This window comes from Solanum verrucosum, unplaced genomic scaffold (genome assembly GCF_900185275.1).
Source record: "Solanum verrucosum unplaced genomic scaffold, falcon-dt-bn FXZP01000199.1, whole genome shotgun sequence".
NCBI classification, from domain to species: Eukaryota; Viridiplantae; Streptophyta; class Magnoliopsida; order Solanales; family Solanaceae; genus Solanum; species Solanum verrucosum.
The window spans coordinates 1,796,682-1,868,770 of NW_026020049.1; the positions used below are offsets into that span (position 1 = coordinate 1,796,682).

The window sequence follows — 72,089 nt, forward strand, 5'->3', positions numbered from 1 at the left end:
GCTTAAGTTCTGAGTATGCAAGAAAAACATATTAACATCTTGAAAGTGCTCCATTTTTCTATATAAGGCGTGACATCACATATATGATTCTCCTACGGCGCTTTTCATATTCCTTTATTAATTTCCTGCAAGATTCCATACTATCAAAGGAACAAAGATTATTAGCATCTTCATGAGAGGGTTTTGAAGTAGGGTAGCAACACACGGTGCAACCGACCCATAACCCCCTACAAAATTCACAGGATAGAGATGGTGCACACAATTCTCCCTTGGAAATATAATTACATTGTTGCCAAAAGTGAGCTCCTTTGCAATAAGGACAAGGTCTTACCACTTGTGAATAATCCTCATTCCTGTTCATCTCAAGAAAAGTATTAATTAGTAGAAAAAAAATATGTATCAAAATAAATAAACAAATAAATAAATAAAAAAGTATAACCTAGAAGAATAGTTAATTTCTGAGTCCCCGGCAGCGGCGCCAAAAACTTGTTTCTCCCCAGTATACACACAAGTGTACGTGGTCATGCAAGTAATATAGTGGCTCTTAAAAGAACCAGATTATCGAACCCAAATGACTTTTCAATTAACTATTTTTACTAAATTATATTGGTCTAATTATTTATTTGAGAGTGTCAAAAGAAAAGAAAGCAGGAATAAAATAATGAGAGTACTTACAATAGTTAGAAAATCTTAGGGCTGCAGCATGTATTGAATCTCATGTATAATATTATAGGCTTAGAACTAATTTCAGTTGACAAGTTACTGGTTTATAGGGTTAATTGTATGAGTCGGGCTACATACCTCTAGTCGCCTACTCCAATTAGCTATCTAACTACATCGTTGAGCGGGGATAAATAGACTAACTGGCGAGCATTTATATTTTATCTTATTTCGTACCAAGCAAGTTGCCCGTCCGGGCATCACTCCTAAACACAAATCATTATACTTTTCCCCAAATCACACAACCCCCGGGCATGAACACTTTGCCTAATTGTAATCTGCATAGTAAAACTACCTGGATCTTTTAACTTTTTGGGCATTCAGTTTTGGATCCTTGAGCTGCACTACTCAGTAAGTGCTATAGTTTCATATTCTGTGAGCCTCCTCTTGCTAGCCACAATGTCCTTCACGTATTTAGCATACTTGGGGATACCTTGTAAAATGTCAACCAAAGGTAGATTAATGTGAACATGTTTAAGGAGAGAGAGAAACTTACTGAAGCATTCATCTTCATTCTGCTTTTTCAGCCTTTGTGGAAATGGAGGTGGTAATTTCTTTTGAGGAACGGGTACCTCAACATTGGAGCGTTTTACTACCTCTTCCACCTTCTTTTCTTTGTTACTTACCTTAGTATCTTTTTTTTTTTGGAGCTAGTTCCTCTAATTGTAACCCACTTCTAGTACTTACCGCATGCAATTGTTTTGGGTTGGGCTCAGTATCACCGGGCAGCCCACCTTGGAGACGTAAATTCAAAGAATTAGCCACTTGCGCAACTTGTTTCTCTAAACTCATTTGGGACATTTGAATGTTTCTGATGTTCTTATCTTGCTTATCTATTCTAGCATTTAATTTGGTCCTTATCTTAGTCATGAGCTTTTGGAGTAGCTCTTCATTGGTCATCCCCCCTTTTGGTGCACTAGGATTTGAGCCTTGGTTAGGATTGAAGTATTGTTGCCCAGCCCCTTGAGAACGATATTGGTTAACCCCTTGCGCCTGATTTTGGTTTTGGTTACCACACCATGAGAAGTCAGGATGGTTCTTCCAATTAGGGTTGTAAGTGTTACCATAATTTTGTTGCACTCTACCCCTTTGCGCATTACACACATAGTTTACGGAATCCGGGTTTGCTTAACATTTCTCGGTTTCATGAGTTCCACTACCACATACCTCACACCAATTTGCTGTCTGTTGTACCACGTTTATCGGTGCCTGATTTAGAGCCATTTGTTTAAAATGTAAGGTCATGTTATGTTGCATTACATCTAATTTGACATTTATGGCAGTAGCTTGGTCTACATCTAAGATCCCTGTAGCTTTTTGGTTGGGGTTCTAGACATTTCCCCCTCATACCCTTGGTTCCCTTCAGAAAGTTTATCGAGTAAGGCGAAGAACTCTTCACTTGTTATGGATAAGGCCTGTCCACCTGCTGCACTATTAAGAAGAGCACGAGCATTATAGTCTAAATCTTCAAAGAAAGTGTGAGCAAATATCTCATTGGTTTGCATGTGATGTGGGCAAGCATTCAACATTTGTTTGAAACGCGCCCATGCTTGGTACATGTCTTCCCCTTGCTTTTGAACAAAGTTTATTATCTCACCCCTCAGCTTAGCGGTTCTCTTGGATGGGAAAAATCGACTCAGAAACTTCTTTGCTATATCATCCCAAGTAGTGATGGAGTTTGGTGGCTCAGAGTCTAACCAACGCCTTGCAGCTTCTAACAATGAGTATGGGAACAAAGTCAACCTTAGATAGTCTGATGAGACTCCAATTGGAATGTATGTATTGATAATATCTATGAAGGTCCTAAGATGGATTTGAGGATTCTCATGGGGGAGACCAGTGAATTGCCCATTAGAATGGAGAATATGTACTATGCTCTATTTTAGTTCAAATCTACCCCCCGGTGGAGGTTTCCTAATACTGGATGTCAAATTAGTTGTAAGTGGGACTGCCACATCACGGACTGGTCTTGCGGGTACGACAGACAGTACTCTTTGGTTATTTGGGTTCCTTTGGTTATTCACGTTTTCCGGGTTATTCAAATTGTCTTGATTGTCATCATCAATATTTTCCGGAAGACCTATCCCCAATTCTCCATGTAGTCCTTGATTCGCTATTCTCCTGCACTGGCGTAAAACTCTCTCGAGTTCGTTGTAAGGTTCGACAAGTTCGCTTTTCCGAGCCAGACCTGAAAGTCAAGTGCTTGCAATAAACAAGCTAAGATCAAGTAATTAATACCTGAATATTTTAATTGTAGACTTAAGAAAATTGAATATAAATCAATTTCTAAGTCCCAGGCAACGGTGCCAAAAACTTGTTGCTCCCCAGTATACACGCAAGTGTACATGGTCGCACAAGTAATATAGTGGCTCTTAAAAGAATCAGATTATCGAACCCAAAGGACTTTTCAATTAACTATTTTTACTAAATTATATTGGTCTAATTATTTATTTGAGAGTGTCAAAAGAAAAGAATGCAGGAATAAAATAATGAGAGTACTTACAATAGTTAGAAAATTTCAGGGTTGCAGCATGTATTGAATCTCATGTATCATATTATAGGCTTAGAACTAATTTCAGTTGACAAGTTACTGATTTATAGGGTTAATTGTATGAGTCGGGCTACACACCTCTAGTCGCCTACTCCAATTAGCTATCTAACTACATCGTTGAGCCGGGATAAATAGACTAACTGGCGAGCATTTATATTTCATCCTAACGAAGCAAGTTGTTCGTCCGGGAGTCATTCCTAAACACAAATCACCTCAATCAAATGGGTCGATCAAGCTCTCTATATTCTCTAATCTATCTAATCCCTCCTCTCTCGATTTTAAGATTAGACAATATATTTATCTTACGGTGATCAAGCATAAAATACTAAAACAAGAATATAAAAGTAACTTATAATGACAACAAAAAATTAATTTCATAAAGCGTTAAATAATCAACATTCGATTCGTAGCTACAGTCTCAGAATAAGGGCTTTAGCTACTAATCTCTAAGAAAATAAGAAGAAGAAAAGAACCCTAAAATGTATTAACGACTCTCTCTTCAAAAGTGTCTCCTTCTTACTCGATATTGGTTGATCTCATTCAATAATTATTTCTATGGACTATTTATAGATGTAGAAAACCATAAATAAAATAATTGAGTCCAAAACAAATTAAAACCATAAAGGAGTTGAATTCCTTTTTATTTTCGGTGTGAACCAGTGCTCCACCGCCTTCAACTAGGGGTGTGCATTCGGTTTTTTGGTTCGGTTTTGTGTTATTCGGTTTGGATTTTTCAATTTTTTATTTTGAAAAAGTATAACCCAATCCAAATAAAAAAAATTAGTTCGGTTCGATTTTTCTCTTTTCGGTTTGGTTTTTTTCGATTTGGCTATTCGGTTATAACTTATTTCATAACTAATTAATAACATAATCAAAGTTGTATTTGCATGCTTAAAAAATAAAATTCCATATAAGGAAAAGTAATAATATTGAATCTCTTAAATATCATTTCCATTATAATCACGAGTAAAACATTAAAACACAATACTATCAATAATTTCAATGAAACTAACTCTAAACTCTAAAGTACTATGACTAAACACAAATCGCATCGAGGTTGAACCAGCAATTCAACTCATGTCTTCAATTAAGATCTCTTAAACCTGAAATGTGATGAAAAAACTTTTTAGAAAGAAATAGATACAAATTTCGAAAGCAAATAGCACACAAATAAAATAAAGCAAGAAAAAAGAGCAAACTGCAAAAGTAAAAAAGTTGACTAGCGCCGCTAATTCTAGTTCTGCTAAATTTTTTTTCATAAAAGTGCAAGTAATATGTGATATTTATAGTTATAATGTAAAACCTAATGCCTAAAATTTAGTGAAATAGGATGGCAGTAATTTGATATGGACCTAAATATTACGGTAATACTGAATTACTAGTACCCTACTGCCTACATAGTAAACCTATATATTATATGTGTAATTATTTATCTATATATATATAAAAAAAATTAGGTTTTTTCGGTTTTTTCGATTTTCATTTTTCTAAATCCGAAATCAAACAAAAAAAAACAAACAAAGTAACTTATAAATCCAAAACCAAATCAAAAATCCAAATTACAATTCAATTTGATTTTTCGATTTAATCCAAATAGTGCACGCCCCTACCTTCAACATGTTGTTGCAGCTCTTCAGTGACTGCCACGTGGAATTTTCCAATTCCAATTCTACTTCGACCAACATATATATTATTTTATAAAGTTTAATCCATTAAGCTGTCTGTTTGATTTTCTTCTTCAACCTTTCATATTTAATTCGTTTTAGCTTCAAACTTCTTCAACTTTACACCAATTTACTCCTATAAATAAAATACATTATTTAGCACAATCTCTAAAATTCATGCTAAAAAAAACAAATATAAATAATAAATATAAGACAAATAATGATTAAAAATATATATATTTGGCCTCAAATCAGGTAGTAAGAAATGAATGTCAATCTAATCTCATCCTAATTTGAAAGCGTGACATAGACATATTTGTCCCCTTCTAATTTTATGTTTTTGTTGTGTAGCTACTATAATGAAAGCAAAAGTATCCATTACATGAAGCTAAGTTGCATTATCAAGAAAAAGATAACTCTTCCAAATGCTCCCACCATTGACATTTTTATTCTTGAACTAATAAGCCCCACACTTCACTCATATACCCTTCCTATTTCTCAAGCCTTTTTTTTTAATTGTACTTGTTTTATCTTTATTTTTTTAGAAAAAAAAGCATAACCACGCTTTCACATAAATGGTTATGCTTATTCAAATATCATAAACATCAACACAAAATTTATCTCTCTTTTTTTATTATTTTCCGTTCGGTGCCCGATAATCTATTTTGAAACTCGACTAATTCGAATTTGTGTTAGATATGACCCCATTCAGAAATAGCGCTTCCTAGCCACGATTTCTCCATATCCAAGATTTGAATTCAAAAACTCTACTTAAGAAAAAAACAGTCCAGCCTCATCCACTTCACCAAAAAAAAAAATCATACCCAAGACTCAAATCCAAAATTCTAATCAAGAGTCCGTTTGAATTGGCTTAAAAAAGGAACTTTCAAAAATCAAACTTAGATTACTTTTAAGTAAAAAAATAAAAAGCAGTCATACTTTTACATTTAACTTATTTTAAAAACTTATTTTAAGCGGGTGAAAAAAACTTGTTTTAAGTTATTTTTAAATTTGTCAAACACTAAAACTAAAAATAACTTTAAAATAATTTAACCAACTCTTAAGTCACTTAAAAAAGGCTCTAAGAGACGAACAGTCTAGCCTCATCCACTTCACCACACCACAGCTAGAATCAAAATATATCCTAATTAAAAGATGAAAAAAAATCCACTAAATTTCCAAAAGAGAAAAGAAAAAAAACAAAATGATCTAATCCTCCCATTAATTGCGTGGGTCCATCTTTACAAATAAACAACAATGACCCAGTGACACGTATAAACCACCCAATAATTTTTATTTTTGAGTTTGGGCATAGAGGAGTTTTGGGTTTAACGAGAAAAATACCCACCACTTACCGCCTGAACAAAGCTTGATGCTCTTTCTTGTCATCTTCTTCCTCTCAGCCGATCCAGTAGCTCTAACTTAATCTCCATGAACTTGTAATCTGATTTTTCTCCGTCTCAGAAATGGTATGTGCAGGCCGAATACTGTATTTATCTTGTTCAACGACGCCGTTTTCTCCATCCACTTCGGCGTTTCCTACCTCAACATATATCCTCCATGGAAATCGTAGAAATAGAATTACATGCCGATCCATGGCCTCCGATGCTGATGCATCTTCATACGCTACTTCGTTAGATTCTGAATCCTCCGATAAAAACGCCGCCGGGTAATTTTGAGGAATTATTTGTTTGAATGTTTCGGTACTTGTGATTAATTATTGAAAGTTATAAGGAAGGGATAAAATTGACTGTTTAGAGGATTTGGGATTGATTGTACAGGTTTTGTATAATTGAAGGACCTGAGACAGTAGAGGACTTTGCTAAAATGGAGTTGCAGGAAATTCGAGATAATATTAGAAGTAGGAGAAACAAGATATTTTTGCATATGGAGGAGGTATATTTCTTCTTCTTCTTCTTTTTCAGAATTTGTATTTATTACTGTTATGTCTACTTAGCTTTGTGTTTAGTATACTAATCATTTAATTTGAAGTTCTCCAAGGTATATAACTGGAAAATAATAGTAATGAGCCTAATCATAACTCTACATAGCAAACATGTTTTTATCATGATTATTGATCACACATAATTCATATTAAGGACCGGAGAAATGTATATAAACGACACAATAAGAAAGAAAAAGTTTGCAAGACTAGGTGATTCTTCCCATTTGTCCTTGCCTTGGTGGATAGAGTTACCTGGTACTTGTTGCTGGTGAGAAGGGGTAGGTATCCCGTGGAATTAGTCGAGGTGTGCGAAAGATGGCCTGAACACCACGGTCATTAAAAAAAAAAGTCATCAAAAAGGCTGCTAGACGTTTCACTTATATGAAATTTACTGTGGTTTTTATTACAATTTCGCCAATATGAAATACAACCTGCTTTCAGTATTGCCACTCAATGTATCTGTGTTGCCTATCATGAATAGAGATGTTACCATTGTTATTTTGGTCAGACTCCTTTTTGAGATTTGAAGTATCTATACTTATATCCATGTTATCTGTGCTCTGAGTTTGCTGTGGGACTGGGGAACGAAGAGGTTTGATTGCTATAGTTGCATAAATCAGATATTTATGCTCTTCTAGTGTCAAATTTTTTATTCCTTCTATCTTCAAACTTGAGCAGGTACGCCGGCTAAGAATACAACAAAGGATAAAGAGTGCTGAGCTTGGGATACTAACGGACGCACAAGAAAATGAGCTTCCTAATTTCCCATCATTTATTCCCTTTTTGCCTCCTCTTGTAAGTACTCTTAGCTGTTGCAAAATGTTTATGTTAGTGGTCAGCAACTTATAATAACCTAACGTCCCAGTTAACATAAAGTAAGGAGATCCCTTTTTTTTTTTCGTGTTCTCCAATCTGTGTAAATTTTCATGGACTTTTCTACCTCTTTTTTCCCCCTTTTGGTTGGTCGCGCTGCAGGCTACAGAGTATTTAACTGAATTTTTTATGTTTTGCAGACATCAGCAAATCTAAAGCAATATTATGCTACTTGTTTATCCCTCATTGCTGGATTTATGCTTTTTGGTGGACTTCTAGCACCCAGTGTAAGTTTTTCTTTTAACATTTTTACTTTTCTTATTATTGTTATCATTTGGCCAATTGACTTAAAGGTGAAAATCTGATTAATTTCTGAGGAGTTCTTAGATGCTAACAGTCAGTTCAAACTCCTATTTATGCCTTATGGAGCCTACTACTTTACCTTCTAAAGCATGCTCATATTGCTGCAGTTGGAGTTAAAATTGGGACTAGGAGGCACATCATATGCCGATTTTATTGGAAGCATGCATCTACCAATGCAACTGAGGTATGTTTACATTATTGTATGTTTGCTCAGTGAAGAAGTATATTCACTTCTCTACCACGAACAACAATGGATTCATAATATATAGGCTTACCAAAACAAAGGTCCAAAACTATAGGTAAAAAAAATATGTTCTCACTGCTGGTAATCCGTAGAGGCATCTTTATTGAATTTAGGTCATTAAAATGTAGAACATAGGATGCTAAAATGACAATCTAAAGGGTCCTTAAGTGTGTGCAAAACTATGTCATAGTGTTCTTGTTGGTTTAGTAGATAAGACAAGGCACCTACTTTATTAGCGCAACTTTGAATTACTCGAATGCTTGACCATTTTTTAACAAATGTGCCACCCTTTTCACAAATACAGCAACTTCTTTCTCTTAGTAATGAGTTGTAATTAGTGCATGGAGAGAATTATGATATATGCAGATAATTCATGGTAGAGTTTGTTTGTGAAAACCTTTTTGAAAATTTTCAAATTACATGCTTGTTAGGTTTTCCAAAAATATTGTATAATGAAGAATGGGAAAGGGGCAGTTTTTTATGGGAAAAGTTCTAAAAAATAATAAAATCTTCAAAAACTTCAGCTATCCAAACATGTTATAGAACAAATGTTTTCTTCCAAAATCTTTTCAAAAGAACTTCTTCCTGAAAATTTTCCAAACAAATCTCACAAGGAGCACATTAAGGGTGTGTTTGGTATGAAGGAAAATGTTTTCTTGGAGAACAAGTGGATTTCTAACTTATTTTCTCATGTTTGCTTGGCAAGTGGAAAATATTTTTTAATGTTTGGTTGGTGAATGAAAATTTTGTCAGAAAATATCTTTCATTTTTTACTTGAGACTAAAAAATACTCTTTAGGAAAATAATTTCTAATCCGAAATCAATCCCGATAATTGATCTAGGACCCGACCCCAACACCAAAACTAGGACAAGACCCCAATGACGGTTCCAAAATCCAACCTTGAGATTTGACCCAGAACCTAACCCAAACTTTCGACCCAGGACCTGACCTAGGAAAAGAATTTTCAACGGGGTCGCGCATGGGGGGCGGTTTGGGGGGGTAGAGAGGGTAAAAAATGAAAATTTTAAAATTTGAAATATTTCCCAAAAATAATTTAAAATCTTAAAATTTTCAAAAATAGTATTTAATTTTTTTCTTTTTTTGTTTGGGGTGGGGGGGATGCTGGTTTGATGGTAGAGATAAAAATATACTTGAAATTTTAAAAATAAGAAAATTTAAAAAAAATAAAAATTGAATGGGAGGGTCGGGTACGGGGTATGGGTAGGGTAAGAAAAAAAATTAAAGGATGAAGTAGAGTTTTGGAAAATGTTTTCCTTAATTTTGGAAGGAAAGTCATTTTCCTTAAATTTGAGGAAAATGAGTTGATTTGGAAAACATTTTCCAAACATTTAAGGCCAACCAAACATGGGAAAATTGGAAAATGTTTTCTTCCATACAAAACACACCCTATATGCTTATCAATTTTAGGTGTGTAATTGACTTATTATTGAGACATTCATCTTATGTTGTGAGAAGTCAGAAAGTTCTCCACGATCTCTTCCATATAAGTCGCTTATTAGTTTTATTCTTGAACTATTGACAGCCTTAAAAACATCCATTAACTTGACCAACTTAAATACACCCCCGATCTTGTGCCAAGTTTAGGGGTGTAAGTATTCCTACTTGGTAAAGGATTGTATTCTAGTGTCTATAAATAGGATCTCATGTAATAATGTAGAAACAACAACAATTCAATAATATTTTTTTCCAATATTTCTCACATTGTATCAGAGCCTCTACGATCTTGGTAGAAAATTAAAGAGTTTCCGCTGCCGGCGGGTGGCACCCATATATGCTACCCGTCTGGCCAATGATTATGTTAACAAAAGTAGGACAAATGATACATGCATGAACCCCATGTTCAAGGGAAGAAACTCAGTCAGCAGGTCACCATGCATCAATTTTCGGTGACTTTCTAGGGCTGTTTTGTATCAACCCCATATCCGTTGGTATTTGTGTAGCACCGTTCCATCTTTCCGGTGACTACTTTTTCATATTTAATTTATGTAGACTGTGCCATCATACCGGTGACTACTTTCTTATATCTAATTTGTGTAGCACCGTGCCATCATTCCGGTGACTATTTTTTCATATTTAATTTTTGTAGCACCGTGCCATCATTCCGGTGACTACTTTTTCATATATAATTTGTGTAGCACCGTGCCATCCTTCCGGTGACTTATCTTTTTTTTTTGCATATCTGATTTGCGTAGCACCGTGCATCTCTCCGGACTACTTTTCATATTTAATTTGTGTAGTACCGTGGACTTTTTTGAACTATTTTCTCATATCTGAGTTGCATAGCATCATGTGTCCTTTTAGTGATTCCTCAGATTTGATTTGCGTAGTTCCATTCGTCTTTCCGATGACTCCTCAAATCAGATTTGCATAGGGTTGTGCCATCATTCCAACTCTACCTGTACAATTTTTCTTTTTCAGTAGGGTCGTGCCATCATTCCGACCCTACCCATGTTGTTTCTCTTTTTCAATGGGGTCGTTCCATCAATTTGAATTATCCTATATAATTTATATTTTCTAGTTGGGTCGTGACATCATTCCGACCCTACCCATATAATTTTATTTCTTAGATTGTGACCACTTTTAGCCATCAAATCTAATACTCCGGCATATGAGCATGTTCCGGCCAGTTTTTCGGTGACTTGTTTAATATCGGCTCATCTATTGATTCCAACATGATACATAAATTTTATACTAGATTTTTGAGCACTTTGTTGCTCAGGGGGCCTTGTATGTCGATTATGTGAGTCACTCTATGGTCTGAAATAGTCTTTGCAAGTTTGGTTTGGAAAGTTCAACACTGTAGTTTTATCACTCTGTGTTTTATCGGCATTATGCATCAAATTTCAATATTTCATGAGAAGATTAAGCACATTGAGATTGACTGACATTATGCATCAAAATCAAGTATTTAATGAGAAGACAAACACATTGAGATTGCCTGTCAATTTTGTGAAGTCGACTGATCAACTTGCAGATATCTCACCAAGCCCCTCATTGGTCCTCGTATTAATTACATTTGTAACAAACTAGGTACAAGAATTGTATGCACTAGCTTGAGGGGGAGTGTTAGAATATGAATAGGTTTATACAATCCTATTAGAATAGGAATAGAAATAGAAATAGGAATACTAAATAGTATCCTACTTGATAAAGGATTGTATTCTAGTGTCTATAAATAGGATCTCATGTAATAATGTGAAACAACAACAATTCAATAATATTCTTTTCCAATATTTCTCACAAAAAGAAAGATAAGTTGCAATATCTGCAGCTTCTTTTTCCTTCGATTTTTCTTCTACTGTATGTTGAGGGAGAGGAAATACATAAGATCTTAAGATCAGCAATTCTAGGAGCAAAGCAAATGCAGGACTAAACTTCAGGGATTCATTTTTAGTCATTACTAGAGAAGAGTAGTACCAAGAGAAACCATTGCTCACAAGTTTTTATTTATGTTGGATAGATCTGGAACATGATGATACTTGCTAATCACTTTTGAAACTGAAAGTGATATAAAGCCAATGAAGCCATAATTTTTAAGTATTATTAAAATTTCAGTTTTTGGGTTATATATCATATACTTGAAAGATCTATTTGATGCTTTGTGCGTGTATCTGTGTGCAACAATTTCATAGTATGTTAATGCACTTTGCAGTCAGGTTGATCCAATTGTGGCATCATTTTCTGGGGGTGCAGTTGGGGTGATCTCTGCTTTGATGGTTGTTGAAATCAATAATGTGAAACAGCAGGAGCATAAGAGATGCAAGTACTGTCTTGGAACAGGTGTGTAATCCGTTAATAATTCAAAAATTTAAGTCTAGTTACTTTACAAATCGGTTCAAGCTATTGAAATAGTTTGACAACATATTATGGAATTCTCCTAGCAACATCTTTTTCATGTTTTCTGTGGATTACCTTTCAAAAGTGCTTTACTTGTTCAAATAGTTCAGCCATCACAGAAGGTCCTGCAACTTACTTGCTACTGTAAATCATCACTAATTAAGAAAATGCAAAGTTGGGCTTTCTTTGTTTAAATATTTGGATTCTGGAAGGAATTTTCCTATTTCCTTTTTGAATGGGACAAATATTGTGTAGGAATAGCATTCCAACTGGCGAGCAATTGGAATGCAGGTGAATTTTATGATAGTTGCTAAATGTATATGCAGGATATCTTGCTTGTGCTCGATGCTCCAACACTGGATCTCTTGTTCTTATCGAGCCTGTTTCAACAATGTATGGTGCAGACAAGCCTCTGTCACCACCTAAAACAGAGAGGTGTTCCAACTGTTCAGGTTCAGGAAAGGTGAGTGTATTGTTCAAATCATTGGCTCCAAATTGTCCACTCTGTGCACATACAGCGTATAAATTAGACTGGATAAATTGAACACCTCTTTCCTGAAGCGATATGAAACAGCAGGGGTAGGGGGCACTTATTCTTAACATTTGGTGGGACTGTCAAGTTAGATTAAAAATTTGACCCTGGTTAAGGTTTGGTATCTTTTCTTATTTCATCAGCACTCATGTTTCTGTGCCTTTAAATATGGAACAAAAGACGCACAGGGATTGGGGTTAGGAGGAAAAAATTCAACCAAAGGAATAAAGAGAGGAGAGGAATCGTACTGATTGACTTCTACATTTGCTACTTAAAACCAGAGCTACTCATGGCTGGCCCTTGGTGGACAATAGAAACATATTCCAAACAACGCAAGTAGCCATTAGACATTACTATGAGACATCCCCGGTATATAATAGTGATTTGAAGGTTCCTTTTATTAGTTTTAATAATAAGAATTTTGACAATGTTATCTTGTAGATCTCCCCATCAGTATTTGCATCACCACGTAGCATTCTGTATTTTTGTTGAATGTATCATTCTCCACTCTAGTTTATCTATTCAGTGACTATAAATTAAGTTGAGCATCTATCTTTGGCAGGTCATGTGCCCTACGTGTCTTTGTACTGGGATGGCTATGGCAAGTGAACACGACCCACGAATTGATCCATTTGATTAAATAGAATATAGATTTCCTTTACTGGAACTCTTAATATTGAATATGTAAAGTTTAGATGAAGCGTCACCGCTAAATGAACAACACCTATTTTATAAGAGTCAGTTTAAATTAGTATTGAGAAAATCTTGGTCTTCATTATAAGGACCAATAATGTTCTACTTCTATATGCATGATTTGCTTTATTATGCAAGTCTACACGAAATCTGGAATTTGTAAATTTATATATACAAGTGTCTTCAAGAATCTAACAAACAAACTATCAGCATCAGGAATAAAGCAATGAAACTGTGAAAGTGAAATAACAGCTTCACATATATATATAAATATGTGGAGAAATTTGTGAGGCCATGCTTCGCGGAGGCAACTTTATCCACGATTGATAAATGCCTACTCGATCTTTGGGAAACATATTTCTAAACACAATTTACAATGTGAAACAACAGCATCTACACCATGTACGGAATTATAAATAGGGTGACACCAAAACCTGTTAAGAGAGAACAGACTTCATAATACCCATATGCATGGACCTTGTTTTCCCTGTCGACCTGCTCAGGCACTGACGGTGGTGCTACTAATGCTGGCACTACCAGGGACTCTCAAGAATTAAGCAATTTTCGCATCAAGTCTCAATCTCTTGCTACAAGGATTTATATTCTTCAATCAACCGTGATGCATGGAGACGGGATGTAGGAACAGTAGTGCATCCTAGACTCTGAAGATATGCAATCTGCCACAAGGAAACGAAGTAACTGACTGAATAAGACACCCTGAGCCCCAAAACGCTGGCCTTGCTTAAAGCCTTAATAGACAATATTATTGTGTGCATGTGTACTGATTATTGTTAAAACTTGTGACCATTATAAAATCTGTAGCAGCTAATCATGTGCATCATTATAATGTTTTCCAAATATTTAATCTAAGATCCACCCAAGTAAGTGAAAGGAACACCACTAAGCAAAAATCTAGACCCCTCAAGCCTTGCGTATTATAAACCACTAAAGAGTACAAAGGGATGTTAAGTATGAATAAGACATAAGAGGATAGGACATGTTGCAACTAAGTACTCTATATAGTAGCTAGCAACATACTCAAACTGTACCCACTTTATGTGAAGCATACTTCCGGTCCCGGATGTCTTGGACTGTCCACGTCTATTCACTAAGTTTGAAGAGTGCACACAAAGTTGATTACAGGTTTCAGCTTACGTACATCAGTTAATATTTTTGAAAATGTGTTATAGTCGGTTAAACTAACAATTCTGTCCTGTATGCAATGAGTACAAAACAAAAGAAGATCAGGGAATAACAAATTCTGCATACCTGTTTGGGAGTTGGTTCTGATGTACCCATTGCACTTTCAATTCGTAGTTTTTGGAAGTATTCCTACAAGGGAAAACGTGTGATTAGCAAGTGAAGAATAATAATCTTTTTGGGGAAACACCACGAAATGCACACTAAGCTTTCTCCGTCGTCTTATTCTTTAATGTGTACAGAGAATAGGGAAACAGAAAAGGATGGATTGTCGATAACGTCATCCATCCACATTGTGCTTATGAAATCTTTAAAGCCCTGTGATTTATAATAATTAATCTGGACTAATTGCGCGCTTAATGGTGTAACTAAAGTAACCCCGAGTTGTGTGTGGACCATATGAGGGTAGTGAACTAATTGGTACAAGTTGGAATGAGTTTGAAATGGAAATAGTACCCAAGTGTTAAAGGGAAATAGAAAAGAACCAAGGCAAGTCCCAGGCTGCCTCACGCCAGCACTCGCATCACGAGGAGGCTGGGCAGGAGCCCAGGATGCCTCACCAAAGGCCTTGTGCTGCCAGAGTGCAAGCGAGGGAGGCCTTTCACTTGTTCATGTATGTGATAAAAATTGCAAGAGAACTAAAGGAGATTGAGTTTAAGCTGATACCTGTTTCTCTCTCATTATGTAAGCACGCTTCTCAGCAGGAATTTTCTCCCAGTTCAACACCTAACCGGACAAGAAATATTTGATGGAGATGCTAACTTACATTGCGGTTCTTTAGAATAAATCTATACTTGACGTACTTAAGAAACTGCAGACAGAGATGCTAACTTACAGATTCAGCATAATGCAAAGCTTCCTCACAAGTTAATGAGGACTTTAAGGCACGCAAAACATCCTAGAAAATCAACAAAAAACATGTGAGCACATTGAACATGTGGAAATAAATTTCAGAAAGATTAAGTGGTAAAACTTGATCATAAATATTCTTTTTAACAAGTAATGCCGCATCAGGTCACAAAAAATAGGCATACTTCACTTCCTGAAATCTGAATGCCTGTCCCAATTCCTTATTTTTTATGTTGGGCTCCCTGTCTTATATTGCTCACACTCCAGATATCCCTGGGCGTGCAGGGGAGTGTTGAGTATCTCACATCGGTGGGATAGGGTCATTTGGTCTCCTTCTATGGTCTTTGGCAATCCTCCCCTCACAAGGTAGCTTTTGGGGTAGAGTTAAGTCCAAGGTCCGTTTCTTTATCACCCAGGTGGCAGATACTAAGATTCACAGACAAAGCTGTTTTGTTGTATGGTGGCAAATATTTTTTTTTTCCATATTATTATTGATTTTTCTGAAAATAGAGATTCGACAAGAAGAGAAATGGAGACTCATGGTTCCAAAGGAAACAGAAAGCATCATGCTTCTGGAGAATGGAGGTACCAGTTTTTCATTATCCTTCCAATAGGTAGTAGTCACGCCCCCAACCCCAGAGACAAGAGACTAGCAGATGGCAAAGGATGAAGGCATAAGGTGGATACTGAGGTAGAAGGCGGTGAAGAATTTGGTGGAGAAGAGGTGCAACTGAAGGGATTCCTATAATGAGAACTAGACCATGAGGTTTGGTTATCTAATTTTATTGGCATTTAGGTGTTGGCACCAAATATCAGCTGTGACTTTTGAGCAAGGGCATGTGCTGCCCAAAACTAAAAGAAAAATATCAGGGAATGAATTACCAGAATTTTTGGAGTCATGTTATTAATTTATCTGAAAAAATGCAGTCAATTGATTGTTGAAATGGGAAAAAAAACAGGGCTAAGACCTTGTGAGTGCTCTTCTTGACTCTAAGGCGCTCATCAATGACAAAACCCACCTGAAGATGCCAAAAGACAAATATGTTAAGATCCAGCCTTGTGTTACGGTACTGAAACAAACTGTTTTTAAAACTTCAAGTGGCATGATTCTCGCCATTTGCCAACATCCATAAGCGGGTCTTTGCCTGTGTTGACTTAAGATACATTGGAATATTGGATACATGAAGTTAAATGTTAATATTGCTCCTCTTGCCTAAGAAATATACCCAATCATAAAGAAAATAAAACAAATGAACAAACTTTGACCTTTTTAAGCAACCTCTGTGGTTCCTGAAATGCAGGCTTTTTGGCCCATTGATGGAACAAATGAGATACAACTGTTCGGTTTTCCGCATTAAATCTGGGTAGATCAGATCAGAAATTCAATCAAAGTTAGGCTCCAAATAATAAACAGGAGTATTCTTATGTCTCTTTGCCCAATCATAAGTGTCCTAATTTACCAGTACTAGGACAAAATAATTCCATGTTATCTTCTTTTGTTTAATAATGGTGGGGTCTCGGCCAGCTTGTACGCCCTACGAGTAATTCATCGAGTACCTGCTAGCTCCCACCCACACATGTACTGGGTAAAACACTGCCTGCCTAGGCTTAGGCAGATAGGAAGAAATCACCTAGTGCTTCTTGCCTCCACTGAGATTTGTAGGTCATGTTATCTAACAGACTCATGTCACCTTTTACATAGTAAGCTAGCGAAAATATTGCAGGCTCTATTCGTTACAAAAAAAAATAAAAATATTGTAGGCTCTATTTAACTAATCAAGAAATACAACCAAAGTTATAGTGAGCTGATTCTTCATGAGTAAACCTCGAACACCCGTTATTTGAATAAACAAACTGAGTTTGAGCAATATGGTTGCTGACATATCAGCCAACTTGGGTGAAAGACATTCTTTGCCTCGTCAAGTTAGAGCACTTTTGAAGAATGTCCAAACGAGTCTTCCATGTCTTAGGATTAGACATGCTAAGGGTAAATTTGTTGGGTTCTCCACCCAACACCCACCATTACAATGGTTTTTGACCCGGAAAAAATGTTTGAGCCCACTGTCAAGCTCATATAACAAGACTCAAGCTTGCGAAAGATTGACTTGACTTGTTTACTGTTCACAAAAGCTAAGCTAACTTAGATTTTTATATATCAATTTTTACTTGATAAGAAATTCCCATTTGTCATGTATTTAACATGTAATGCTAGTCTTGTTTCCGTTCAAATTTTTCTTTATTGGCTCATTCAGACAACATAGACAATAAAAGCAAACTCTACATCAACCCAACTACACGAACGGGCTCGAGTTCGAGCCAATAGAAACTAGGCAGAGTGAAGTTGCCCGTTAAAGGGTAAGTTCAATTCAGCTCATTTACAACTCAAGTATGACAATCAATTTGGGACAGGGGAACTAATATCTTTTTCTACCCATTAAGATGATTAAACGAAGAAAACCTTTTTAGGAAGATTTTGGAATTGCATAGCTCCATTGTGTCAATTGACTCTTTGGACATTCCGTCAACTGGTTCACTGAGAGGATCATCTATTGTTATTCTATGATCAACAGATTCCACCTTTTCGGCTGAACCACTCTGAGGAGTTTCCTTCTGGAGTTTTTGGTGATTGGTCAGCTCTTCCTATTAGAAAAAAAAAAAAAGTTAGCAAGAAGGTATTTGTTTGATCTACCGGAAAAACATAAAATGCAAATTAAGCAGACAATGACAGGTTACTTTACTCATAAGAAAATTAGCAAAAGTGCAAGGTAGTGATTGAAAACCCATAAGCTCCAGATGAATTTATTTTACAGTGTGTTTAGATATCAATTATTAAGCAAGTCAAACAAACAAAATCATCTCTAAACAGTGGTAAGTTGCAGCCTCTGCAGAATGTCAAGGGCCATCTTGCCAACCAAAAAATTTTAGTGGATTGTATAAGTTGCTATAGACTAAAAGGTCGTGTTTGTTTTGGAGTTACCAAAAACTGTCTCCAAACTCATATTGAGTTCTCAGGAAAAAATGTTTGTTGAGTAGTGTTTGCAAAAAAGAAGTACCAACATTCTTTCAAGATTTCCAAAACTCAGTTTTCAGCTCTTTAAAGAACTCAAAAGCTCTTAAAACAAGTTTTCGAGATACAAAAGATTTTAAAATAATTAGTTTGAAATTTTTTGAAGTACTAAAGTTCTTTTGCAAAAACAACTCCAACAATCACTTTTTTCAAAAAGCAAACTCAGTTTTCGGAAACTATAAACACACATCGCATAAAAGGTTTCATGGGCACTGAGGCAACTTATCTTAATTAATAATCTAATGTGGATCCGCATTTGTCAAAAATATAATCTTAATCTCAGACTATTGCGATAGAAAACAAAATGTTGTCAAAAAGAATAGGATTCACATACCAAATTATCTAAATAAATTCAATTTAAGAAGTATTTTACTTCAATATTTTATAACAGCCATAAAAATGGTTCAATTAACTTGCATATTAGAAGAGCTTATGCAGATCAATTAAGAGTTGATTAGTTAATCTCACTTTGTCGAATGTGTTATAGGCATATAGAAAAGAATTGAGTTATTAAAAAAATTTGAAGTTGAAAAGGAGTTTGTCGTTCCGTTTGTGTTTGTTTGGCTATTCTCATAAACTAAATCTTTACTAAAGTAAAAGATCTTGTTGTTACATCGAAAGAGATAAATGCTGACTATTCTGCCTAACATTGAGCTTGGTAAAATGAAATGGTTGAATAATTGAAAAATGAGATTATTCAGGAATACACATGAATGCTGAGATTACACATTGAATTTCTGGTAGTAGATCCTTGATAAAAAAGAGTATTTGTGATTGTTCCAGAAGAAATGAAACAAAAGAATAAAGTATATCATTCGTCTCTCTCTTACAACACAGAGAAACTAAATGGTTCAATCTAAATTGATTTTAGGTTGTACACCTAATTAAAAGAAATGGTACACACAACAAGCATTGGCAAGACGGGGCACCAAGCAAGCCCAATGGATTGAGAAAGGTTGCAGTGCTTCTTTGCCACAAGAATGAAATTTTGAACCTTAAAATTCAATATAAATTCCACGGATGGGATCTATGGTCCGTAGAAGGTTTTCGTCAATTTTTAAGAGGGGTAGTTTAGTCATTTCCCACCCTTCTAAGCCTAAACCACGACGTTTTTACACCTAGTTAATGGTTTAAACAGTGTTAATCAATCCTTATACATTCATTAATGCTTTCAAGTCTTAGAGCAAGGATCCAAGAGGAGAAAGCTAGGGTTTTGAGCGTTCTTCGAGTTTTCATCGATTTCAACAATAACTTTGTTCTTCGGGGAGATAAAAAAACCAAATCATAGAACCCCCCCCCCCCCCAATCCAACCCTAAATCCTCCTCCTGATAGTCTTCTCCAAATCGGTGAAAACTCGAAGAATGCTCAAAACCCTAGCTTTTTCCTCTGGGATCCTTGCTCTAAGACTTGGAAGCGTTAATGAACATATAAGGATTGTTTAACACTATTTAAACCCTTAACTAGGTGTAAAACGTCGTGGTTTAGCCTTAGAAGGGGTGGGAAAAGACTTAACTACCCCTCTTAAAAACTGACGAGAAACTTCTACGGGTCCATCTACGGACTGTAGATCTCATCCGTAGAATTTTTATTGAATTCTAAAGCTCAATTTTATTCTACAGGTCCATCTACTACCCGTAGAAGTTTCTACGGACCGTAGATCTAATACATAGAATTTATACAATTTTTTCACGCTCAAAAGTCCATTCTACGGGTCCAAACTACGGCCCGTAGGAATTGGACCCCAAAAATTGACTTCTCTGAAGTTTTCTACGAGTTGACAGTACGGGTCGTCGAAATTTCTACGACCCGTATAAGGAACTCATAGGAATTGACTTTTGGGAACTCTGATGTGACAGTCTCTGGTAAAACGGCCATAACTTTTTGCTCTGAACTCAAAATGAGGCAAACTTGGTGGCGTTGGAAAGAGGACTCATAGACCTTCAATTTGATAGGTCATGGGTCACCTAATTCATTTTGTGCGGAGAGATATGATCGTTTGAAGTTGACCTAAGTAGAATTTTATGTCAAAACGTAATCGGTAAGGAAGTTTTCAACTCAACTTTGTGCTAGGGGGTTCTTGTGGCCTTAATTTATATCCAAATCAATTCTCACACTAAAGAATTGACCTTTACAAATATGAGCAATTTAAGAATCACCCAATATGACCTTACATGAAAATAAAGAAGGGTTCAGGCCTTAGCTTAAAAATTTCAGGGGTGTTACACAACATTTGTAACAGACATACTTACAACTGAAACACATCTTACCTGGGTCTCTTGAAGATGACGGGGAATTTCTCGCAGAAAACGCGAAGGTTGAAGAACCTGAAAGCAAGTGTGTCTAGGCTTGAGAAAGAAATAATAAAGCAAATATAAACCAGAGCAAACCGTTCATCATACCTGCCAATTTGAATCCATAATTACATGCAAAATGAAAAGTTTTTTCCGTGCACGAGTCATTGCCACATATAGTAAGCGTCTCTCCTCCTAAAGTTGCCAAGAACAAGAAAAAAGTTATGTTCGAAGTGGATAAAAAGAGATTTATATTATAGAAGGGATGATTACTCTAATGATTCAAATTTCAAAAACATAAATACCTCAATTGAGTTGCTCCTTTCATTTGTGATGCCATTAAATTCATGTAACAAGGGAATCTCCGATTCATTTGCCTGACCAATTTATGCGAGCATTACCTCCAGATTATACCTTTCCCGTTGCAAATAATAATGGTGTTGTAGAGAATAAAAAGTCTCTCTGATGACTAAAAGGGGTGGGAAGAGGAGTCCACTATCCCTCTCCTTGCTCGTCCAATTAATGTGATGTAACATTTGATATACAGAGAATAAAAACAATGCTGAAAGCATGGATCTCATATCATACCTTCACTATGAAAACCGTATCCCACTCTAAGCCTTTTGACTACACAAAAAATCAAACGGAAGAAATGAAAAAGGGAAAAATCCAATTAATTTTTCACAAAATATGGACATTGGAATGAAGCACCAGGAAGCAAAGTGAAATAACACATTGCTAGAGAATTCAGAAACCTGATGAATTGTCGTGACTGTAACAGAGTCTTTGTTATCATGTTTCCTTGTACGGAAATTTTCACTCTCCCGTTCAGATATATGATCGATAAAAGCTTTCAGTATGTTGGCGCAACCTTGTCCTTCTGTTTTGCATTCACTTTCTCCTTCTATGGGATTCTTATGAGTTTTTAGGAAATCAGACACATCGTCCAATAGATATTGAAGAACCTGCACCATTAAACAAACAGCTTCTGATGTATCTGCTCATTTCACTTGCTGCAACGATTTTTATACAGGAAAAATAACGAAAAGAGAGTCAAACAGAAACAGAAGATAAGAATAAGTTCACATAGAAGAAGCCATGCATTAGCAGTGAAGGTGAAAATAAAAAAACAAGACCACAAAGGAACATATTACACTTACAGGTCTAACATCATGATCTTCATTAAGCAACTTCCCTCCATCATTATCATGAACTGCCCGCTGTTCAAGAAGGTATTTCTACAGAATGAAAGTCACATGTCAAAAGATTAAGGTGCTTATAGTAATAAAGCTGTAATCTGAAAGACACTTTGATTAGCATGAAATAGACACTTTTAATGAGAAGAAACTTTCATTAGTTTGAAATAAATAAATTAAAAGAAAGATGGTGGAGGTGATGAACAAATAACTAAGATTTGATTTGACAAAGACGTTAGAAATTCTCAACGAGATTTCCACAGACAAAAGTAGGAAGCTTGTTATCATATACTCCCTTTGTTCTATTTATGTGGCATAGTTTGATTAGGCACAAAGTTTACAAAAGAAAGGAAGACTTTTGAAACTTGTGGTCTTAATCACAATATTTGTGTGGTTATAAAAGTTTGACATTAAGAGTAAAAGAGAAGTTTAAGTTAAATTATTAGCAAAATTAGAGTAATGCTGCCACATAAATTGGAGCGGAGGAAGTGTATCTTTCTTTTTCTCCATACAAATATAACTTTTTAGGTTTGTGTTTTTATAATACAACGACCAACCTGGGGTATCATGTTAGCCACTGAAGTAATGACAGCTGAAATGGACTCTTCCTGCAAGTATAACAAGTAATATTACCCAAGAATTCAATCTGAGCAAACCCCAAATGAGAAAAAGTTCAGCACCAAATTGCACAAATGAAACTCAGTATCGTATAAACCAACACCAGTCATCAGCTACATGCATAATCAATCAATGCCCTTCGAAAATGCCTTTTCAACTGTCCAGACAGATAAATCGATTTTGCAATCCAGCACACATGATAAAATATCAACAAAGCTTCACATGATTTACATCCAAATAGAACATAATTATCCATAAGATTCAAAAACTTACCCTTTTGACGAGTTTTGAAATCATGTCTATCATGAGCAACACCTTCCGCCCTTGAGTAAGTTGACTCCTGTAAATAAATAGAGACAAATTTATAATCCTATTTGTTACAGTCAAAACTAATTCACAGTAAATTACAAATGAAATGGGAAACTAGGTACTTTGAAGCTAGTTGCTTGTATTAGATATTTAGACTCAATATCAAGCCAAAACAGAGGACCAAAAGCTTTTTCTTTGTTTCCAGAAGACAAGAAAAAGAAATAGAATATGTGTAGGGAGGCAAAGCAGAATATGGAAATCCAGATAGTATTTGAGAACACATAGATAGATATATAATATCACCCAATGAAGTAGTTAAAAAATTTATGGTCAAGATCATAACTAGTACCACTGAAAAGATCATTTATCATCGACAGCTTCACAACAAGGAGTTCTAGAACAAACCTCTTAAATGTGCCAGATACTTTAGCACTAAATATGTCTCTTGCTGCTGAAATGAAGCTACTTTTCCTTACAGTGGAAACTTTTTCAATGTGTTCAATTACCTAGGACAGAAAATGTCAAAATAAGCTTTAAATAAAATAGGCATTGGATAGCCATAGTGCCCATACGTGAAGCAAAATAGATACGGAAGACAACCTTCATTTTTTCTTCTTTTTCTGAAAGCAGTAAGGCCTTGAATACTCTTCGAAATGAACCATCATCGGAACCAGGTAAAGTTGTTCTAAGCATAGCAATGATGCCCTTGACCACCTATTGCATGAACATACCAGGTGAACGACTATTTAAAAGCATATGAATCTATCTGGCAGTGATGGGAGGTAAAAGATACCTTTTTCCTATAGAAGGCCACACCATGAACATTGAATGGGATTTTTCTATTACGAAATGCCGCTTGAAAGATTTTTCCCGACACCTGTTGTACAACACGAAGCCACAGAGGCAGGAATTTTCAGCCAAAACCCCACAAAAAATTTTAAACAAGTTTGCTTTTTCATTAGGTAAAGCTTGACCTGCCTCCGGAATAGAACTGCTATGTCGCCGAAAGAGGACTTTTCAGTTGTGCCATCAGAAGCAATTTCTAATATTTTATCAACAACAAAAGAACATTGTGCATCCTCGTTGCAGCATTCTTTGATAGTTATCTGCAACGTATCATATGTTAAAAGGTACTCCTATCGAGGATGTTTTTCTTTATAAGAACGCTAATATCATTTACCTTTGACCCAACAGAATTATCAGTGAGAACACGTTTTGATTGGCACCTTTTCGAATTATTTTGTATAAGAAACGATGCAGCTTCAACAATGCAACGTGTGGACCGGTAATTTTTACTAAGCCTGACCTGAATAGAGATTGATATACATCATAAGGAGACCATCAGAACCGTATCCGAAGTTCATATAAACAAGGACTAAAAAGACAGGCTATAATAAAGAGTTTGCCAAACCTCTTTGTGCAAAGGAAAATCTTTCCGAAATGAATCAAATCCAGAGGCATCAGCACCACTAAAACCAAAAATGGACTGCAGAATGATATTGAAAACTCTGAGCAGCAAGGTACTTGAAAGGAAAAAGAAGTAAAGAACTTGTCACAGCAAGACGAGAAAAAAATGTTTCACTGGATAAAGTAAGAAAAGACTAGCTTCACCTGATCTTCATCACCAACAATAGTTATGCGTTTATGCGATGCAAGGATATGTAAAAGTCCATACTGCACAGCACTTGTGTCTTGAAACTCATCAATCACCATGGCTTTCCATAATTCCTGGCACTCTTCTAAAACTTCATTTGAAGAAAATGAAAATCAAACAGATTCAGACAACTGCGTTATCACAATGCACTAGGTTACAGTCTATTATGAAACGCTTAAGTCAACCTTCTGGAAAATCAGTCAAGAGCTTGACAGAACAACTGATCAAGTCATGGTAATCCAAAGCATTGCATGATTTTAATGTATCGTTGTAGCTTTGCAGAACTGCAGCCTGAGCAATATTACAAGATCAGAATAAGGAAATATGAACGATAAAATACCAAAAATCCCTGATTATCGGCTTACTCCAGTTTCATTTCCAATTTTGTAGTAGTCATCCGGCGTCCTTCCTGCAGACTTGGCCTGTATTTCAGTGGAGAGATGTAAGTACAAGTATAACAACCATTAAGCGTGCAACACACATCCTATTTGAATATGAAAAGGAAAAGGGTACAGAGGAGAGAGTTTCAGTTTTGACACATAATAGTTACTCCCTCCAATTCAATTTGTTTGTCTGGTTTTGACTTGACGCAGAGTTTAAGAAAGTAAAGAAGACTTTTAAATCATGTGGTCTTAAACTAAAGATATGTGAGATGTACCAAAATGTCCTTTAATCTTATGGTCTAAAACATATCATGTGAATTGGCTTATGGCAAGTGTTTTTGGCTTTTAAGCTCCTTGTCTAGTTTTTGTGGTGTTTGGAAAAGACAAAAAGTGCTTTTAAGCAATTACTTTTAGGCTAAAAAAGTATTAAAATAAGATAAAAGCCAAAAGGTGGATATTCCCAACTTATGGCTTTTAGCTTTTAGCTTACAAGCTACCTTTAAAAAGCTAATCCAAACACCCTCTAAGACAAAAAAAAAACTGAAACAGAAGGGAGTCTTTATCAACATGCCAAGAAGAAGAAGACAAAATATATGGTGCTAAGTTGGTTTATACATATTCAAATAGTTCACTTATATGCCATAGACAGAAACTTTCAAATCAGCATATCCAAATACTGTCACTCCTATGGAGCAGAGTCAGCAGATACTGCATTCTCTAATGGAAAGAAAGGCCACTCTTCATCTACCCGGCATATATGTGAAACATCAAAAGATTGTTCGATTGATACTTCAGATAAAATTAATCAAAGTTGTGTCCTCCTTTTGACAAAATATAAACTTAAAAGACAGCAAAATTTTATAACCAAACTAAGTGGAACAGTATCTTTAACCCAAAAACTACTTACTTGAGTTACAAACTTTAACCACTTCTTTGATCTCTCCTTAAAATGTTGAGGAGAATTCTTGTCATCAAGCTGGCAAAGCTCATCACGAGGTCCCTTTTTTTTATCATCCAGTAAGCGGACTGCTTCAATGACAGCTCTTCTCTGCTGCCCATGTCCATATATGAGAAATTCAGGTGTTCGACCTAACCTATTGATGAATTAACATGTGTCTATTTAGACAATTTATCACCGCAAGAACTGATGCATTGCAATGAACACCTTCTATGTGACAATATGAAGGTGAAGGAAAATTCAGATAAAATGCATTAGTTGTGGAGGAGAGAGACAGAGAACTTCTAAACAATGCTTTAAAAAGGCTAAGGTGAAGCGAGGAGTACACCTTGAGTAAAAGGTGTTAGTTTTTGAACTTCCAACTACAACAACAAACCCAGTGAGATTTCACTGGTAGGGTCGAAGGTAGAGTGTACGCATTACTTACCCCAACCTCATGGAGGTAGAGAGGTTGGTTCCAAAAGACCCTTGGCTCAAGTATTGCAATTCGGAGCAGTATGAAAGGACATACAAAAGTAAAGAAGACAAAGGAAATAACAGAGAAAGCAATACATAGCATTCAGAGAAAAGGAACAATAGCAATTTTAAAATAATGCAATAACCGAAGCACAAAAAATGAGGGAACCCTTCGGGGTGGCCCAGTGGTTTGGGCTTGGGACTTCCATGCTGGAGGTCTCAAGTTCGAAACCCCTTGCCCGCAAAATCAAGGGGTTTGCCTTCTAGGTCGAGCTCGTCAAACCAGGCTTGCCTAGTGCGGGTTACCTCTCCTATGTGGTTTGCGAGCTATTGCATAGAAGTGGGGGTTTTACCCTGTGCGCATCCAAAGGGTAGCGGCTGCGGGTTTCCCTTGTCATCAAAAAAAAAAAAATGAGGGACAAGCAACAATGCAATGTTGTTGATACCACTGCTATGGAAGAAGAAACGGATATAGTGTGCCAAACAAACAACCACCAAACCTAACCCGATGGAAAGTGACACTTTTCCACTACCTACTAACATTCTACCCTAATTCGCGACCTCAATGTCTTTCTATCTAAGATCATGTCCTCGATAAGATCAGGATGCATCATGTCCTATCTTATCACCTCCCCCAATACTTCTTTGGCATACCTACCTCTCCTTACACCTACCAGGGCAAACCTCTCACACATGCTCACTAGCGCATCTACACATCTCCTCTTCATATGCTTGAACCATCTCAGCTTTGCTTTCCTCGTCTTGTCCACCACGGAGGTCACTCCCACCTTGTACGGTGTACCAGATATCTTCATTCCTAATCTTATCTCTCCTAGAATATCCATATCAACATCCTCATTTCTGCCACTCTTATATTCTGAACATGAGAGTTTTTAACTGGCCAACAATCCGTCACATACAACATAGTCGGCCTAACCACCACTTTGTAGAACTTACCTTTAAGTTTTAGTGGTACATTCTTGTCACACGGGACTCCGGATATTTCTTAATATAATGTCTCTATTTTCTTTCAAATTGCGCTTTCACTTCAATGAAGCAAGCGCTTTGCTTCACGCTTTAAACGAAGCAAGGTCTTGTCACTTTTTTCTATTTCCTGTGTCCCAAACCACTATGATGGATAGGGTCATTGCAGAAGGATTATTGAGAGGTTTCACTGCCTTGTTCAGGGGCAATTTGATTTGAGGGTATCCATCTTCTATTTGCAGATGATATGTTGGTGTTGTGTGATCCAAATGTCTCTTTGTTGTCTTATTTGAGACAGATCCTTATTTGGCATAAGATTGTCTCAAGGCTTAAGGTCAACCTCGGTAAGTGTGAGATTATACCAGTGGTTGAGGTAGGTAACATTGAAGAGTTAGCACAAGAATTGAGTTGTAGAGTCAGTGTTGTACCCATCAATGTGAAAGGCGCTCGCCTTAGCACCTTTGGCGCAAGGCGAGAGGCAAGGCGACACGACAGAGGCGTCACCTTTTGTAAAAAAAGGAAAAATTGACTTAACAATTTAAAACTTAAAATGTAAAAATAAGGTCTATTTGTGATTTAAGCACCTCAAACTTCAAAGTCAACTCTCTTCTTCAGACTTCAGGGCTCAGGTTGGGTACGCCTTCTCTTCGTCTTTCTTCTCGTTTCTCCTCTGTTTCGATTTTTGTGACCGTCTTTCTTCTTTCTTCTTTCTTCTTTCTCCTTAACTAGTAAGGCAATTTTTTGTTCTTTCTCAACCTGCAATCTGCCCAGTTTGTTCTTTCTCATTCCTCTGTTTTAGCATTGCTTGTCTTATTAATACTTGAGTCGTATTAATTGGTGCCTCACTTCAAAAAGGCAAGAGCCTCGCCTCTCGCCTCGTCGTGAAGCGAGGTAGAACCTTGTCGCCTTTCGCCGTCCAAAACATTGGTACCCATTACCTACTTGGGGGTAATATTGTGTGCATCAACACAGATATTGCAGAAAGCAAGGAGTCTTGGTATCAGACATTTGAAATAACATAATAATTGCCTTTTGATGAAGTGGTTATGGAGATATGCTAATGAAGGCCAAGCTTTATGGAAGGAGGTGATCAGGAGCAAATATGGACAATCAAGTCAATGGTGCACTGATGAAGTGGTCAACACTAATAGTTTATCAGTTTGGAGGAGCATTAGAAATTTATGGCAAGCTTCAATAATTATGTTGTCCATAAGGTGGGTGATGGTTTAAAGACTGTTTTGGAAGGAACCATGGAATTGGCAAGAACCTTTGATGTTTGCTTTTCCGGACATTTTCTATATGCAGCAATCCTGAAGCAACTGTGGCAGACTCCTGAACACCTCACGGGTAGAATATTTGTTTCAGAAGGAACTTAAATGATTAGGAGATTGATAGAGGGTTCCGAAGGAAGTTGACAAATTTAAAGATACCTCACCCATTCCAAATGTTATTAACCAGAACCATAGCAGCGATGGGAGATTCTCTGTCAATAGAATATACAAAATGGAAGCTTTGGGGCAGCCAGGAGGCAGTACAGAGTAATGCACATAACTATGGAAAACTAGATTCTGATGCCTATTGGAACAACGTGAAAGTTTAATCAATTGTCCAAAACGAAGCATGGCTAAATTGATTTGAGCCACTTATAACAATATACGAGTCCATTGAGTGGCAAGTTTAGTATACCAGGTAAAATATGCTATTACAAAAGGAGGTACAGCTTACCGCAGGGCAATCACTCTTGAACCAAGAAAAAGACAAAAGGCATAGCTCTGAACTAGTCTATTATTCCGTACAGAAACATGGATTACGGAATTCACTAGCAATACCTTGATCTTAGAATATGATAGACTAACTCAACAACGGTAGTAGCTTACATCACCCTGTGCTTTCCTTTTTATTAGGACATTACTCAATCAATTAATGGTAGTAAGTCTAAAACAGTGGCAATCATTGTGGTTCGGAAAATTCAAGTTTGGAACTTTCCAGTTAGATTTATCTTCAGCCATCTTTTCATAAATGTTTGCCTGCCAAACAATAAAACCTAAAAAGACATGTAAACAGAAGGTATTTGAGCTACATGAGACTCATTTTTTCAACATAACAAGACATAGCAAGCAAAAGATTACTTCTTTCAGTGTTCAACTGCTTAAATATTTAAGAACCAAATCAAGATATACGTACTTCTCAGCATGCATACGGCAAAGTTGCAAAGAAAACGAGTGAAATGTGCTGATCGTGAGCTCCTTTGCTGCTGCCTTCCCTGCAACTCTTCCGATTCTCTCCCTCATTTCAGAAGCTGCTGCTGTTGTAAAAGTCATAGCAAGAATGTTTGATGGGCCAATACCCTATAACAACAAGCAAAGGAAGGGAGAGGAAGAAAACTCAGAAGTAGATACTAGATACTTGACTAGATCCGTCACCTGCCAGACATGGCATTGACAAAAGTATAATGATATAGTAGCACTTATAGTCATCGCGCTACCTTGTGCAGTAGCATCAGGACTCGCCCAACCATTGTAGATGTCTGAAATGCAAATAGAAGAAATCAAACAACTATTGATGAAGACATACAAATTTCATTTTTAAACCATGAGAAAGTAAAGACCTTGCCACTTCCTGGTCCAGCAACAATGATTAGAGGGATTGAAATTTCACTACAAGCTGCCTCCTGTTGTCTGTCATTCAGCGACTCTACATACTGTATATAATCCTCAGGCATGTTCCTGATATCTGTTGCCTCCAACTTGCTCCCAGTATCTGTGGCATTGGAGCTTTTTGGATCCTCTACTTCACATGCTTGATTACCAGTTGAATTCAGAATGCATTCAAGTTTAAAAGCTTCATCTGACCTGACAAGATTTGAGTTATCAGGTTCGCTGCTCTTTGATCTTTCTGCTTCACTTTCTTGATTGCCCCTTGATATCAAAATGCACTCCTGTCCTGAATTGTCACTACAAACAACGGTATTTAAGTTATCCTCCTTGTCCAAGTTGTTTATGTGATGATTTTCAATTGGAATGCTGTTGAACCTCTTCATTTCAGGCTTTCCTTTTGAGTTTTGCTCACATAAAGCATCTATTTCGTCCAAAATGTGTTCATCAAAATCATCATCTAGCACAGTTGATGAAAAAGATGACTCACTCAAGCCAGAAAATCCAGGTTGCCTCACTGGAGTTCTACATGTATCCAACCCACCCATGCTTTCCACTTGAACAATTTCAGTGTTTTCACTTAGTTTAGCTTCAACTGATTCACTTATATTGCTAGACAACGTGAAAGTTTCAACTGTTTGAAATCGTGTCTCACACTTAGTCCTTGCATTGATGCTGCAATCAAGTTCACGGACTTGTGAGCCCTTAACACTGGTAAACACATTGAGCGTTTTATTGGAACCCTTCTCATAGATGGGAGACGGAGTGTTCATCTGAATCTCAGTAAGAGGAAACCTTTTATCACCGTTAATCCGATCTGATGATGTAGTTCTCTGAGCCTTCCCAACTCTAATAAAAGAATACCAGATACATCAAAACATTAAACAAAGAAGAAAGAATTTGAACAAGCATTTCAAACTTACTATTGAAGCATGTACTGAACAACAAATAAGCATACAAGAAAAAGAAAACAATTTCCAGATTAACTTAAATTGTTGATACCTTTATTTTTCAAGGTCAATACATCTACCACAAAATTCAAAATTAGAAGAAATCAGCGCATCGGAATTGAGTAATCAAGGAGATATTAAATGATTTCATGACTAAGGGGAAAATAATCAGTATCAAAATCCATAGCCTTTCGAAGAAAAATGGAACTTAGATCACTGAATAGCGTACTTATAAGTGGAATCTTGTCGACAGGCAAATTACCAGGGAAGACGAACTTTTTTCCAATTAAGATGTTGTGAATTCTATGCAATTTTGGTTAAGTGTAAATTGTAATCCTAGCCTAGAAGGAAGAGATACATGGTTGGGCGGGTTAGCACATAAAGTTGGATGTAGATAATGATGTGTTACGAAGTTTTCATTTCTACACCATCAACTTGAAAGAGAAGTAACTGCAAATGGACAGTTTCTCAAGGGGCTAGCTTCTTCGTGGCCTCCGCATTCTCCTTAAGGAATATCAAATGTTGCGTGACTTCACTTGTTGCAAACATCAAATTCACTAAATACTTACTTTTTTTCAAATTCCCCTTTCTGATTGAATTGATTTGAACCCTAAAAAATAGATATAGCTAATGTGTCTATTTTATAGGTGGAGATATTATGAAGAAGAAGCAACAAACAATGAATTTGAAATTGAAGAAAGAAAAGCGTACTTATCGAGGGATGTGGTGGAGCAATCATGGAGTGGCCTTTTGCGAGCAAGAAGTGCCTTTGCTGCTCTGAACTTTGAAGAGATTCGAGCTTTCTGTTCCGCCGTTAATCCGCCACCACTACCAACTACATTCTCCTTGTTGTTTACCGATTCATTCATGTTGTTTCTACCTCTCTAGCATGGAAGGAGAGTCAGAACCTTGGATGGTTTTTCTTCACTTACTTTTCCCTCCGATAATCACAGAAAAGGAGGGCTGATTTGACCAACCCAAGATTATAGTGTATTTTGGTAGGAAAATATTTTTGGGAAACTTACGTAAATATATATTAAAAAAATATTTATCATTTATAGTAATAACATTTTTTTCACTTTTAATACAATTTTAATACATAATTTATAGAACACATACAGTTTTAATACATATTACTGAGAATAATTTATAGAACACATATAATACAGGTTTTATTGGTAGATATTACATTTATCACACATTTTAATATATTTATAATACAATGTGTCAATTTCTTACTAAATAAGCATAATGTATTTTTTTTTAAAAACAGTTATAATACATATATATTGCATAAATAAATCACTTTTAATACATATTGCAGATTTATCATATTATTGTTATGTATTGCTATAAATGATAATAAATAAAAAGCATTGCTAAAATCAATAATTATTTATTAAAAGGTATCAATCCAAGTAATTTTTCCAATTGTTTTCTATCTAAAATGTTTTTTTAGAATTGGAAAATAAGTTAATTTCTTATTTATTTTTTATATTTGACTAGTAAGTAAGATAATAAGTATTGTTCTAACTATGTGGACTGGGTGGGATAGGGAGTGGGAGTTTGGGGGAGGGATGATCAAGGGGTGGGATTGGGGATGTTGGGTAGTGGAGAAGAGACAATAAATTTGGAATGTCACGTGTAGACTTATTTTTCCTACTCTCATTTTTTAAAGAGCTTGTTTTCCTAGAAAAAAATACTTTGATCAAATATGAAAAAAATTGAAAAACAATATACCAAACACACTCGTATTAGGCTGCTCATGAACCTTCCATGCATTGGCCGGTAAGTTTGGGCCATTTGCACGAATAGCTACTTTTTAAGGGAAAAGAACGTAGATTAATGATCATTGTCCGGTCTGTTGTATAATTACAATAGGCCTATTATAAAATATATACCAGCAATACAAATTATTTTCAATAGAATGATTGTAACACTCTCAACTTTTATATATAAACTAATATGTTTTACTGAATACAATTACAATACAACAGAACATACACAAAAGAACTATAAGTAACACTTATACAAGGAAATACACTTGAAATCTAAAACTAGAAGCCTAGAATTGGGTTGAGAAGACAGAAGAAGAGGGTGACATTTAGAATCATAATTAACTGCCTCCCCTTTTCCTACCCACGTTCTCACACTTTTATACAACTTGCATAACTAATCGTCGCCTTGCACACGTGCCTTTCTTCCTTCCCAAAAGTAATTGTCCAACCTTTTAGGTGGAATTACACTTCTAGTACTCCGACGCAACTAGTAGATGTCTCCATTGAGTTCACAACATTGATCATATGTAATGTATTAATGTTGATATAGTAAAAATATTATATATTTGTATATAGATAATTTATAATTATATATCATAGATATATATACTTTTATATTGTTAATATAATAAAGTATACTTTGCAAATTATTTTTTATCAATCCTAAATAACTCAAATTTCCTATAAAACACTCCTAAAATTTAGATATGAGCTCCTCTCACTGTTTCGAATTTTTTGATATATTATTCAATCAAAAGATTTACGTTTATGATATGTCAATTTTTAAAATTGATAGAAGTAGAAGAAGAATGAATGAGGATGAGGAACACAATGAAGAAAACATTTAAACTAGGATTTGACTCCGACCCAAAAAAATGTGTTTAATTAATGACTATTTATAAGCGTATTTAATGGATACACAATACACGATAAGCACACATCATATTTTCATTTACTAACATTGAAACTCCATATCTTAATAATCCAAACTGTCAAAGTTATGTGATTATATAAGAGAGTTTGATATTTTGTTGTCTTATATACGTGCACTTTAATTTGGAGAGTCCAAAAATTTAATGTATAGCGTTTTTCTTTGTCGTAAAGTTTTTGATAAACTATACTGGTAAAGAATGCAAAGATAATTGTGTACATGACAAGAATCAAAATAAATAGCTACAATTATTTGTATCATTCAAAACTAAAAATCGTGGCATGAAATTAATTTTTTTACAATAAATTAAAAAAATAAAACTTGTTACCTGAGAAGAATTAGAATGAACAACTACAATAATTTATATCATTCAAAATTAAAAATTATTGTGTGAAATTAAATATTTGACAATAAAAATAAAGAGAAAGTCGAGAGGACGATAAATTAGGACAGCCATGGATAATTGGAATTCATTGAAGGAACTAGTTATTTAGAAATTAAATAAGGTAAATAACCTATTAAATTAATTTACACAAATTTAAAAATTATTTTCAGTCTATGTATATAAAAATCTAATTAAATCTGAAAACAAGAAAACCTTCTACTAGTTAGTAGTTAGTTTACTGCATGGGATTCAATTTCCATATTATCCCTTTTAATTTTGTTTTAGGCAAACAAATCCGAATTCAACTCGGTTAGTAAAAAGAAAAAACGAACACTATATATATATATAGTTGTAATAACTCAGTAATCCACAATTGAATTCACTCCAATATTTGTATTACTATTACTATTACTTATAGTTTAGTGCGACGACTATTCTCTTATCGCAATATAATTTAAAACGATTACAACCATGGACATGAAGTTGAAAAGCAAAGTAGAAGAAGAATCTGTGGAGAAATTCGCAATGGCGAATTGTGTGGATATAATGAAGAGGAACTAGTCGTTAGGACGACTTAAACTCTTCAAGTGCAAGAAATGTAAGAAACGATTTGAATCATTTCAAGCACTTGGCGGGCATATGACAAGTCACAAAAATAGGCTTACGACGATGAGTACTAACGGTGATCAATTATTACCTGTTAATCTAAAAAAACATGAATGCTCCATTTGTGGTAAAGATTTTGCAATTGGACAAGCGTTGGGAGGACATATGAGAAAACATCGAGATGAATTGAATCAGCTCGAGCAGCATAAGAAGAAGAAATTGGACGAGAATTTGATCAACAGTGGTTACGACCAGACGAAATTAAAGGAGAATTTGAAGAGTGATGAACTTGCAAAAGCTCTTCATGACAAGACAGGTTTGGATAATACTAAAAGAACTTTGTTCTTGGATTTGAATTTGACAACAGATGAGAATGAGTTGAGCACGGGGTAATTTTTTGGTTGTAACTAATTATACAGTTAAGAGATTGTAGAAATTTAGTTAGATGCTTAGAAATTTCAGTTTTTGTTGGTGTTACATACAAAGAGCGCTGTACAGTTTGCTTGTTTTTCTTATATTGTGATGCATGCAAATATTAATTAATCTATAAGGATCTGTTTGAATAATCTTGTCTACAATGAAAGCTAGTTACGTTGATTTTAGTGGTGGAGCTAGGATTTTCAATAAGGGAGTTCAAAATATGTAGAAATAGGCACACAAAGTAGATGAAGAGGGTTCCACATCTACTATATATACATAAAAATTTATTTTAACCATATATAATTAATATAATTTTCCGCCGAAGGGAGTTCCTCTTAGTACTAGGTGGCTCCCCCCTGGTTGATTTAACAACCACTTTTTACTTTCAGGTTACCCAGTGGTTTGGGCTTGGGACTTCCATGTTGGAGGTCTCAAGTTCAAAACCTCTTGCCAGCAAATGTGGGTTTGTCTTCTGGATCGAGCTCGTCGCATCGGGCTTGTCTAGTCGGGTTATCTCTCCTATGTGGTTTGCGAGCTATTGTATAGAAGCGGGTTTTCCTTGTCATAAAAATAAATAAATTATATTTAAATTTAGATGACATATTCTTATCATGCAAGCCATTGGATATGAGCCTCCTTTTCATCCATCATTCTTTCTACGATGTATAACTTCATGTATCTATCTCTCTATATACATTCATAAAATAATTTTTAAAAAAGAATGACTTGAAATTTTATTACGGAACTATATACACTTTCTTTTGGTTCGGTTATGTGTGAGACTATTCCATCATCAATTGACTTTATGTTGTATCACCAAAATCACCGTGAATGTCATGCGTAACAAGCACATTCTTACCTTTAATTCAAATGTGACTATGTCATATCAACCTTAGAATTTTGGTTACTATTATCAAACTTATGATGTATTTCAATAAAAATATAAACTCGATGAATTAAGAAAATATACCAGAAAATCCAATGAATATTAACCTACCAGAATTAACAAATCAACTACAGAGCTACTCCCAATCTTACAAGAATATTAACCTACAAGAATTAACAAATCCTACAGCTACTCCATTAATTATCGTATTCAAATCCTAAATATTAGAACACTACGATAAAAGAAAGACTATTTTAATCCTTTAATTTGCAATCGCACAAACCATGTCAAGATAGGATTAGGAATCTACTAATCAATTTCTATTATTGAGTCTTTTAACGAGGACAAAAAGGTCAATGAACGCTTTTACACCTTGTTGGATGGTTGTTACCCGTTGTGTTGTATTGTATTATATTGTATTGTTAGGTCAAATGCAATGTTTGTTTCGATTGTCACTTAAATTATCATGTATCCTATTGTTTAAATTCATCTTTAGATAATGACGAAAAGACTCATTTTAATTTATATAACGACCGATTTGGTGTGATTGCATAGTTATCTTAATATTTTCTTATTTTATTTTTATTTATTATTTATTAATAATCATATTTCATCTTTTTATCCTACATTTTCATAGTAGCTCTACCTCGTACCCTACTTTATTGTAGGTTTATCATTTAAATTATGGATGTGTGACATTATGTAACGACGCAGAACGATACAATCTATCCAAATATTGTATTCATTAAAACAATCGAATTTTGTGCAAATAGATGATTGGAAAGACATTAAAAGAAAAGGGCAAAGGTTGGTGGATATGGTGTGATGTGGTGTGGTGGAGATGAAGGTGGACTGAAGGAGATGAACCATTTGGGAACAGTGAAGGAAAAAGAAGAAAGAAGATTTAGGAAGAAGGAGAATGACAATGAGATTTGATAATGGTGATTAGGACAAGAATGGTGGAGAAAAATTGGAATGATTATTTTTCTTTTTTTTTTTAATTCTGAAAAAAATAGGCGTGTGTATTACACTAGGCAACAAAGATTTGAGATACATATCTTTGGATATAACGCATTTACTTACCATATATTTGAGATACATATTTTTGGATATAACGTATGAAATTAATATTTGATACATCAATTTAATACTAGATAACAAGAAGTTAATACTAGATACATACAACAAATACATTAAATTAATATTAATTAGATACTTCTATGATACATATGAACGTACTTATGCGCCCATGTATCATAGTCTATTTGTTAATGTGGAATAAGAGATTAATATGTTTTCATGATACGTCTGATTGTATGTATTTGTGTCCATCTGATCAAAGTCCATCAACTTTTTTTTATGTATCTAAGAGGTTAGTAGTGCTAATGATACATATAAATGTGTATGTGCATTGTACACTCATGCATCTAAATGTTTAATTTGTTATATATATCATATATTAATAATAGATACATCAAATTAATAAAATTATTATTTTAAAATTAATAAAATGAAACTAATCAAATTACATAACCAAAATATGCATGTTTTGGTCTTTTATTAATAATATTAATGATTTTATTATTTAAAAGAGTAATAGAATGAAGTTAATTAAACATAGATGCACTCCTCGATTTCTGCCTTATATTAAGGGATTTGATTAATTTAAATTTTAAAATTAATTGTTTATATATTCTGAAAATTCTCAGTTACTCCTTTAATAAGGAAATAAGTTACAAACATTTAATTCAAACAAAGAAAACATGTATCTCGATTCTTAAAACTATCGGATACATGTATTTGATGAGTAAAATGATACATATATATATCCAAAGGAAGAAATATGGTACAATAAGTAATATTTGAAACTATCGTGAATTATAGTAATTATGACCTAAACTAGTGGGATTTATGTAGTTTACCCTTATTTTTATCTATTGTTTGATTTGATACATTAAAAATAACATGCATTGCATAAAAAAATATTTATAAAGATACCCTTCACTATTATGGTGGAAAATATGTAAAAAAGGTTTTGAGGGGCAATTGGATCTTTAATCATGCTAATGCATGCATTAAAATCAATGCATTGCTAATACCTAAAAATCTATGGTATTAACAATACACACCTTAACACTGAATAGAGTGTATAACTAATGCATAGAATAGAAAAGAGTACCAAACAAAGTACTAGTAATACACAAGGCTAATGCATGCATTATTTTTCCTAATATAATCTACCAAACTGGTAAACATATAGTTAAAGGACCAAACCTAATAAGTTTTTGAATAGTTTTAGAACTAAATTGTAACACCTCAGATTTGAAAAGATGAAAAATTACAACTTTTTCTAGATTTGGTGCCAATACCGACGGAACCACAGACGGTCTGTGGACTATCATACGGGCCATAGGTGGGGCCGCGGGTGGTGAGTTCAAAAATTCCTAAAAATGTCAAGTCTCGGTACTTTTATATGGTTCACCAGGATGATCCGTCATCCAATGTACAAGTTGTAGATAGATCTTGTAGGTGAGTCTCAGACTTAGAGATATTTTAAGAAATTTCAGTTGGACCCACAGAGGCCATGTACGAACGATAGCTTGACCCATGGACCGTGCATATTGAGTCCCGTCAGTCGAGGGTCCAAGAAACAAGTTTCTGAACCCATGGACGTTCGATCAGGACGGTCTGTAGGTGGGCCCACAGACTGTAGGTCCCCACCGTCGATGGAGGTCGACGATTATTCTTAGAAGGGCTTCTTGGTCTTTTCCCTAATTGTTATAACCCAATACTATGTCATTTTACCCTTTACTCAAAGCCTTATATACTGATTTTTAACCCTCAAAACACCCAATTCAATTCATTCTCCTAAAATTCTCAAAAAGTTGAACAAGTCATCCTCTCAAAAATTCTCTCTCTAAGAGAGAAGAAGAAGACTAGGGTTCTTTAAGTTCAAGTCTCCTTTCTTCATCATTGCTTGAGGCTTCAATCAAGGTATGTAGGGAGTTCATCAATGGGTTTCATTCACCTATTGATTTCCCAAAGTTTCGTCAATTCTACAATTCAATTTCTCAAGATTTAATTAGATTTTCACTAAATTCCTCATGGGTTCTATTTGTATGAATTCAATTGCTTTATTATGATCTTATTTATTTTTTTATGATTTGGATTTAATTTCATGCTTTTCAACCAACTCCATGTGAACCAATGCATTGATCTATGAATTTTGACCATGAACCATAATTTACATGAATTATGAAGAAGCTTGAATCTATATTATTTTATGAAATTATGCATGGTTTTATGAAAGTAATTGTTATGACTCAAGTAAGCTTATAGATAAAGGTATCTATATGTTCAATGAATCTTGGCCACATGACATGAATGGCATCTAGATTTGCCCACAATGCTTCTCGGGCTATTTTCCTAAATTAAGTCTTGATTAGTATGGTATTCGGATATGCCATCAATGATTATAGATCACGTTTTCAAAACTATTTCCATTAGTAGTAGGACATCTCTAGCATGAAGTGAATGACTATGGGCCTTAAAAGCTATTATGAAAAGATCATGGATGGTGAAAGGTTTTCTCACGCATGGTCTAAGGAGCTATCCTATGATAAGACAAGAGGCGAATACCCATGTCCCATAATAATAAGATGAGTTAAGAATAATGACTATTCCGTGGGATTTATACTTAGCACTGAGTGGACAAGTGGCGATTACCCATGTCCCATAAATTATGTGCCACCATAGAATGATTGTCTTAGATAAACATTAGCTAGTGGATCCACGTAAGCTAGAAGTTCATGGTCCTTACCTTGACAAGTAGGACACCCCTTTTCGATGTGGGGCAGACACTAAATTCCATGTTATAGCTCGCATGGTCTATATGTCGATTAACAGTAAACTTCCCACAAAAAGAACTAAGTTGATTTCTAATGTTCCATGAAGCTTCCTTTATGATTTAAGATGCATTGACCATGTTCATGATTTATGAATCTCCTTAAATGATTTTTACTATGTTTTAACTTGGTCATGCATTCCATGTTTTCAATCATGTCCCTTTATTTTCATGTGTTTATCTTTTATTGCATTCCTCTGATCATACTTGGTACATTCCATGCACTAACGCAAACCCTTGCCTACATTATTTCACTAATGTAGGGTCCGACGCTCCTATTCCGCATCCTCGAGGCTAGTGTTCACTTTAGTGGATTGACTGTATTCGAAGATTGGTGAGTCCTCATGTTCCGAGGACCTTTTATTGCTTATCATCTTTACTTTGATATTGTATGTGAGCATGGGTTACGTCCAAATCACTCTTGATGTAATAGATGGCTTTGAGACTATTTAAACTTCCGCTTCGTTTTTGACAAACTCTTTATGATATAAACTGTTTTTTGAACTATTTAATTCCATTATATTGTTTATGAATGCTAAGTGGTTTGTGTAGGGCCTCTCGGAATCTTATACGACATGTCACGTCTAGAATGTACTTTGGGTCGTGACATAAATCCGGTAAGTACATATTTAACGAGATTATTTATGATATTTTCTCTAGACTAAAGACTAAACACACCCTTCGTCTTCAACACCCAACTTCATATATATTACATGTAAAATGAAACGCCTAAACTCATTAAAAATGGGAAGTTCTTGGAAGTCTGGACAGGATTGATCACTCACTGACTGGGATTCATCGGGCGAGAGATATGGAAGCGCTAATAGCCTCATACGCAGACGATTCTTCTGACTCCGATTCCGACTCCAATCCCACCCCTCCACAGCCGCCGTCAGCTTCGACATCACTGGCCCCTCTTCCCCCGCCTCCTATTTCACTTCTTCAACCGCCCAACTGTTTTGGTAACTTTATTTTTCATCAAACCCGGAAATATCTATAGAAGACGAATTATGCTCACTAAATGTTTGCTTTTTTGCTTCTGCAGTTCCCTTGGACTCCTTGCCTAGTAGTCAAGTCAATCGCGTTCGAAGCTTTCCTCACATTGAAGGCAATTATGCTTTACATGTCTACATCCCAGGTAATTTCTTCTATCTCCCTTATGTTCATGCCATTTTATGCTTTGTTCTCTAATTTTGTTTTTGAGAATTGGTAAAGAGCATAATAACTCAATTCTGCAAAATCATTATTAGTCGTTAAAAGGTAGGTTTAGAGCAAGATCATTTGCAAATTGCATTTAGTAACAGAATTAGGATGGTTTAAGACACAATTTTTTAAATCGAAAAGAGACAAATCAAACGGTCCTTATTTAATCAAGTATGATATTGGCAATATGATTCAAAATCGAATCTTTTTGTCATATTTTTGTTGGTCAGTTTATTGGAAGGTTGTTATAAAACATTTTTTTCGTAATGTTTATTTATATTTTCTTTTACTTCTAGTTTATATACCATCTGCAACAAGGAAGGGGCTGGCCAGTTTTCTGAAGAAGGTCACAGCTATTGTACCTACTCTACATGCTGTGGATGTTGATGTACCATTGAGTGGTTTGTTGAAAGATGAAGCACTGCTTGAAAAAGTGGTGTTGGGTAGAGAGTTTCACATTAGTTTGGGAAGAACTGTTCCTCTCCGCGTGCATCAGATTAATTCCGTGGTCTCCATGCTTCGACAGAGGCTTCAGTTTCAGAGGAGGTGAGGTGACTTTAGTGATATGCATGCTATCTCTGATTTTGATTTGAGCAAAACAAAACCTGTTGTTGCTTTGTTAATTGTTGTCTATTAATGGACATAGGTATTTGATAGATTTTAACAAATGGGAGATCTTTGTCAATGATGATTCAACTCGCACATTCATGTCACTGGAAGTTGTAGAAGGAGGCTTAGAACAGGTATGAAAAATGCCATTTCTTTAGTACTTGTTGGTAACATGGTTTGCTGTTTTGGCTTGTGTTCACTTCTAGCTGAACTCCGAAGAATGTTTGAAGTCATAAGTATGCTCCTCATATAGAAGCTAGTTGTTGGTACATCTTTAAGGTCCCTTAATATAAAATAGATATCAAGGCACATGCTTGTGTGTGCCAAATTCAATTTTCCCAGATTTAAGAGCTAATGGAAAGTAATGTAACTTGAGAAAAAGAGAATATGAGATAGTTGTAGAAAAGGGAGTGTCAAGAGATGGAAAAATTTACCTTAGTGACCAGTATATCCTTCTGTTTCCTCATTAGTGAGTTGGTTATAACGATGTCTAAGAGAAAAGTTTACAACAGGCTTGTCCCTAGGGCTTTGGTTTAGTGGTAAGAGCACAACTTGTGATGTGTAGTATACGCGCATATTACGAGCTCAAACTCTGTTGCAGACAAAAACTTGGTATTTAAGTGGAGAAGGGTCGAGGGGAGGGCCCATTATTCATCGAGTTTAGAACTGTGCACCACTGGTCTGCGGGGTTTTGTCGGCTATCCGCCCAAAAAAGAAATGAATTACAACAGGATTCACCATTTGAGTTGCTATCCCATATTTAATGGTGGTAGATAAATATTCCATGCTGTGTGTTCTGAATTATATGAGCTCTTATGGTGTCTTTCATTTTCGAGAGAGATATGTCAATGCGAATGGAAGCTGCCTCCATGGTCAACCGTAAGGACTGGGAATGTGTTGAATTGGTAGGTGTATGTGTTGTATCAATCAAGTTGATATTCATGGTTAATCTAGGGAAATATAAACTAGAAGTACAGTCGTACAGCTAAAGAAGGTTATCTCCCTCTGTCTGGGTAATTGGATTGGAGTTGCTGCTTATGTGTATTGTCATATCCTCCTCTTCCCACTGCCTCAGTCATCTACTATAAGGTCTGTGTATTGTATCTTTTTCTCATAGGGCCAGTATATCCATAAGCTTCTCATTACCGGTGGGGTTCAAATAGATTTGTAAGAATGTTCACAACTGATATTATTTGTTGTGTTCACAAACATTAAAAACTGAAACTAAAATTAACATCTTTAAAAAAAATTAGCTTATGTGAAAATTTCAGAAGACTGAATGTTTTTTTTTTTTTTTGAGAAGGGTAGCAGTAAGTAGACTATGGGAATATTAACACCTAGAATCCGAGATATGACAAAATCCTATTAAATCTTGGCACAAACTTAATGAAGCATCAAGACTAAATGTCCTTTACATTTAGGAATGTGTTTGACATATTCTGGACAAGGAAGCCGGTGCACAAAGCATCCCGCGTTATCAGAGTCTGGGAATCAGCCACTTATTCTGGAGAAACTGAAGATATATTGATTTAACCAGAAATGCCCATTAACAAAAAGAATAAAGAAGTAAAGGTCACCCATTGAGCCAAGTACACATTTTTTTTCTTCTGAATAAAGCTATTCAAAACAACATATGCAATATGAAAATCAAAATCAAGAGTGACTACTCGTGTCAAGTTGCAACGTGATTAGCCAACGTTTCTTTTATATAAGAGCCTCTTTGGATTGACTTATTTTAGGGGCTTTAAGCAGTTTTGTAGTGTTTGGGTAAAATAAATAAGTGTTTTTAAGCCCAAAAACCATAAGCTAGAAATCCTAACTTATGAGTTTTGGCTTATAATAAGTTATAAGCCCATTTAAACAAGCTCTAAGTAGAGATTGAGAAAAGGAATGGATGATGTCTTCATGGCAGACAAATATAATTGGTAGGCCAACAAGTTTAGGGAGGAGGATGACAAATAGTTGATCTCTTTAGCAACCCAAGAATGTGGTCTAGTGGTTAATGAGTTCTTTTTTTTGTGTGTGTGGTGAGGGTGGGATATCATCAGGTCTCAGGTGAGACAAACATACTAGGTAATTTCTTCCCATTGGCTCAAGCCTTGGTGGGTAGTGTTACCCAATACTTATGCGGGTGGGAGGTAGTAGTGCATGCCATTCCAGACCTCACAGTCATAAAAAGGTTAATATCTTTATGAAAGTCACCGTAATAGGTTGGCCAACAAGTTTCGGTGGATAATACATTAATTTTTGTTACCAGTAGAAACCCATCAATTTTTGTTATTTTATGTGGATTTTAACCAAAATAAGGAGTAAGTTAGAAGCGGGATGCAGTGCCAGGTTCTTAAGTGAATGGATAATTTGAAAACTAGATCAGAACAGGGGTTTCCCCTAAAGCTAATGGTGGCATGATCGCAGGGCATGCCTGGCTCTGCGCACTGAAAGAAAACTCCTTGTGCAAGCGTATCCATTTCATTACAATCAAAATTTACATTGTGGGGTTATTAGAGGTTTTGGTGGTTCCTATTGTTGACATTTAATCTTTAGGTGTGTTTCTGGTTATTGTCTGCTTTAATTTTGATCAACTAATTCTCTACAGTGGTTAGTTAATGCTCATCTTTCGCATGTGTTTCAATTATGGAACAATGAGTTTGAACTAAGCTCTCTACTATTTTCCTCTCTGGCATCATTCATGTCAATTTAGATAAAAGCTTATTGTTCTTCCTTGTCCTCCCGTGTCTTGCTAATATAGTTCATCGTTGAGGCAAGAGAGGAAACTTACTTGTATTTTGTGTCCCTCAGATAAGAAAGCAAATCCAAGCTGTTGATGAAGTCTACAAACTACATAACCTTCCGGAATTTTACAAGGTTGACCACATGAACTATGTTTAATTTTTTGCAAGTTTCAATAGTGTGTTTGGTATGTAGGAAAACATTTTCCAGGAAGTGTTTTCCAATTTTCTCATGTTTTGTTGGTCAAATATTTTCTCTGGGAAAACAAGCTCCTTGAAAATTACCTAATGAAAATAGGAAAAACAAGTTTCATAAGTGACATTCCAAGTTCATTCCCCCCCCCCCCTCGAACCCTCATTCCCTACCCCATCCCACCCACCCACGTAATGTTTTGCTAGATTACATATAAATGCTCTTGGGATAAAATTTTTTGCTTACTTACTAAATACTAGAAAATAAGTAAAAAAAACTCATTTTCCAACAAAACATTTTGCATGAAAAATATTTTCCTTCATACCAAACACACCCAGCCACAGTCAAATCAATGCTTCTTCTTCAAGTGAAGAATTAAAAATTACTTGGATTTGGTGGCAGGATCCACGCCCTCACATCTCAATAACTTGGGCATTGGGGAATATCAGGGACACCCTGAAGAGAATGGTGGAAGAAGAGATGAAGAAATACGAAGTGGGTTCAAGTTCACGGCAGAAATGTATTTTCACAAGCAAATTCACTGGCATTTTGTGCAAAATAGGCAACAAGATGCATGAAATCTGCAAGTTTCAGGAAGAATAACAATTGTTTATAGATTCCTAGTTAACCTTTTCGACTATGCATCTCCCAGAAGGCTAATTAGAAGGACTTGTTATTGTAAAAAGTCGAACTGAGCAAAAAGGAAAAAGGCAACGATTGTTGATAGGTTTGTCGTTTCAATGAAGATAACAAGAGAGAGGCTCACTCTGTTCTAGAATCTCTGTCCAATATGAGCTGAAAGAAGATAACAAGTGATGAGTGCATATTCCAGGTCCCAGCATATCAATGATGTACTAACTCGTAAAAAGGTTCGACTTGTCTAATTTTATGAGTTCTATTAGATTCATCATTTGAGAAAAAAATTATGTGAGTGAGCCCTTAAAATGTTATTTATGTTCTATTAGATGCATTTTGGACAAACTTTAAGCTACATAAATGAAATGATCTATATCTCTATTTATGAAAAGATGAAAAAACAATTCCATCTTGGATACCTTTCAACAATAGTACCTGGATGTTACCTGGAAAAAAATCATTTAAGTTCATGAAAATTCTATTTTCTGGTCAATAGTACCTGGGTGTCTTGAAGAATAAAGTCATTTAATATTATCAGTAATTTCCTTCATCAATTGGTCTATGTTACTCAAATTTTCCCTCAAAAAAGAAATATCATCTTTGCTAACATTCCATATTATATGGCATTCAATTCAATTTCTTATCACCCTTCTCTTACACAGAATGTGTGATTGACCGACTCTACCTCTATTCTTTATTTAGGATGTGAACTCTTTTGTAGTAGTTTATTTCTTTCTTCCTCTTTTTTACAGAGGTAGCAATTATAAGGCGGGGAAAAACAAACTGAGACGCGCGTGATAGTAATACAAGCATAATGAATTTAGACTTGGCACGATATTAGATTCTATTAACCCTTTGGGTGGTCCAGTGGTTTGGACTTGGTACTTCCATGTTGGAGGTCTCAAGTTCGAAACCCCTTGCCTGTGGAAACAAGGGGTTTGCCTTCTGGATCTAGCTCGTTGCATCGGGATTGCCTAGTGCGGGTTACCTTTCCTGTGTGGTTTGCGAGCTATTACATATGCAGGGGTTTACCCTGTGCGCACCCAAAGGATCGGGATTGCGGGTTTCCGTTGTCATAAAAAAAAACATATTTAATATAGAAGATTTATTATGACTTTGTGAGAAAAACAAAAAAAGTAGATAAAAACTAGGACCTAATACAGAAGATGTAGGATTACTGCTTTGTTTGACAGAAAAAAAGTGGATAAAAAACTAGGACCTGCACATGGGTTCTAAGTTGTAACATGTTTTAGAACGTAAGATGTTCAGATATTTCCAAGTACATCAATCCAGAATGAATTCATATCGAATTGGTCGAAGGAGTTAACAGCAGAACCATGGGGAATGGAATATGGCTGGGCAACACCAATATTTGTACATGTGTTTTCCATGTCGGAGACTTGTTGATCGACAACAAGTGAAGTAACGTTGTTATAACAATCTTCAAAAGTTTGTGAGAAATTCACAAAAGGATCCATCATTTGGTTTCCTTCACATGTAATAGTGCTGCTGCAGGGTGAACAAACACCTGTTGTTAATGAACTGCTGTTATTGCTCGTTTCAAGCACAAGTCTTCCTCGAGTACTATTTTCCTTCTCATCTTCTTTGGTTTGTTTGCGGCTTTTCCTGGTTTTCAATGGAGCATCATGATTTTTCAGTCCAAGATGCTTCTTTAAGTGTGTGTGGAAGAAGTTTTTAACTTCGTTGTCTGTTCTTCCAGGCAATTTCGCGGCTATTGCTGACCAGCTGCATAGAAATACAAATTTAATTTGGTTTGGTTTTAACAGTATTATGTATTTAGGAGCAGGACTTTACAGAAACCTATGTTAACAAATTTGCTAACTTTCTTGTGCAGAACTCTGTTGTGTGGGGGAAAAAGAGCTTAATTCTCACCTATTTCCAAGTTCCTGATAAGTTTTGATGACAATTTCGACTTCTTCCATGGTAAAGGGTCCTCTCCTAACATCAGGGCGGAGATAATTCATCCATCGTAGTCTACAACTTTTCCCCGTTCTTGAAAGCCCTGCAACCAGACGACCAAAGTTCAGGAGACTAAGAAAACAATGAATTACAACAAAAGAGTTGCATAAGTTCCACCCCCTCTCTTGGAGCTCCTACTTTTTTGCTCCCTTAATGACTCGAAGCCACAAACTTAGGGTTGGAGGTGGATGGTGCTTATCATCTAAGCAACCCCTCTTGTCGCTACATAAGTTATTGCTAGAAAGTATTGAATGAAAATATGATCATTCGAAATCTGAAATGAAAATACTATTAGTATGGTTTTATTGGCGTAACCTGCAAATTTGGGCATCTGTTTCCAATTCCAGATGCCATATTTCATGATATAACCTCTCAGTTTTTGGTCTTCCTCTGGAGACCATGCCCCCTTCTTTATGATCTCCTCCATGCTTGTACCTTTCTGCTGCTGTTGTTGTACTCTTGGCATGATTAATGCAGATAAGTAGGATTATTTTGAAGTTCAAGTCACCTGCTTTAGTACTTGGATTGTTTCAGAGCTCTTTCAGAAAAGAAAGAAAAACCTTGTGGTTTATATAGTTATTTTTGCCATCCATTATACATGGATCTGTTCTTTATTCAATATACCTCATTTCCAAGAAAGAGTAGACTTTCCACAACGACTTCATTGTTTTGTCTTGTTACTCATTCTTAATTGTCTTTTCATGATTTTTAAAAATCAATTCTTTGAAGGAGGAGTTAAGTGGGAATGGACGAAGAGCAACTCAACATGGGAGAGATTTTTTCATGTCTAATTGAGTGTCATGATTTAGTTGGATGCAAAAATTGCATAGCTTAAACTTAACTTTTTTTTGTCCCAAGTAACTTGGAGAAATGAGTAAAGGGTGTTAAATAAGTTTTTAAATTAAAATGGTGATAACTCTCATAGCAAAGGTTAAAGACTCACTTAATTTATGATTTAATTAAATGAGGTGTGAAATGTAATACTTCACTCAAACAACTCACGGTGGTGAGTGGTTAGGGTTTTGATTTTTCAAAGTAAAAATAGTGATTTAGGTTAAAGAAGAAGAAGAACATGAGTTTCACATATTTTGTTATTGTATACCTTGATAAATAACGTATTTGTTGTTGTTGTTGTAGTGTGTATACTTAAATATATGCATCACAGGTGAGAAAGAGAAAAAATTGTTGTTGTCATTGTACTCGTTATTGTCATGATGTATGAAATAAAAATTGAGTCTGCAACTATTTGATATTTTCCAAACAGCTGAGATAACTACTAGAAATAGAGGTTTTTTTCGCTGCGAATAAATGAAAAATTTGTATTATTAGAATGTGATTTTTTCATCCATTTTTTTGTCAAACCAATTCACTGGAAAAATGCACGGTGAGAAATAATTTCTCGCTAAAATATTAGGAAGTTTCCAAGATTTTTCATGTGAAAACACTGATTCAATCTTTGAAAATAATCACCGAACATTTTTAAGTGAAAATTTTCAATAAAAAATAACAATTTTTTCGATGGTGTTAATGATTATACATATGTAATTTTTTAAATTTTAAATTAGTTCCACTTTTTTATTTATATTAGTCCTTGAACTTTCTTGTTTAGACAAAATTCAAATAAACTTCATTCGTAATACACATTACATATTTGTTATGAATAAAACAAATTTATGATTTAAACCAAATACATGTTATTTATCGGTGATTTGCTTTCTCACCAATAAATAATTATTGAATAAATTGCACATAGTAATTTTTAATAAATTTAATTGAAAGAGATATTTATTTTTAAATGGAGGCAGTAACTATTTTATTATCCCACAAGAAAGGAGAAAGAAATCTAGATAGTGAAAGTGCAAAGAGCTGATGTCAATTTTGTGATGTTAAAACATTGGGAATATTAATTCAACAAATTGGTTAAAGTGTTTCGATTCTTTTTGTTATTTTAATGTTATAGAGCACGAGGTTCGTTGAGTACAACCTAATCATTTTCTTAATTTCTAATTTGACCCTACTACCGCGTTGAAATTACTTATCTTATGAAGTTACATTAATTATATTGTTATTGTTGTTTGTCGTGTTGTCACTAATTTCGTGATCATAGTAGTTCTATATTTTGTGTCGAAATAAAAAAAATAAAAAAATTCAGTCCCTATAATTAAAATATTATCACTATTTACTACGTTGAATTTTCTTACTTGTGTCTACAAGTCGAAGGCTACAACTTACTTGAAGTATATTATTAATCCTACAAAGGGCATCCTTTAATTGAGCTCTTCAACGATTAAAATTATATTTGCTTCTATATATACATAACAATATTTTATTTTTGATGAAGATATATTGATTATGCAAATTAAAGGATTAAACTTATATTTGCTCCTGTATATACATAATAATATTTTATTTTTTGATGAAGATATATTGATGATGCAATTAATGGGCCTGTTTGGATTGACTTTTGGCTTATGATTTATAAGTCAAAAGCCATAAGCTAGGATTCCTAGCTTATGACTTTTGACTTATTTTTGTTATTTTGGCTTTAAAATAAGTGCTTATAAGCATTTTTTAACTTTACCCAAATACTTCAAAACTGCTTAAAAACTATTTTGGCTTAAAAACACCTAAAATAAGCCAATCCAAACGGGCACAAATCATGTTTACCAACATATCTAATTGAAATTGATTTGGATGTCTAGAGCCACAAATGGTCAAGCTATATGCTTCCAACTAGTACACGACATGTTCATTTTTATTTATTTATACAATTTTAATAGATAAATTTGAGCATGTTCTTCGATGATTAAAACATATTCGAGATCATATTTAAATAGAGGGAAATTTTGTTCTATTTTTCATGGTTAATGGAGCAAATTTGAGCCATTTGACGACAACGACATATTTTAGAACCAAACTTAAATGGAGGACAAAATTATTCTATTTTTTATAGTTAAAGTATATTTTTGATTTAAAATTTGAAACTAAATATATGAAAAAGGGTCAAAAATGTTCTTGAGCTATGTGAAATCAAACAAAAATATCCTCAGTTAATAGTTTGGTCTAAAAATGTCTCTATCATCAATAGTTTGATCCAAAAATACCTTCACAGTTCACGCTAATATTTGATTCAAAAAAATACCACAATCACTAATAATTTGATCAAAAAATATCTCTATTATTACTTGTCAAAATTATATTTCCTTATCAACAAAGACTGAGTTTACTCAAAATTCGTCCCTCGTGTTTGAAGACCATTTTGGAAAAGGATTAATGGATGACTTTCTTTTTAAACGATGCAAGTAGCGTGCATGTTCCTAGTCAATTAAGAAAAAAAAAATATCTTTTAAAAATAACGATGATTAATATGTTAATCATGAATTATTTTCAATCGTCGGATTCTACTTGACAAATGAATCTATTATTTGGGATAATTATTACTCAATAGAAAATAAGACCTTTAGTTTCAACGTTTTCTTAATTCGTTCTTTAATTTCATTAGGCATCTTTGATAAAAGGCAATATTTTTCTATTATTATACGTTGATATATTTTCTATAATTCATTTTTGCATGATTACGTCAGCAATCAAACTCACTTTAATTATAAGATGGGGCGGCTACAGGAGCATCTATCATTATTATTCGGAGTCCGGAGTCAAAAGGACAACACAAATTTTCAAAAATTTCAAAAAGGCAATAAAAATTTAATTAAAAACCAAAAGGACAATATTTTAACGCTTAAATTAACGCCGTTAAAATCAGGTCAAATTAGGTAAAACTCAAATTTCTATGCGCCTTGTAAGACGCACCGCTATCAGCGTCTTGTAAGACGCATGGCGGCTGCGCTGAGGCGCATACAATTTGAGCTTTCCCTTGTAATTAAAAAAAGTTATTTTCATTGCTTTTTTTTTTTTGGAAGTTAAGATTAAAAAAAAAGTTTTTTCATTGCTTTTTTTTCGGAAGTTAAAATTTAAAAATAAAAACATTGTTTCATTGCTTTTTTTTTTGGAAGTTAAAATTGAAAAAAAAAAAATTCATTGCTTTTTTTTGGAAGTTAATTTTTTTTAAAAAAAAAACGTTTTTTCATTGCTTTTTTTTTTGGAAGTTAATTTTTTTTTTTAAAAAAAAACATTTTTTCATTGTTTTTTTTTATCATACTAAAACTAATATTTACAGAAATAAAAATAATATAAATCATAAGTGTTTATATATAGATGAATGTACTTTCAAATGTCAAATCATTGAATAAAACTGAGTTTGTTCTTCTTTTTTTTTTTTTAAATATTGTAATTGTTCTTTTAACAAAGTAAATTAAACGAACAACAATAGTAAAATATACTCTATTTACTATAAGTCAGGTTCTTCCATTTTTTAATTTTTTTTAAAACTTCTCATTCAGTGTTTAGAACTCGTATTGGAGCTCCAATTAAATTTAGATTATGTAGTGCAGAACCTATTTAAAGATGACGCTCTCAACACTTTTTTTTTATCTTAACTTCCATAAAAAAAGCAATAAAAAACGTGTTTTTTTTTCAATTTTAACTTCCAAAAAAAAAAGCAATGAAAAAACTTTTTTTTTTTAATCTTAACTTCCAAAAAAAAAAGCAATGAAAATATATATATTTTTTAATTACAAGGGAAAGCTCAAATTGTATGCGCTTGGTAAGGCGCAGCTGCCGTGCGCCTTACAAGGCGCATAGAAATTTGAGTCTTATTCGGTTTGACCTGATTTTAACGACGTTAATTTAAGCGTTAAAATGTTGCCCTTTTGGTTCTTAGTTAAATTTTGTTGCCCTTTTGAAATTTTTGGAAATTTTTGCTGTCCTTTTGACTCTGGACTCCATTATTCTGAATGTTATACATAGATATATTATTTTATTTTTCTTTTTTGGTTTTAGTGAAAAAAAATTAAAATATAGAAAAAACATTTCGAAGGGGAAGGAACAATCTCTAGTAAAATTTTATGTCTACTTGCTACTCCATATGAATCAATAGATTAGGAAAAAATAATTCATTTTGCTAGGTGAAGCTTTTACAAAAATAATAGGAGTAACAAAATAAATAACAACTACAAATAATAAATAAATGAAAGTATGCAATAGTGTTTGACAAGATACAAAGGTCATATAAGTAAATTATAGTTGTGAATAGTGAGTGAAAATATTAAGTTATCATAAGAAGTTAGTCTACAATCAGAAAAAATATCACATTGATTTTTAAAATTTAATCGTATAATGAGTTAAAAAATTATGATAAAATAGAATAAAAATAAATAAATAGAACTTGTCATGCCTTCTTCATGCCTTTATTTTAAAAAAATCATAAGTTAATAAACGAAGAGACGGAGAAAGACACATTAAAAATTAATTTGATTTCTCAAAGAAATAGGAGTACTAGGAAACTGTTAGTGCTCACCAAATATATTGGACAGAGTAAGTTTTTTAATGCATAATTGATGACACTTGATAGTTGATTCTAGTTCTAAAAAGGATAAGTGGTCACTATTAAATATACTTTGATTTTTAAGTTTGAAAATGATTTCTTAGAGAACTAACTTTAGGTAAAATTGTTCAACAACGTTTAAAAGATAAGTTTAAACAATTTTTGAAAAAATTAAATACTAGAAAATTATATCATCGATCCAATATTTAGGATGTTAGAAAATAATAATCAGTTCTACAAATTTTTCTTACACTAATTACACTTGATGGTTATAGCTTCATAACAACTCCATGTGAAGCATTAATCCCAATGTTGCAAAACAATACATTCAAAAACATCAATAAAAAAGCCTAAAAATTACATTCTTTAAAAGAGAGAGAGAAATAAGTGTAACTTCTGGTAGATTTCATTCTGGCACTTTCTTTCAACAATGATGTTAACTATTAACATGAAATCTACCAGAAACTACAATTATTTCTCACTCTCCTTAATACTAAATTGAGCTGTTAATGTTAATTTTTATCATTATATTTCTGTTAAATAAATTAAACGATTAATGTCAATTTTAAATTATTATTATATTTCTGTTATCAGTTATCATTTCACATATAAAGTATTTAACTTCATTCAGTAATATTATTATTTATAAAAGTAAAGATTAATTCTAGTTAATAAGATGTTAGCCATTTGTTTGTAATACCTTACCTTAGATTTTGAGGTAAAAACTTTATTTATTAATATGGAGTTTGAGTAGTTTAACTCAAAGTACTAAAATATTTATGCTAAAAAGTAGGTCTGTTTAAAATTGAACCGTACTAACCGATAAGTCAACCACAAAATTGGCTTGTTGACTTATTGGTATTGGATAATCAGATTAACGGTTGGTGAACATATTAAAATTTCATAGTTAATGGCTTATCGGTGCAGGGGCGAATTACTCAATTTCTTTATTTGGTGAATTGTTAACTAGCTAAAATTATCGTAGTTACATTTTTTTAGTAAGTATATTTGTTAAGTAAATACTTATGTGCACATACCCTCAAAATTTAGACTTTCATATGTGTCTCATTGTGATTTACAGTTCCTAAATTACTAGCTTAAGTAGGGCTAGAATTTTTTATTTGTTTGATGGGAGATCAATATATATATATTTGTGAGTGAAAGTGAAAGAATGGAGCATGAAATGGTGAAATCAATCACCACCCGATAATTGTCCCTTAAATCTTATTCCAATACCGAACCATGCGATAGCTTATTGATTACACTTAATTCTAGTCCTAAAAAAATAAGTGGTTGATACAAATATAATTCGATATTTAAGTTTGAAAATGATCTCATAGAGAACTAATGTTAGGTATAACAGAGTTGGCGCTGACAAGATAAGTTCAAACAATTTTCTGAGTGTTATAAAGATTCAAATTTTTATTTGAATCTACTTAATTAATAAATATTAAAGTTTATCAACTAAAGATTAAGTTGAAAACAAGGACCATGGAGTCCTCTAGTTATAATTTCTTCAATTATCAAAATCCTTCTCGTTAGTTATTTAAAAGCTCACCAATATATTTTTTTGTCACGATCCAAACCATCGTGATTGACACCCATACTAACCCTTCGATGGGAGAACCATTAATACTAATTTGCTAACCAACTAAATCAAAATACTAAAGCCTTTAAGTTACGGAAGCAAGTTAAATGCTAAGGAAAAAATAGGGAGTTCCCATAAACTCCAAAACAATAGTCTAACAACTATACAAATGCGGAAGAAATATGCCTAGAACCTAAGTCAATGTACCAAAACATCTAACAAGATCCATAAGTCTAACAAGAAGGGTTACAACCCCAAACTAATGTACTAATAACTAACTAGAAAGTCTAAGTCCTAAATGTGGACATAGACATAAAGAGAACTCATGGCAGCCCGAAAGAACTGGCTCACCCTTGAATTCGAACGATCACTGATCTTCTAAGCGAGGTCTGTCAATAGCCGCCTGAAGATGCCCTGTACTCAACAAAGAAAGAGCAAGTGCAGTATCAGTACACAACCACAGTATACTGATAGGATCACACGGCTATCCCACTAAGTGCAACATACAATAACATGCATACACCAAAAATATACAATATCATCATCATTTTACGAACAACGAACAATTTCACGATTCTCAAATATCACAGTTACATCAAGTCATTGGTCCTCTAATGGAACCCAATCCCAAACTGTTAGCATACCGGAATATGGTACTCGATCCAATGATTATGCCAGAACGTGGCAACCAATCCCATAATTATGCCGGAACGTGGCAACCGATCCAAGTGAGCGTGTCAGAACGCAACACTCGATCCATTCAACAAACCACAATCGCAATCACAAAGTACATACTCAAAGTCATACAATCAAGTCATGATTCATGTCATTCATCATTCATATATCCTTATTTACAGTTAATGTGATCAATAATGCAACATTCGCATACATACATGTATCATAATGAAGCAAGAACAAACATACATCACACAATCATAAAATCACAACTATCACCTACCTCAAAACAAGCTTGAAACCCCTAAGAAACTTGGTTCTTCCCTTTCCGGATTCGTTCCACTTGTTCTTGGTCTACAAACAATCATAATAATACGGAAATCAATAAACAATCACTAATTACCCGAATTACTAATAATTCTATCAACCCTAGATCATACCCATGATCCCCCATATCCAAATTAGGGTTGTTTTCACCATAAATTCCAGATCAAAACCCTCCCACATCGATAATTACCCATTAGACTACGTTTTACAGATCGAAAAATGGATTTAGGGAGTGAAATTCTTACCTTTAGCCTCAAGAATGGTGAAAAACTGTTAAGAAAAGTCCTGGGTTCGTTCCTTAGCTCTCAAGTTCGAAAATTGCAGAATAAAATAATTTTGGGGTTTATTTTTGACTTTAAGTCGCATCTTCCCCGCCACAACAGCCTCACCCCGCTATAACAGCCCTTCCATGGCGGCAGAAATCTCCGCAGTAGCTGCTTGCACGAAACATTGAGAAAAAATAATAAATCCAAGACCCCATTTCACAACACACCTTAAACCAACGACACTCAAAAACTACCCGTTCACGCCAAGATCAGTTTCGAAAGTTCTACTCACCCGAATTTAATTTTGTAAAGTCGTACGGGTTCCTTAACGACTTACCTATCTACTTATGTGATCGAATTCATAATTAGACCACCCAATTGCTACCAAATTTCCCTATACCTCATAGACTCCGATTTCGTCCAATCTAGACTGGGTTGGGAAATCTCAAGTTACTACAAAAAATTAATTCAGCCCAAAATTTTTCTCCGTTGGATCTTCTATAACGACAGAACCCGATCGTTACAATAGATACTAATTTACCCATCACTCGTCCCCGAGTGATAACTTAGGAAAATTAGGCTGAAGAAAGAATGAAGTAGTACTTGAATCGACGAACAATTGGGGATACTTGTCTCACATGTCCCTCTCGGTTTCCCAAGTAGCTTTCTCAACTGGATGATGCTTCCATTGAACTTTCACGGACTTTATCTCCTTGGTCCTCAGTTTACGCATATCACGATCAAGAATTGCAACCGGTTCCTTTTCATATTGGAGGTATTTTTCTAACACTATTGAGTCCTATTTAATGATGTAATCCTCGTCACCATGATATCTCTTCAACATGGACACATGAAATACCAGATGAACTCCAGATAGATTAGGAGGTAAAGCCAATCTATAAGCCACTGGCCTTACATATTCAAGAACCTCAAAGGGACCATGTCTCACAGACTTAGCTTGCCTGTAACAACCCCGTATTTCTAATGACCTAAGCTAGAGCCTAACGTGTAGTCTAGTAGCCCAATAAAATCTAAATGTAAGGTTAAGGTCTTCAAATAATGTTCCTTACTTAGTACTAGGGTTCTAGTGCCTAAATGTCAAGGCACGACTCCCCTAGGAGCCCCCCCTCCCCCAAGGGTCCATGAGGAGGACCCAAAGGAAGGTCAAAAAAATTATCCAAAACAACCTCATCCACAAGAGGCAACCTACGAGGCGTAAGTTGACTCACACCACGTAGGTGGGGGTCGTGAGTCCACACTTGGTTTCTACCAAGGACCCTCCAAACTACCTAGCCACAGTCCCAATCCACGAGTGTGTAGTACGGAGCGTGGACTGATTCACGCCTCGTGGATTGGTCTCGTGAGTTGAGACTTAGTCTCGTTACCAAGGCCTCACATGACCCCTCCCTAACCCAAACCATGAGTGACCAGTACGGTTCGTGGTTCAAACCACACCTCGTGAATGGGAACTCGTGCATGGGGCTTGGGCATGCTGCCTAGGTGCGACCTATGTAAGGGTGTTTTGGTTATTCATTAATTAATTAAGTTAAGGTGTGGGACATTTATATTTAGTTGTTTTAAGTATATTAAAGCATATGTAGGAATTAAACAAGTTTTTTTAACCCCACACAACTCACAACTCAAAATCAAACCCACTTCCCTCCCAAAGTTCTTTCTCTAGGACTCCATTGAAGAACCAAGTCAAATCTCAAACTAGGTCACCAAGAACAAGTCTTTCTTCTCCAAATTCGTGAGGATATCCACCTAAGGTATGGATACTCTTCATTCTTGGGTAGTTATCCCCCAAGAAGTCCCTTCAAAGTGTGTTTTTAAGACTTCCAAAATCTAGGGTTTTACTCTAAACATGGGTCTTCTTCTAAAACGATTTCTATTGTTCAATTATGATCTATTGTGGTTAATTATGATGGTTTATGGTTAGATTGTTGTAGTATTGATGGTTTTTGATGAAGATCTCTCTTGGACCCATGGTTTCCCTTTCTTCCTAAATTGTGAACTAGGATGCGACTTGATTAGCCATGGAAGTTGGTAACTGATTATGTTTATGTTTAATTGATGGTTGAATCGTGAAATATCTCTATCTATTGTGGTAAATATATAATGTTAGGGTTGATATTGGTTCATGGCCTAAAAGGGTAATTGGCTAGGGTTGGTGTATGTTGGCGTTGCTTTTACATGACTATGTGAATTAATTGGATATAAATGATCCTATACCTAGTGTGGTAGTATTTATGTAAGATCCATCTCCCTTCTACCATATACACTTGATTATGTATAAAGCATGTATGGATGTATGTTTATGGTAAACTTGTGGTGTTGCTTGAAAAGACCTTCTCATGATCACACTACTATTGCAATGTGAAAGGTTTTACTCACATGCTAACGTTTCTAAATGTGAAATGAGCATTCTCACTTAAGGAGCCTATGAGCTATTATGATATATATATTGACATGAGTGTCTAATACACTCAATTGTGACTAATGAACCTAAGTAAAGGCTAATGGTGACTTTTAAAGGGAATAATGCTTAGCACCGAGAGGACATGAAAGTGAGATGGGGGATTTTACGTTTAGCAAGTCTGGCTTCCCAATGTAGGATATCTCATGAGATGGAAACCTTCTACGTTTAGCAAGTCCGGTTTCTAGTAGCAATCTCCTTGTCCCATAACTATGTGCCCATATAGGTCTTAGCTAGTGGATCCACCTAAATAGCTAGAATGTACGTTGTACTTAGGCAAGTAGAACATCTCTTTTCGGTGTGGGGGTAGAACACCAGATTCCATGTAGCTCACATGGTCTATGTCGGTTAATGCAATCTTTCCCTAAATGATAATGAATGAACTATGGTAAGGACATGGACTTTAACTAGGACTTCTTAAGGGGTATTGCTTAGTGTGAGTGGGGGTATGAGACTTCACTTGTACATTGCACAAGTATACTCTAAGAGGGGTTTTGGTAAGGTTCTCTTATATTGTTGTGATTTATGAATAATGCATGGAAGGTATGAATGAATGCTATGAATGTGAATGTCATCACTTTTATGTATATTGTTGGTAGCCTAAAGGTGATACTTAGCATTTGGTAGGATTATGAGATCTTACCTTTGCATTGCACTTGTGTGGCTTTGGGTTGCTCATATGTTGAATTGAATTATGTTTCTTTATGAATGTGCATAATAGTTTCTAAACTTGAGTAAAAGCATGATTTCAACTAAATGCCCCTTTTATGCATGTTTTAAGGATTTTTGTGCATGGTGTCCATACTTAGTACAATTCATCGTGCTAACCATATTTTCTACTTTACTATGAGTGTATGTTCCGGTCGTTGATACTTACTATTTCCTTGAAGGTGAAGCTTGGGTCGACTATTGCCTAGGCTTGGTGAGTCCTCAAGTTCGAGGACGAGTTACTATTGATTCAAGTTTCTAGTTTACGTCTTATGTTCTAGACTATGTTATATTTCCCATTGTTGGGAACTTTATTGATGTAAAGGGCATTGTCCCTATTTGTACTCTTACGTTTAGATGGTGATTGAGACAAAGTCTAGTTCCTATTTTCCTTATATGAAGAAGTGACTTCTATTGTGAAAGGTTTTAACTTTTCTCATTTTTCTATGTCTTTATGTGATGATAAAAGCTAAGGGCTTGTATGCGACCCCTTCGGGGTCAATTAAGCCGTGTTACGACTAGGGGTTGCTCTCGGGTCGTGACATTGCCCTTCTTGCCAAATCTCATCACCCCTTTCATGGGTGATACCTTAAGAAGAATATTCTCATTGGTCTAAAATGTCATATTGATGTGAGGCCAAAATACATATTTTTAATCATTATTTACCTCACATTTATTATTTATATTTGTCCTTTTTGGGCATAAATTTAATGAATTTTGCGAATTAGTGTATTTTATTTGTAGGATTAAAGTGATGGAAAAATAAAGAAGTTTGGAGCTAAAAAGAATTAAAGATGAAGGATTGAAGAAAGAAATTAAGCAGACACCTTAATAGATTAAAAGAAATATTTTATTATAATGAGGTGGGCGCAATAATTGAATCAAACAAGAGCCTTACATGCTGCCACGTGTGAAGTTAATATTTGAAGGGTAACAATGAGGCGGCGGACGAAGCACAGTTCCACGAGGAATCCTATTCCGTCAAGGTTTTGGGTTTCAATTTGATTTGGACTCAATTATTTTATTTAGGATTTTCTATATCTATAAATAGTCCATAAGAATAATTATTAGAGGAGGGGGATGAATGTAGAAATTAACTTTTGATTTAGGGTTTCTTCTTTTCTTCTCTTTTATTTTATTTTACATCTTTTATTTGAATGATTCGTTGTAATTGCTCTATGTCTATGTGGAGTTAAACTTCTCGTTCTTGGATTATATTTACTTACAATATGATTGTTTAGTTATTTTGATTCGGCATGATTTGTTTATCATATTAGTTGTTCTTATATTCTTGTGATTACTATTTTGATGCTTGATCACCATTGAAATAAACATATTATCCGAATTAAACTCGGAAGAGGAATAAGAGGATAGAACGTGAAATATAAGGAACATGATTTTCTCTTAATAATTAGGGTTAATTTGTTTCTATGATAGGGATATACCTAGAAATCATGTTTGGTCACTATACATGAAGAAACTGTAATGCTCGGTACTTGGTCCAACTTATCCCGGCCCGCTCAGTGATGTAGTTAGGTTGTCATTTATCGTAGGCGATTAGAGGTCGGGAGACCATGATCATACATTTAACCCTGTGAATCAATAACTAGATAATCAAATAAGTTGATGAAATTGATGCTAAACATGATTGTTAGTTAAATTATGATCCTAGATCGATTCATTCATTGATTGTGTAAACATCTATCTTTTCTTAGTTAATTGTTTTTTAGTTATTTTATCTTTATTTCTAGTTTAGTTAATATATTCATCTTTTGAAATCCTCCCCTTAAATAAATAATTAGAATTAATATAATTTAGTAAGTATAATTAATTGACAAGTCCCTTGGGTTTGATAATTCGATTCTTTTAAGAGCCACTATATTACTTGTGCGATCGCGTATACTTGCATGTGCAATTGGAAGCAACAAGTTTTTATTTCAAACCCAAAAGGCTACATGCTCAAAAGACTAACTAGTGATATAATATATGAAAAGGCTAAATTTTGCCCTAAACTATTTTGTTCAATCCCTAGTTTTTGCACCTTGCTTCCTTGAGCATTATATCATAGACTTATTCTAATTACTAATTCTAAAGAAAAAGGGATGGTTGAGTGAAAAAAGTAATCAATGATAGATACAAAGTGCTTAAAAAGCCCTCTTTGAAAGAATGTGATTTTAACAAAAAAAAATGAACAAGAGAAGTTACATTGATGATGGCTCTGGTCCTTCCAAGGACATCGTGCACCTTAACACATGTAAAATATGTAAGTTGAGACTGACTATTATGAAGGAAAACATAAAAAAAAAATAGTGATTGAAACATTCTTGAGATGATGAGAATTACTTGTGAAATAATTGTTGAAGAGAGGGTTGAAAATAAAGAGAAGAAAATAATGGGTGATGAAGTCTAAACTTGCAAAGTGCTTTAGGAAGTGTAAGTCACTATTATATAGTTTTCCTACTTGTTCCCTTGCCTACATTACAACCCATTAAAGTCCTATTTGATTCTATTCAAACATGCTTAATTAGTGGAGATGTACATAATGGGCAAGCCAATGGTTCTTTGTGCATACATGTGATTTATTTTTGAGTGTTAGTTGTTCTATGATGCTAAGTCCTTAATTTATATTCAATCTTTTGAATTGAGTGTGTGGACTATTTCTTCTTGTGAGGACACTTGTTTCATGATAGATAGGTGATTTTATTAGCTTTCTTTGATGAGAGTAGGTGAGCAAACTTAAATTTGATGAGTTCAGAGTCCTTCCTTGAGGTTAGGAGGTTAGAAGTTTGTTGTTTATTTGTATATCTTGCATAATGATCGAGAAGTGTACTTAATATTTTGAAATTTATATATGGACTAATTGTTTGTATCAAGGATTTTTGAGATGAGCTTTAATGTATGCTTGCTTGAGGACGAGCAAAAGTTTAAGTGTGGGGTGTTGATGTGAGGCTAAAATATATATTTTTAATCATTATTTACCTTATATTTATTATTTATATTTGTTCCTTTTTAGCATAAATTTAATGGATTGTGCTAATTAGTGTATTTTATTTGTAAGATTAAATTGATGGAAAAATAAAAAAGTTTGAAGCTAAAAGGAATTAAAGATGAAGATTGAAGAAGAAAATCAGACATCTTAATGGATTAAAAGAAATATTTTATTATAATGAAGGTGGACGCAATAATTGAAATCAAACAAGAGCCTTACATGCTACCACATGTGAAGTTGATATTTGAAGGGTAACAGTGAGGTGGCGGACGAAGCACAGTTCCACGAGGAATCCAATTCCGTCAAGGTTTTGGGTTCCAATTTGATTTGGATTCAATTATTTTATTCAAAGTTTTATACATCTATAAACAATCCATAAGAATAATTATTAGAGAAGGGGAATGAATGTAGAAATTAACTTTTGATTTAGGGTTTCTTCTTTTCTTTTCTTTTATTTTATTTTACATCTTTTATTTGAATGATTTGTTGTAATTGCTCTACATCTATGTGGAGTTAAATTTTTCGTTCTTGGATTATATTTACATACAATATGATTGTTTAGTTATTTTGATTCGACATGATTTGTTTATCATATTAGTTGTTCTTATGTTCTTGTGATTACTATTTTGATGCTTGATCACCAATGAAATAAACATATTATCCGAATTGAACTCGGGAGAGGAATAAGAGGATAGACTGTGGAATATAAGGACCATGATTTTCTCTTAATAATTAGGGTTAATTTGTATCTAGGATAGGGATATACCTAGAAACCATGTTTGGTCAATATACATGAAGAAATCGTAATGCTCGATACTTCGTCCAACCTATCCCCGCTCAACGATGTAGTTATGTTGTCATTTATCGTAGGCGATTAGAGGTCGGGAAACCATGATCATACATTTAACCCTGTGAATCAATAACTAGATAATCAAATAAGTTGATGAAATTGATGGTAAACATGATTGTTAGTTAAATTATAATCCTAGATCGATTCATTCATTTATTGTGTAACATCTATCTTTTCTTAGTTAATTGCTTTTTAGTTATTTTATCTTTATTTTTAGTTTAGTTAATATATTCATCTTTTGAAATACTCTCCTTAAATAAATAATTAGAATTAATATAATTTAGTAAGAATAATTAATTGACAAGTTCGTTGGGTTCGATAATCCGGTTCTTTTAAGAGCTACTATATTACTTGTGCGACCGCGTACACTTGCGTGTGCAATTGGAAGCAACAAGTTATGGTCTGCATGCTTTTTTTGTCTACTCTGGGCTGCTAGAAGTTTAGCTTGAATACTCCTCACCCTATCTTGAGCATCTTTCACTAAATCAACCCCCAAAGGTTTCACATCTCCAGTCTCAAACCATCCTATGGATGATCTACATCTCCTCCCATAAAGTGCCTCAAATGGTGTCATATCTATGCTGGAGTGATAACTATTATTATAGGAGAACTCACACAAAGATAAGAACTTATCCCAATGCTCTCCAAAATCAATCACATATGCCCTCAACATGTCTTCTAACACTTGAATAGTCCTCTCGGACTGCCCGTCCGTTTGTGGATGGAAGACTCTACTAAAAGTGAGTTGTGTGCCCAATTCATCATGTAACTTCCTTCAAAACTTGGATATGAATTGGGTACCACGGTCTGAGATGATCAAAAGGTGAACCCTATGCAACCTCACTGTATCTTTCACATAAACTTTAGCCAATTGTTCAACATTATAATCTATTCTTACCGGAATAAAATGGGATGATTTAGTCAATCTATCAACCACTACCCAAGTAGAATCAAACTTTTCCAAAGTCTTGGGAAGACTAACCACAAAATCCATGGCTATTATCTCCCACTTCCATTCCGGAATTGACATTCTCTGAAGCAAACCTACATGCCTTTGATGTTCATATTTCACTTGTTAGCAATTTTAACACTTAGCCACAAACTCCGCTATGTCCTTCTTCATGCCCGGCCACCAATAAATTCTCTTCAAATCTCGGTACATCTTAGTCACACCCGGATGAATAGAATATCGCGGGACATGAGATTCTGTCAACAATTTCTGAATTAAGTCATCAACTCGAAGAACACAAATCCTTCCTTTAAAACTGAGCACACCTTTCACATCAAGAGTGGTCTCTTGTGCCTTACCAATCACAACCTTTTTCTTAAGTTCATTCAATTTTTCATCCTCAAACTGTTTGGCCTTGATCTTTTCAATGAACGTTGCCCTAACTTCAATGCTAGCTAACACCACACCTCTTTCTGAGATGCCCAACTGCATGAACTTAGATTCCAAGGTCTGAATTTCCTTAGCCAAGGGTCGCTTGGATACACTCAAGTAAGCTAAACTACCTATACTCACCGCTTTTCGACTCAAAGCGTTCTGCCATCACATTAGCCTTACACGGATGGTATCGAATGGTCACATCATAATCCTTGAGTAACTCCATCCATATTCACTATCTCAAATTCAGATCCTTTTGAGTGAACACATGCTACAAACTACGATGATCAGTAAACACCTCACACTTAACACCATAAAGGTAATGCCGCCAGATCTTAAGAGCAAATACTATCGCTGCCAACTCCAAATCATGTGTTGGGTAATTCCTCTCATGTACCTTCAATTGACGCGATGCATAAGCTATAACATTTTTATCATGCATCAACACATCACCCAAACCAGAATGTGAAGCATCACAATAAACAATAAAATCTTTACCTTCAACTGGTAGTGCTAAAATAGGTGTGGTGGTCAAAAAAGTCTTGAGCTTTTGAAAACTCTCCTCACATTTTCAGTTCATTCAAATGGTATCTCTTTTTTTGTCAAATTTGTCAAGTGAGTGGCAATAGAAGCAAAGTTCTTCACAAATCGACGATAATAACTGGCAAGCCCCACAAAACTCCTAATTTCAGTTGGTCGAACCCACTTCTTATCCGCTTCAATCTTTTAGGGATCTATCATTACCCATTCTTTTGAAACTACATGTCCTAAAAATACAACAGAAGTCAACCAAAATTCACACTTAGAAAATTTCGCATATAACCTTTGTTTTCCAAGAACACCCAGAACGCTACGAAGATGGTCGACATGCTCTTCCTCACTTTTCTAGTAGACCAAAATATTATCGATAAATAAAAGGCTTGAACACTCCATTCATCAAACTCATGAAAGTTGCAGGCGCATCAGTCAAACCAAAAGACATAACTAGAAACTCATAGTGTTCTAAGCGCCGTCTTAGGCACATCTTCAGGCCTAATTTTCAACTGATGGTAGCCAGACCTTAGATCAATCTTAGAGAAAACCGATGCCTCTTGCAATTGGTCAAAAAAATCATCTATTCGAGGCAAATGATATTTGTTCCAAATAGTGATCTTATTCAATTATCGGTAATCTATACATATTCTCATACTACCATCATTTTTCTTAACAAACAAAACTGGAGTACCCCATGGGGAAGCACTAGAATGAATAAATCCCTTATCAAGAAGCTCTTGGATTTGAGCCTTAAGCTCTCTTAATTCGGCAGGAGCCATGCGATATGGAGGGATAGAAATGGGACGAGTACCAGCTTCTAAATTAATGTAGAAGTCTATATCTCTATCCGAAGGCACACCAGGCAAATCATTAGGAAACACTTCTCTAAATTCAGACACCACAGAAATAGACTCAACTTCAACATCCCGAATATGAGCCAAATAAGTCAAACAGCCCTGCTCTACCAGTTTACTAGCCCGAATGGAGGATATGATCGTAGCTTGCTTAGGCTTGTACACCCCTTTCCACTCTAACTTTTCCCTTCTCGGAATTCTAGAGTTACAAACTTAGTATTACAATTAAGCACAACATAATAGGAGGACAACCAAGTCATGCTTAAGATTATATCAAAATCAGTCATATCCAAAATCACCAAATCATCCCAAGTCTGAAAACCTTTAAATAAAATAGGGCAAGCACGATAGACATAGGTGACTATGACAGACTTTCCAACTGGGGTAGAAACATGGATGTGGGCATCAAGTATATCACAAATCATAGCAAATTCTGAGTACATTAGACGCCTCTGCCTCATTCTTGCTCGGAAAGGCATAACACTGGCCCTATCATCTTGACGGGAGACTTCCCTGCTTGGCTGCGCTGCACCTCTGCCTGCGTTACCATTTCATCTACCCCTATGGCCTCGTTGATTACCTCATCATTCACCTTGTGGACGCCCTCGACCATTATTATCATTTTTTGCGGGTACCACTGCTCTAGTCTACTGCTGTGCGGAATCCATCATGCGCGGGTGGGGACAATCTCTCATCATATGCCAGGTTCTCCACTGTTGTAACATATATGATCAAAAGATGGCATGCTGCCCGCCGAAGGTGCGACTCCTTGGCTATCCTGAATCAAATTATGAGGTGGATTTCCCGAGTAATTACCTATAGAAGCGGGAATAACAGACTGAATTGGCTTGGCTGCAAGTGTTGGTCTCCTTGACCCTTTGGAATAAGAACCTTGAAAGTTACCCGAGTTCTTGGCATTTTTTGCCAATGCGTTTGTCTGACAATCTCACCTCACCCCATCCACTTTCTTTACAAATTCTGTTACCTCATTTCAGCTCCTCACTGCAGAGGTCATATGAACAGATAATACCTGTAACTCAGAGCTTAGTTCCCTAATAAATAAACGGATCCTCTCTTCTTCAATATTCACCAATTGAGTAGTATATCTAGACAAGGCATGGAACTTGGCCTCATAAGCAGCCATAGACATACCACCTTGCTCCGAAGCCATGAAATCATCCTTCTTGCGATCTCTCAAAGTCCTAGCCACATATTTATCTAAAACAGAGCATGAAACTGGATCCAAGGGAGTGGGGGTAAAGTTGAAGATCTGCACTTCACATCAGCCCTCCACCACTGTTTAGCCTCACCTTGAAGTTGAAAGGTCACAAATTTAACCCCATCCTGACGGACAATTCCCAACTTATGAAACCTCTCATAGTAGTCTAAGATAAACGCATAAGCATCCTCACTCTCAGAACCAAGAAATACAAGAGGCTTCAGCTTCAAAAACTTGGTCAACATTTCATGCTCATTATCCGTCATAACAGAACCCAATAAAGGACAGAAGAAAGTATCATTACCTTCAGTTCCACCCACATTGGGGGCAGTGTTAGCAATAGGGGGATTGACAGGAACTTAAGTTGCTTGAATGGAGGGAAGCACTCCAGGACCAACCAACCCTTTTAAGAATGACATGATTTGCTAGCTAACACTGGTTTAAAAGAGGAATACATGTAGTTTCAGCCTGCACCTCTTCTTCTTGTCCAACCTCCTCAACATTTTCAACCTCAATATTCTCCTATATCACTTCATGATAGACAAAATGGGCCTCATGTCTGGAAGCATTTTCAACCGGTGCTCTATCCCTAGTAGGCGCCACCCTTCATTGGCCTCTACCCATAGTTCTTTCTCTACCTTGCCTCGACTGCGACCTCTCGCTACAGATTCCTCAGCTGAAGCATTGACGGGAGTTACGGGCCTGACGCCATTGAATCTAGTGTTAACCATCTGTGGACAGAAGAGTAAATGAGGTTAGATACCAATTTGAATCGCCAGATACCAATTGGATTCAAGTTATAGCACAAAAGACAAGAGAAGACATAAAGATTTTCTAAAGTCCTATAGTCTCTCGAAGAAAACTATAGACGTCTCCGTACCGTTCCGTAAGACTCTACTAGACTCATTTTGGTAAATCAAGATCAACGAACCTAGACTCTGATACCAACTTTGTCACGGCCTAGACCATCGTGATTGGCACCCACACTAACCCTCATGTGGGAGAATCATTAATACTAGATAGCTAACCAACTAAATCAAAATACTAAAGCATTTAAGTTACAGAAGCAAGTTAAATGGTAAGAAAAGAAATAAGGAGTTCCCATAAACTCCAAAACAATAGTCTAACAACTAAACAAATACGCATAGAACCTGAAAGTCAATGTACCAAAACATCTAACAAGATCCATAAGTCTAACAAGAAGGGTTACAACCCTAAACTAATGTACTAATAACTAACTAGAAAGTCTAACTCCGAAATGTGGACATAGACAGAAAGAGAACTCATGGCAGTCCGGAAGAAGTGGCTCACCCTTGAATTCGAACGATCACTGATATTCTAAGCGAGGTCTGTCAATAGCTGCCTGAAGATGCCCTGTACTCAACAAAGAAAGAGCAAGTGCAGTATTAGTACACAACCACAATGTACTGGTAGGATCACGCGGCTATCCCACTAAGTGCAACACACAATAACATGCATACACCGAACATATACAATATCATCATAATTTTACAAACAACGAACAATTTCACGATTCTCAAATATCACAGTTACATCAAGTCATTGGTCCTCTCATGGAACCCAATCTCATACTGTTAGCATACTGGAACGTGGTACCCGATCCAATGATTATGCCAGAACGTGGCAACCGATCCCATAATTATGCCGAAATGTGGTACCCGATCCAATAATTATGCCGGAACGTGGCAACCGATCTCATAATTATGCCGAAATGTGGCAACCGATCCAAGTTAGTGTGTCGGAACGCAACACCCGATCCATTCAACAAGCCATAATCACAATCACAAAGTACTTAATCAAAATCATATAATCAAGTCATGATTCATGACATTCATCATTCATATATCCTCATTTACAGTTAATGTGATCAATAATACAGCATTTGCATACATACATGTATCGTAATGAAGCAAGAACAAACATACGTCACACAATCATAGAATCACAACCATCACCTACCTCAAAACAAGCTTGAAACCCTTAAGAAACTTGGTTCTTCCCTTTCCAGATTCGTTCCGCTTGTTCTTGGTCTACAAACAATCATAATAACACGAAAATCAATAAACAATCACTAATTACCCGAATTACCAACAATTATATCAACCTTATATCATACCCATGATCCCCATATCCAAATTAGGGTTGTTTCCACCATAAATTCCAGATCAAAATCCTCCCCCATCGATAATTACCTATTAGATTACGTTCTACGGATTGAAAAATGGATTCGGGGAGTAAAATTCTTACTTTTAGCCTGAAGAATGGTGGAAAACTGTGAAGAAAGGCCCTGGGTTCGTTCCTTAGTTCTCAAGTTCTAAAATTGCAGGATAAAATGATTTTAAGGTTTATTTCTGACTTTAAGTCGCGTCTACCTCGCCACAACGGCCTCACCCCGCTATTGCGGCCCCGCCCTGGCGGCAGAAATCCCCGCCATAGCGGCTTGCACGGAATAGTGAGCAAAAATAATAAATCCAAGACCCTATTTCACAACACACCTTCAACCAACGACACTCAGAAACTACCCGTTCACGCCAAAATCAATGTCGGGAGTTCTACTCACCTGAATTCAATTCCGTAAAGTCGTACGGGTTGCTTAACGACTTACCTATCTACTCATGTGATCGAATTCATAATTACATCACCCAATTGCTACCAGATTTCCTTAGACCTCACAGACTCCGATTTCGTCCGAATCTGGACTAGATTGGGAAATCTCAAGTTACTACCAAAAAGTTTTTCGACCCAAAAATTTTCCCCGTTGGCTCTTTTATAACGACGGAACCCGGTCGTTACATTTTTATTAATCGTGATCACTCAACTTTAATTTATCATAATTATTTCTTGAGTAATTACAATAACTTACTAGACATATATATATATATATATATATATATATATATTCACAAAACAACTCTCTAGCTAGTAATTTCTCGTACTCACTATGCCCTCATCAAAACTTCGTTCTCTAATTCAAATTTTATACTGATTACTTTATTGATCTCCCGTATACTTAGGGAGGGACGTTAAACAACTACCTAAATATGCATTTTCACTTGAGAAATACATAAAAAAAAATAGGTACAATTAATCGGTTGTCATTCTATCTACTGAAACAAGCACATATGTATAATTGAATAATTAATAGAAAAATTCACAGGATCAATAATATAAAAACGTAATAAAAAATTATATTACAAAAAAAATCATCTTACAAGAAGTTCCATCAAATTCATAGAGTACAAATCAAGCTAGCTACTCATCATATTATTTAGAAATATAGTATAAAATTTCATAACGAGCAAGTAAAAATTAAATATTAGATAAAATTGAAATTCTAAGTCGATTTCTCATCGCTTTCTCTTCTAGTGTGGTTTCGCCAAATTAAAAATAATGTAATAACTTGCTTATATAGTGTATAAATCAGCGTGGACGATTCTGCCCCTTGTTCCTTTATCAAGCTCATATGTGACGCATAATAATGGACTAAATATAATTTGTTCAAGTCTTACCTTCTCTAGTGTATATTCTCCATAACAGACAAAAAATATATTATAATTCCTTTGAAGTGGAGCGTCATTTAAACCCAAAGACGATTCAATGGAATGAATATACTAAAGTCAAAATTTAGAAAATAAACTTTATATTTTTGTCACGCCTTAACTTTTATTGAGACAGACAATTAACACTCAATGTCCTAAAGATCTAAGAGAACCAACTTATAATATGTACTTATCGTGTATATAACTATGATTATTTTAAAGCTTTGATAAGTATATGTAAGATGATCTAACTAGATAGATGGAGTTAAAATAGATTTGCATAATTTGGCCGTTGAGGCCTCAATTATTGCAAGGCAAGACATTACTGCGTTTTAATTTAGCATTAATCTACTAAATCTCTAAAAGATAGATAACCTAATTTAGATCGAGACAGTATACCCGTTATATTCTTAACTATAATATAATTTTAAAAATACATGCTAAAGACTTGGCAAAGCCCCAAATCAACCTGTCTCATTATTTAATTTGCATGTTATTCCAAAATACAATCAGCTTAGTCTTATTAAAGGTTGTGCAACTTTGATTCCAATTACTACTGAATATAGTAACTTCTGATGTTCTTTAAAGTTTGTGTTTATGTTTATGGTCACTAATGCACTGTCTTTCACTTCACTAGATCTTAGTTCTCGTACAAATTTTAATATAACTACCTTTGTGAGATTATTATTATTCTCTTCTTTTTGTTTAAAGTGATGATATTTTTTTTAATGCAAGGGAACTAGAAAAATATTATTTTATAAATTCAATAAAAAAAATTCACACGAAACGATATATTTGTAAATATATATAAATGTGAGACAAACCTTAAAATCATCAATTCGTTTCAAACCTTATTATATATTAAACTCTGTGCACCAATGTATGTATACAAACAAATGAAAAAAATTAAATACTAGAAAATTATATTATTGATCCAATATTTAGGAGGTTGAAAATAGTAATAAGTTATGAATTTTTCTTACACCAATTACACTTGATGATTGTAGCTTCATAAAACTCCATGTGAAGCGTTAATCCCAATGTTGAAAAACAATACATTCAAAATCATCAATAAAAAAGCCTTAAAATACATTCTTTAAAAGGTTAGAGAGAAATGAATGAAACTTCCGGTAGATTTCATTGTGTCTTTCAACAATGATATTAACTATTCACATGAAATCTACCCGAAGCTACACTTATTTCTCTTTCTCCTTAATACTAAATTGAGGTGTTAATGCTATTTTTTATAATTATATTTCTCTTAAACAAATTAAGCGGTTAGTGTTAATTTTTAATAATTATTATATTTCTGTTATCAATTAACATTTCACATATAAAGTGTTTTTAATAATTATTATATTTCTGTTATCAATTAACATTTCACATATAAAGTGTTTAACTTCATTCATCAGTAATATTATTATTTATAAAAATAAGGATTAATTCTAGTAATAAGATGTTAAGTCATTTGTTTGTAATACATTACCTTAGTTTTTGAGGTTAAAGCTTTATTTATTAATATGGAGTTTGAGTAGTTTAACTCAAAGTACTAAAACATTTATGCTTAAAAGTAGGGATGTTCAAAATTGAACCGTACTAACCAATAAGTCAACCACAAATTTGACTTATTGGTATTGGATAATCCGATTAACGGTTGGTGAACAGATTGAAAATTTATAGTTAACGGCTTATCAGTGTAGGGACGGATTACTCAATTTCTTTATTGACCGTTAATTAACCCGTTAAGAATTATCGTAGTTACATTTTTACCGCAAGTATATTTGTTAAGTAAATACTTATGTGCACATACCCTCAAAATTTAGACTTTCATATGTTTCTTATTGTGATTTATAATTACTAAATTATTAGCTTAAGTAGAGCTAGAAAAAAATATTTTGTTTGATGGGAGATCAATATATTGTTGAGTGAAAGTGAAAGAAGGGAGAATGAAATGGTGGAACCATTATATTGTCCGATAACTGTCGGTTAAATCCTAATATGA

The 72,089-nt window shown here is 34.9% G+C and overlaps 4 protein-coding genes and 1 pseudogene across 5 annotated transcripts; 3 read left to right on the top strand and 2 right to left on the bottom strand.

Moving 5' to 3' along the window:
- The first annotated feature begins 6,216 nt into the window (after positions 1-6,216).
- LOC125823163 (protein ORANGE, chloroplastic) lies at positions 6,217-13,429 on the top strand. Its single transcript, XM_049502586.1, has 8 exons — positions 6,217-6,604; positions 6,717-6,831; positions 7,559-7,675; positions 7,894-7,980; positions 8,164-8,240; positions 11,975-12,102; positions 12,486-12,622; positions 13,254-13,429. Exons 1-8 carry the CDS (start codon positions 6,402-6,404, stop codon positions 13,329-13,331), a joined length of 942 nt encoding a protein of 313 aa, XP_049358543.1. The 5' UTR covers positions 6,217-6,401; the 3' UTR covers positions 13,332-13,429.
- A 174-nt stretch (positions 13,430-13,603) lies between these two features.
- LOC125823156 (ATP-dependent DNA helicase SRS2-like protein At4g25120) lies at positions 13,604-31,897 on the bottom strand. Of its 2 annotated transcripts, XM_049502579.1 has the most exons (29): positions 31,666-31,897; positions 29,959-30,853; positions 29,836-29,877; positions 29,535-29,698; positions 25,860-26,046; positions 24,935-24,991; positions 24,755-24,860; positions 24,527-24,660; positions 24,327-24,401; positions 24,096-24,221; positions 23,890-24,021; positions 23,709-23,792; positions 23,516-23,629; positions 23,321-23,421; positions 22,880-22,946; positions 22,546-22,596; positions 21,953-22,030; positions 21,548-21,757; positions 21,381-21,419; positions 21,098-21,169; positions 20,901-20,987; positions 20,769-20,825; positions 17,892-18,073; positions 16,700-16,793; positions 16,402-16,452; positions 15,420-15,482; positions 15,251-15,310; positions 14,654-14,716; positions 13,604-14,061 (listed from the first exon to the last, which is right to left on the bottom strand). In XM_049502579.1, exons 1-29 carry the CDS (start codon positions 31,821-31,823, stop codon positions 13,972-13,974), a joined length of 3,639 nt encoding a protein of 1,212 aa, XP_049358536.1. In that variant the 5' UTR covers positions 31,824-31,897; the 3' UTR covers positions 13,604-13,971. The 2 variants fall into 2 exon arrangements, 1 of the variants encoding a protein (XP_049358536.1); XR_007442689.1 differs by lacking the exons at positions 13,604-14,061; positions 14,654-14,716; positions 15,251-15,310; positions 17,892-18,073 and having other exon boundaries at positions 15,418-15,482.
- A 2,622-nt stretch (positions 31,898-34,519) lies between these two features.
- Positions 34,520-35,047, top strand: LOC125823173 (zinc finger protein ZAT12-like; annotated as a pseudogene).
- Positions 35,048-40,660: 5,613 nt separating this feature from the next.
- On the top strand, positions 40,661-45,593 carry LOC125823165 (uncharacterized). The gene is made up of 6 exons (XM_049502587.1): positions 40,661-40,826; positions 40,910-41,002; positions 41,364-41,613; positions 41,714-41,810; positions 44,476-44,541; positions 45,001-45,593. The coding sequence occupies exons 1-6, from the start codon at positions 40,676-40,678 to the stop codon at positions 45,199-45,201; spliced, it is 858 nt and encodes a 285-aa protein (XP_049358544.1). The 5' UTR covers positions 40,661-40,675; the 3' UTR covers positions 45,202-45,593.
- An 849-nt stretch (positions 45,594-46,442) lies between these two features.
- Positions 46,443-47,697, bottom strand: LOC125823167 (transcription factor MYB8-like). Its single transcript, XM_049502589.1, has 3 exons — positions 47,530-47,697; positions 47,128-47,257; positions 46,443-46,980 (listed from the first exon to the last, which is right to left on the bottom strand). The coding sequence occupies exons 1-3, from the start codon at positions 47,678-47,680 to the stop codon at positions 46,500-46,502; spliced, it is 762 nt and encodes a 253-aa protein (XP_049358546.1). The 5' UTR covers positions 47,681-47,697; the 3' UTR covers positions 46,443-46,499.
- Between the last annotated feature and the right edge of the window lie 24,392 nt (positions 47,698-72,089).

Coding starts and splice junctions, on each gene's coding strand:
- LOC125823163 (XM_049502586.1), top strand. CDS start 6,402: ATGGTATGTGCAGGCCGAATACTGTATTTATCTTGTTCAACGACGCCG. Junction 7,676..7,893: donor TTCCCTTTTTGCCTCCTCTT/GTAAGTACTCTT, acceptor TATGTTTTGCAG/ACATCAGCAAATCTAAAGCA. Junction 7,981..8,163: donor GTGGACTTCTAGCACCCAGT/GTAAGTTTTTCT, acceptor ATATTGCTGCAG/TTGGAGTTAAAATTGGGACT.
- LOC125823156 (XM_049502579.1), bottom strand. CDS start 31,823: ATGAATGAATCGGTAAACAACAAGGAGAATGTAGTTGGTAGTGGTGGC. Junction 24,402..24,526: donor TTGTTGGTGATGAAGATCAG/GTGAAGCTAGTC, acceptor ATCATTCTGCAG/TCCATTTTTGGTTTTAGTGG. Junction 22,597..22,879: donor TTTCAAAACTCGTCAAAAGG/GTAAGTTTTTGA, acceptor TTATACTTGCAG/GAAGAGTCCATTTCAGCTGT.
- LOC125823165 (XM_049502587.1), top strand. CDS start 40,676: ATGGAAGCGCTAATAGCCTCATACGCAGACGATTCTTCTGACTCCGAT. Junction 41,003..41,363: donor TTTACATGTCTACATCCCAG/GTAATTTCTTCT, acceptor TTTTACTTCTAG/TTTATATACCATCTGCAACA. Junction 41,614..41,713: donor AGGCTTCAGTTTCAGAGGAG/GTGAGGTGACTT, acceptor TAATGGACATAG/GTATTTGATAGATTTTAACA.
- LOC125823167 (XM_049502589.1), bottom strand. CDS start 47,680: ATGCCAAGAGTACAACAACAGCAGCAGAAAGGTACAAGCATGGAGGAG. Junction 47,258..47,529: donor ACAGATGCCCAAATTTGCAG/GTTACGCCAATA, acceptor GTCTGGTTGCAG/GGCTTTCAAGAACGGGGAAA. Junction 46,981..47,127: donor TATCAGGAACTTGGAAATAG/GTGAGAATTAAG, acceptor ATTTCTATGCAG/CTGGTCAGCAATAGCCGCGA.